This window comes from Helianthus annuus, chromosome 14 (genome assembly GCF_002127325.2).
Source record: "Helianthus annuus cultivar XRQ/B chromosome 14, HanXRQr2.0-SUNRISE, whole genome shotgun sequence".
In the NCBI taxonomy this organism is placed as follows: Eukaryota; Viridiplantae; Streptophyta; class Magnoliopsida; order Asterales; family Asteraceae; genus Helianthus; species Helianthus annuus.
The window spans coordinates 66179222-66251310 of record NC_035446.2 but is presented as its reverse complement, the minus strand read 5'-3'; positions in this window follow the sequence as shown (position 1 = coordinate 66251310).

The following is a 72089-nucleotide window of genomic DNA, read 5'->3' as shown; positions in this document are numbered from 1 at the left end:
CATGACTTAGGTTTAAGAAAATGTTTAATGAAAACTTGTCATGAATCCAGTTTAAGTTTTTGCTTTTATAATACATTTGAAAAGCGATAATAAGATAGATGATATGTAAAAGAGTAGTGTAAGGTTAAATGAATAACCAAGTAAAAATGAGTTTGTATAAAATAAGTTGTTTGTAAAACAATGTCTTGTGAAAAATATGTTATTTGTGTAAAAATGTGTAAATCCAAATTAAATGATTTAAATAACGCTACGACATGTAATATAGTACAAGCACTTATATATAGGAAGTACCAGCGGCGTATCCACCATGCTTGTATCACATTACACACGTCTCGTTACTTAAGTCACTTACCCAAACAAACCACCAATGTAAATTGCCCATGTCTAAACCAATTGTCAAATGTCATTGTGAAAACCATGTCAAAATGTCTATGTCAAATGTCAATCATGTAATGTGTAAACAAAATGTCATGTATGGCAAGTGAAATATGTATCCACTAAACCATGTGTAAAAATGCACAAAACAATGTATTGAAGTAAAACGTAGTTTAAATCAATGTTATGTTTTGTGGAAATGCATGCTATACTGAATACAAACATTTATGCGGTATTGTTAAAATACATACATTCAAGCCTTGTGACTGTGGTGATAAACCCCTAAACGAATTTAAAGGTCTATCTGTCTAAATGTTTAAATCGTATTCGGTCATTCCTTCCATCCAAACATACCCAGGATGTCAGGAACGGGAGTTGTCAATTCCTATGGTACCATTACCTACTAACGAGCGGCGTGATCAAAGTTAATGAATGTATATTGTCCCACTTAAACAAACAAAATGTCATACCCAAAATATAAACATGTGATGAAAAACAAATGTACTAAGTATGATGAACATACATAGCATAAAAAGGTAATGTAAAATAATGTACTAAGTATGCGCTAAATGAACATACGTAGCATAAAATGTCATGTAAAACGATGTACTAGGTATGCACACAATGGACATACATAGCAAAAACGTAATGAAATCATGTACTAATAGTGTACTAATGAACATATCAAGTATATGATATGAAAACATGGAAAGCATGAAAGTAACAAGTAGGCACATGTGTTTCACCCCAAAATTTTTGCAAAACAGTAAAAGAGGGGTACTATGTACTCACTTGAGGGTGCTTAGAAGTCTTGAACAACAACCAAGCAAAGCTAGAGGGATCACGGAATCAAACGGCACCCTATATAGATATCTACATAAATAACCGGACCTAAATCGGGGGATTGGATAGTATGAGGTTTCGTAAACCAAATGAGTATTGGAACTCATATGATATGGTTAATCAAAGCCCACATACTAAAATGAAACCTAACCTAAGTGCTTACGACCCATTACGACCCGTTTAGGTAGCTTACGCTACTTTAACGCGTCGTTCGCGTAAAATGCGTTCGGAACGCCTTACTAGTCCTATGACAAGTAATGTATGCCTTAACATGTCTAATATTATTGTCTAATCAGTTTAGATTTCAAAACTTAGGTTACATATGCTTAAAATGAATTTATGCGTAAAAAGGGCATTTTGGTAATTTTCCTAAGGCATAAGAATTACTTATCATACAACTACTTAAACGACGTGACCATAAGGTATAACCTTAAAAGGTTATTTTATATACAACTATGGTCACCTAAAGTGTTTGGTCGGATCCTAATGATCGACCAAATCGGTCGGGTTCGAAAGTATAAGCGATTGATTAGATCAGTTACCTTTACGACCCTAAACAAGCACAAATCGAAAAGCGACGAGCTAAACATGCTAGAACATGTTTAGTAAGGTTAGAAAATAGGTTTGGTAACAAAACAAACGGTTTTGATACCCTAGAGTAGTTTGGTTACAATATACTGCCACTTAGAAAGCTTTGAATCAAATTAAATGTGGGAAATTAATGAAGTTGGGTTGGGTATTTATAGATTTCCTTGAACCGTTAAGATCGTTCGTCGAAAAACGTGATTTAATCTCAACCGTACACATGTGCCCATGGTTTTGTAATACCATGGGCACCCCTAGAATGGCCCATAGTATTTTATAAACCATTAAATACCAGCCCATGGTATTTTAAAACCATGGTTCAAACCATCATATCTCAAAAATGGACCAGGTTCAATGTATCTGCCAGAAATTTCAAAAATGGTCCCTACACTTGTAAAACTTGATTTTTTTTGCACTTTTAAGCCCCGTTAACCCCATTTCAAGGCTCTAAAATAAAGTTAAAGTATGGGGAACTTAAAATACGCTCAAAAACATCTCGGATGTCGGTTTGTTTGGTCGTACGGTTGCGTTGTTTGGTTAATTACGACGGAAATCGTAATGAACGCAAAAACGATCCAAATTACGCGACGAATGGAATTTTATTATGCCAATCACTAAAATAAAATATTTTAATGATTACATAAATTTTTGGATGTCCGGATATATTCAGGATGAAAGATATGCGTGAAAATGCAAACTTATGCACTTTTGATGCTTTTAGTCTCTATTGATCAAATAAGTTTATTTTAGCATACCGAACCCCTCAAAGCCTATTTCTAAGCTATGTAAAGGATATTTAGGGTATGTTTAACTTATGATCAAGTTCCAGAATGTTTGTTACAGTACGAATCGACATTCTTTCGCAGTTTGTCGAATTTAGTCACTGTAAGCGAATAAACTTGATTTCGGCATACCAAACCTTCCAAAACTTATTTCTAAGTTATGTAAAGGTTATTTAAGGTATGTTAAGCCTATGTCACTATTCTGAAGTGTTTGTTGCATTAAACTGGATATATTTATGCATCAGTGCGCGTATAACCCTCCAGAAAGCGATCTAAAGCCCGAAATCGAACAAGAGTTGATATGTGCAAATGATACACATGTTTATACAAATCCCAAGTATGAAATACAATATTTCATTGGTTTGGTGTTTGTTTGATGGCTGAAGTGACACAGGTGTCACAACAAATTCACACGAAATAGTCTATTTCGCGCGAAATACTGCTGACGTCATCTTATCCGAAAACATTTTCAAGCGAAATGACCAATTTTACTAGTTTTAAATCGAATTTAGGTCCAATTCTTTCAAGGATTCATTAAAAACACTGTTTCGCTTATAATGAGTGAAATTCAAGTCATTTTGACCGTTAAATCTTGTTTAATTTTGAAAATAAGGTGTAGTGAAGAAATCAAGCTGAATTTGGAAAGAACTCTTCCTCCTGAGCTCTGATACTACTTCTAGGATCGTTTTGTGACATAAACGAGTCTATCAGAAGAGTTCTCGGTCTAATCAGAGGCGGAATTCATTGGTTAGACTTTGTAACAGCCTGATTCACTCTTAATTGTCTTGTTTTATTGATATAACACGTTTACAGATCAAACAACACGTCGGCAGCACTTCGGTACCAGAATCACGAACTTTACAAATGAATTCGCATGAGAGGTATTTATAGGAGTGTGGTTTCACACGGAATAGGCAATTGCCATTTCATGCGAAATGACTATTGTTCATTTCGTACAAAATAGCATCTTGCTATTTCGTGCGAAATCAACTTTCAACACACAATACCCATTTTCCTCGTACTACACGCCTTGATCTAACATCTCTATTACAGGACTCGATACAAGACGAAGTCGACAGACGTATGCACCAACATTTTCGGATTTTCTGACAATATTACACCCCTAAAATGCAAAACCATTTAAAGAAAATTTGATAACCGATACTGATAGCTTTGTCTCGCCATCCATTTTCTGCTTTTCATGCTCTGATTTGCAGGAAAAAAAATAACGTACCCCCATGATTTACAACACATTGATTTTTTACAGTTCGAAAACTGTTTTTCAATCTTGTGAAATTAATCATGTTTGTTCCGCCGTGAGGGTTTCGGCATATTCAATCAACATATTTTTGAATTTTGACAAATTTAAAAACAAACATATTTTTTATTTTTCAAATTTTTGACAAAATAAAAACATATTTTTGGGTTTTTCAATTTTTCAATTTTTAGGGTTTTTGAGATATTGTTTATTTATGTACAGTAAACAAGCTCCCTGTTCAACAGTAGTAGGAACCAGTAGCCTCCTTTTCTCCTCGTGCCAGGCTGCTCCGACACTCCTCTTGACATACAGTTTTCTTCGGAAGCACCTGCACATTCAAATTACTCAATTACTTGAACAATTTAGCCCAGGTCCGTTTGACCTTAGGCATTTCAACACAATATGGATCATTTAATTTCGGAAAATCTTTGTCATTCTGAACAAAGACTTTTTCAACTTTAACACCATCTTTTTCTTCATTTACCGAAGTCACTTGTTTCTTAACACTCCATGTTTGACCTTTTGGAGTACCTCTTTTGTAAAAATTTGAATCTTTTTGAACATTTTGATTCTGAACAACATTTGGTTTCCAAAACTCGTTTGGTTTTGTTGCATCGACAGTTGTTTTCCAACTTTGTGTTGTTTTAAATCTAGGTGTGTGAGAATTCGAGGTCTGTTTAGAATCGAACCTATTCGGGTTTGATTTCCAAGTTTGATTCGAAGCAAACTTGTTTGTTTCGTACCTCCAAGTTTGTTTGGAATCAAATCTTGTTGACCTTTGTTTCACATTCTCAGATTTCTGTTTTTGAACATTATCAGACTTCTTTTTCAACTCAACATCAACAGGTTTCAGATTTGGACACTTGCGTGCAAGATGTCCTGTTTGATCACATTTAAAACATGTTCTCTTGGACACATCTTTGACCTGTGGTTGTTGCTTTTTCTTTTGAGCGTGGAACTCTTCATTAGACTGACACCTAAATTGGAGTTCTTTCTCTTCTTCGGAACTTGTTCCGTGAACAAAATTCATTTTTTCCTGGTAATTTGGTATTTCATTTGTTTTCCAACTTTGTTTCTTCTTATAACCCAACCTAGCCTTCATGTTTTTCTTCTTAACACCAGGTGTGTTATGAAAAGTTTTGTGACACTTTCCAGTAAACTTTGGAATCTCAGACTTTTCAATCTCAACCATTTTGAACACTTTGTCAATCTTTTCTGAAATCACATTCTGAATCGGGAATACAATATCTAAGAATAATTTGTCCGATCCAATCATGGTATAAACCAATCCTTTTGAATCTTCATTCAAATTTTTCTCAGATTTTGAGTTTTTCAGATATTCTTCATGAAAACTACCTTCATTTCCATCCTGTGTTTCAGATTTAGCTGTATCAACCGACTCTTCTTTCAACACACTTTCAACGACCTTACCTACCACCTCTGAATCACTAGAATCATCAGATTTGGAATAGGTTACGTCAATGTTATCTAGCAATTGATCTACCATGTTGAAAGCTTTTTCAACCTTTTCATCGTCATAAAATGCAAACTCTTCCGGTGGAGGAACTTGATGAAACTCTGAGCCAATGCCCTTTTTGTTTTTCTCAGAATCATCATCACCCGGTTTTATGTTGAAAATTCTTTCAAGCACATATGACGACGCATGATAACTTTTTAACTTGTTGTTATCCTGTTCTAAATCAGCAATCTGACGCTTTATCTTAGCAACATCCTCAATGTAAGAGTTTACAACTTGTTGCTTTATTTCATACTGTCGCTTAAGCGTATCAGTTGTTTCAGAATAGTATTTCAACCTTGATTGAACAAGTTTCATTTAACTCTTCACATCTTCATATGACTTTTTAATAATGTGATAAGCCAATTTTATTGAATCATATTCTTTTTTCATTTCTTGACAAATATTTCCTTTTTGATTACATTCTTCTGTCTTTTTGAAAACATTTTCTTTCAAAATCTCATTTTCATTTTCTAATTTTTTACACTTTTCTGTAAGTTTTTCATCATTATCTTTTAAAAATATTTCATTTTCTAACATTTCTTTGTATTTATTTTTAAAAACTTCTTCGATTTTGGTGAATTCAAGATCTCTTCTTCTGAATTTTTCATCTTTTTCAGTACAAGCACTGTACAAGCACTGCATGTTTCCATGCATTTCTTGCATTGTTCAACAATTTTGATTAAAACTTCAAAATCAGATTTTACCTCAGTGATTGGCACCTCGGTGTTTGCTGTAGTTTCTGTCTGATCAGCAATTTTCTCCTGTTCTTCAACACCAACTTCATCACTAACTTCAACCTCAATCTCCAAAATCTCATCCTTCATTTCTCCTTCAATAACCTGCTGTTTTTCTGTAACAGCTTCTTTCACAACTTCTTCCTTCACCACAACTTTTTCAACTTTCTCTTCTTTTTCTTTCACTTCTTTAACTTTTACTTCCTCGGCGACCTTCTTCAAATTATCAACCAAATTTTCAATATTCTTCTTCATTCTTTCTTCATCCCTCTTCCTCAAACTTGATGTCATAACATCTCTTATGATTTTTTCCAGCCTTTTGACATATGTTTTATCTTTCTCAGCATTTGAATAGTATTCGCCAGGTCGAGGAATTACTAACAGAACATCATCATAAATTATGTCCTTCTTGGGAACAACAGGTTCACCATCTCTGTTGACATAGCACTCTCGCTTCTTGTCCCATCTTCTATAGCTGATAGCATCTTCATACTTTCTTGCATTTCATCAATTCTGTTTCCAGCAATGCTTCTTTCTCTGTATGTTTTCTCATTCAGAATCTCTTCTCTGGTTTTCTCTTTGATTTCAGCAACAAAAGCATAATATTTTCTTTTTGATGTTGTTCTGCCATGAGCTGTTTCAACACAATCTTCTTTTGGCAAAGTCTTACTCAGAATTTCTTCTTGACCTTTTTTCTTGATTTCAGCAGCCAATGCTGAATCAGGTGGAACGTATTTGTCCCAGCTGAAACCCTCTGCCACTTTTTCATCATCTTGGTTTACAAGATAAGCTTTCTTCTTGGGATTATTTTCAATCATTTTCGGCTCTTCTTTGCTATGGTGATAAATCGCTTTTCGGTAATAATCATCATTGAAAGGATGTTCATTTCCATCAGCTGCAGAATTATTGCATTCTCTTTTAAAATGACCTTTTTGCTTGCATATGAAACAGGTCACTTTGGATTTATCAAATCCAAGCTTAGTTGATGGACCACTGATTGATTGTTTCCCAGTAATCTCCATGTGTATCTGGGCTCTGCGGATGCAACTTGCCAGACACCAGCGAATGTCTATGAGTTCCATTTCTTCCGGATCAAATCTGGTCGTAGTCTTCTTTGGTCAATTCAGAATTACCAATTTTGCCAGCTACAAGACCTTCATATGATTCCAGAACATATGCAAGGAAGCTCATTTGCTGCTTGGCAGAGTTAATGCTCATAGCAGGAGAATTTTTCAATTTGAGAGCACTATTGCACAGAACTTCTTCTGATTCTTCATGATTTGCTTTTGAAGAAGATGAATGATATCCTGGATTGTAGCTTGATGAGCTTGTTTGTGGTTCTTTTGTTTTTTCAGTGCTAATCCTGTCTTTGGTGATTCACTGACTTTCACTTAAGGTGCGCTACCTTTGTAATAAAGACCCACATTTTGTTGATGTAAAGAACCACTCATCTTGCTTTGTTTCTGCAGTTCAAGATCATGACTTTCAATTTTTTCTGTCAATACATCAAGAGAAATTTTATCATATAACACATCATTTTTCAAAATGAACACAAACGTTTGCCACTGATCAGCTCGTGGTAACGCTTCTATGATTTTATTGATTATTTCTTCTCGAGTTTTAACAATTCCAAAACTATCAAGTTCAATTTTAAATGACCAAATCTCTCTATCATCTGTCTCACAGTCTCTCCTTTCAAACTATCAAACAAATCAAATTCCTTTTTTAATAACGCGATTTTGTTTTTCTTGATTTGTTTACCCCCTCAGCTTTAACTTGTAAAGCTTCCCAAACAGATTTTGATGACCCATCATGTTGTAATAAAGCAAACATGTCATTTCTAATTGATGATTGGATTAAAGCAATCATTCTCTGTTTAGCTGCGAATTCGGATTTGTCTTCTTTGGATAAGCTTTTGAGTGGGAGATCTTCTCCTTTATCATTGACCGGTCTACTATAACCAAATTCCAAATAGAACCAACTTTCATGAGCGTAAGCTTTTGCCCAGTTGATGAAACGTTCTTTCCACCAATTGTAGTCTTCAATACTTTCGAGCGTTGGTGGTTTTGAATATGTTCCGTAGAAGTTATCATGTTTAATGTTTTCATTGATCGCTTTTGTTATAGTTTTTGGCGTAACAATTGAAGTTTCAGAAGACTCGGATGTAAACGGCTTGTAAAACGTGTTGTAGAACTCTTCAGCCATGATACGAACTTCTCGAATATCAGCACCTTTTAATCACTTTCTCTCTCTAGATCTCTAGCTCTCTAAATCTCCAAATGAGAAAAAGTCCCTAACATAAGGCATAAGCCTCCTATTTATAGGCCAAGGCTTCTAATGAGATTTCTCATTAATTACAATATTTCCACCTTGCCTTTTCTCTACTAATTACAACATAAAGTTTGTTATTTTCAGTTTCTCGTTACGGCTCGGATTGACGAAGGCGATAGACATAAATGCACTAACAAATAGTTACCATCCCACTAACCACAGATTCATTATCCAAGATAATCAAACATAATCAGGAACTCAACATCAATGAAACATTCATTATATAATCATGAAGATTTAAACATGAAAAAGTACTTAAGTTTCATACAAACAAGATTACAACATAAAGATTATTCAAGAAACAAGTTTATAACTACTATTACATAAACCAAATTAAACATAAACTAACATCAGCTCAATAACTTGCAAAATGATCAGAATACATGTTCAAGAACAAGGAATTGAACCATAAACAAGCAAGGAATTGATAGGTTGGATCGGTTATGCTTCCATTCGGTCTTTAAGCTTCAAAGTGGTCTGTTCAGGACTGCTTCGGAACCCAGAAATCGCCTAGAAACATGGAGAAAAAGCCAACATTTTGATCAGTAGCGAATGCTGCTATTTATAGGCAATTTTTCAGTTTGGCATGGCCGTGCCATCGGGTCGCACGACCTTGCGGTCAGGCCTTGTCGGGTGACGTCATTTTTTGCGATCCCGGGTCAGTCAAGGGGACTAGTGGACAAGTTGCCTGAGTCATCAGATCGGCATGGTCATGCCGTTGGTCGCACGGTAGTGCGATGTCATCAGAATGTTGATCAGAAAGCTTGATTTGGCATTGGCACGGTCATGCGGCGGGTGGCACGGTCATGCGGCCCGGGAACAGATCGGAACTGGCTGTTGCACTGGTAGTGCTTCCGAGATCGAACGATCGGCACGGTAGTGCCAATGGATGGCACGGCCGTGCCACACCTGGCAGTCATCAGAATTTTGTTCTTTTTATCATAAATGCATCAGAATTTGTCCGTTTTCATCAGAATTTTCTTTTATTCTTTGTTTAAGACCTGAAAATATAAAAGTACCAGATTTAGTACCTAAACGTCGTGTTTTCGGTCAAAAACGCTTAAAACGGAAGTGTTTTGGGGTATAAAAACATGTATAATTTATCAATGACACACAAATAACATAACTGATTCCATATATATAAGAAAAAACTAATATGAAAACATATCTTGCAATAATACAAAACATTCTGGTACAACGCCCTAATCGCTAAATCGTCAGTTTCGCTAAAAATTAAACAATTTTAACTCGTCCGAAATTTAGCATTTCCGAGACTCCGGAATTATGACAAATAATAACAAACATATGAAAACAACATGAGGATAATAATGGGGTGTTCGAAACATAAGCTTTCGGCGATGCGTTGCAACCCCCACAACTTGACCGTTTTTGAACTGACAAACTAATAAATAATATTACCGACGCCAAAACAACTCAACGGAAGACATGGCGAACTATTTAAGCTTATTTCGCGACTCGGAATCACTTCATGCATTGCTTGACGGTGGAATAACAACTCGCGACAAAGCTTCGTCGGTACGACCCAAAAGTGTCGTAAGCTAGCCGACGACCAAACGGAAGACATCCAAAGTATCAAAATACAATTTCTACTAGTTTAGTTAAATAGTTATGGTCGATTAACAATCCGAATCCCTAATTACCCCTTAATGGTGTAATTAAACAACTAATCATCATACTTAACAAAATTACCAAAATATCTAAAGTTTTAACCATTTTTTATAAAAAAAATATATAACAACCACCGTCATCCTAGCCGGAATCTAGGTGGGTCCCACCCAACATATTCATGTTTGAAGATTTGGTGATGGCCTTTGATGTAGTTGTTATTGAAAGTTAAAGTATGTGCCATCCTTCCATCATATTACCTCATATCAAGTTCTTATCAAGTCCATCATTTTTCCAAGCAAAGAAAACCCCCTCCCAAACTACTAAACTTTCGGCAGTCATAACCCCCCCCCCATAAACCCACCTTCTAGTTCCATTAAACACCTTATTTTTCACTAAATCTAGCCATTACAAGATCATGTATACATTGGTTAAGCATAAGGAGCATATGAGGGAGTTCTTGGAGGTTTAATCTTCTCTTAATCTTCTTAATCACCTTGTGCAAAGTTGTAAGCTTCTTCTAATCATATTTAAGCTTCTTATCATGTATAGATTTAAGAAGTACAAGTTGATTATCTTGAAAATCAAGAAAAACATAATCAAAAACCCTAATCTCAAACTTAATAATCTTCCAATCATGATTATTTATGTGATTATTTGTGTAGATTAGTGTAGTTAGTTGATGTAATCTTGATGATTATGTTAGTTTTGTTAAGACTAGTGATTTAAAGTTTATATTTATGATGATCTTGTAATTAGCTTTATGTAGTACTTTAGATTAGTGTTAATCTAGCCATGATACACTTAAAAATGTGATTTAAACATATGTATGTTTAAATCACACGAGATCATCAACTTCAAAGGTTATGAGCATTTGTATGTAAACTTGATTATGTGATTTTTGAAAGGTTAAACCAAGAATAGACATGTGACAGGCTTTTAAAAGCACTAATGAACTTGATTTTTACATAAAGCTAGTTTATGGAGTTTTATTTTACAAAGTGTAGTATAAAAAGGTCTTGAGAATTTTTACAAAAATATGGGAATTTTTAAGAGTGAAAAACAAATACAATCAAGTTTATATAAAAGATGAACTTGAAAAATAGTTATTTTAAAGTCTTGGGAAATATGTATAAGTAATATGCTCATGAGAATTTGAAGGTTAAAGTATGTGATTTTTGCTTGTAAAATGATCTTTGGATAAACTTGATGAATTGATGATGATTTGGAAAATTGATTGATGATTTAAATGCATTTTGAAAAGGTGGGAAACGTCATAGTTTTGGGGAAAATATGGCGAAATTTTCTAAAATCATAATCATAATCATGATTAATTAGGGGTTAAAGTGTGATTAAAATGGTAATCACACTTAAGGATTTTAATCATGGTTAAACAAACTTTTTGGGAAAAGTTTAAGCATTAAACATTCAAATAAGTTTCTAAATTATTTATAATGGTTTTTATAAAGTAAAAATAAAAGTTATAACTGTATGTATCTTTTTAGGGAATATAAATTATGGATGTGTATGGTGTATTGTGTTTATATGTTTGTGTGTATGTATTTATGTGTCACAGTGTATACACCACTAAATATATATGTAATTATACAGATTGCCACTAAATTTATATGTACATATACAGATTGCTAAATTATATTTTGTGTTATGGGTTCGGAAGTGCATAGGCATGTACGTATAGGCATAATAGATATAGCCTTCTAAAAAAGTATTTCATGTATAAAAAAGTTGTACGGAAGATGGATTGGTAGGTATCTATAAGTATAATAGGTATAGCTTTGTAAAACAAAAGTATTTCATGTATAATAAAGTTGTACCGTAGATTGAAATTGATTGAAAAAACGATGTTGGACTTTAGAAAGATGAAATATAAAAATATTTCGTCAAAATTCTGTAGGAATTCGGTAGCCATTTCCTATGTATTTATTAGAAAAATTTTATTCTGTCGGAAATCTTCACAAGTTGTGACACATTTTCGACAATTTCATAGTATTTGTCATAAATATGTAGGAAACAACCCATATAGTAATTCTTATTTTATCAAACGCATGTACTTACCTATGTCTAGGGATGAGCATTTGGTACTTGGGACCGTACCACAAATTTTTTGTACTGATTTTTTTGGTACGGAATTGGTACCCACTTTTGGGGTTTTCAGTACCAGTACATTGGGTTCGGTATGCAGGTGTATACGTATATGCATGTGTGTGTATTTATATGTATATGTGTTCGTGTATGTTTATATATATATATATACACATATATATATATAGGGGATGGTTCAAATGAAAACCACTTTTATCGCAAAAACTAAAAAACTAACTAAAAAAAGCCTAAAAACACACACCAAAAAGAATTTTTTTTTTCAATTTTTTTATAAAAAATCGCAGGTTTTTTTATATAAAAAAAATTGAGTAAACTTCTGTTTTGCTCCCTGTGGTTTGGTCACTTTAACAGTTTTGCCCTAAACCTTTAAAAACGGACATTTTACTCCCTGATCTATGAAGCTTATCTCTATTTCACTCCCCGCCCCTAACGCCATCCAATTCAACTGTTAAATCATGGTCACATGCCCCTCACATGAGGGGCATTTTAGTCTTTCCTCACTCAAACTTTATTAAGTTTCACACTTTCTCACTGTTCCTCTCCATTCTCACTGTTCCTGTTATCATTATCATCACAAATTTCTAGAATAGAGATTATTAAATCATCCTTTATGACCCTACCTCGATTACGATCATCACCACCAACACTCTCCTTGATTTCCCTTTGACTTCTCATTTCTCTAGTATTCCTGGATCCCAACAATATCAGATCCAATATTTTTCTCCTAATAACATAAACAGGATTCACAGAAACAAGAAAATCTTTACAATACGTTTATAGAAACACCATTTGTGTACAACCTTTTCGTAGATATGTAAAAGATTCCAGGATGCTTTTGAATAAGCTCACGAAAATTAATCGGAATACCACAATGTTTCTTAAAATGCGCTAATCTTTCAATTTCAACCATCTTCTCAACTATTAAGCTTAAAAGCTCATGAAGAATCCCAATCGCTCGTTTTTCAAACCGGTCGATCCTGCCACGAGATGACAACCGACAACCACCCTGCAACAGCCCCACCCGACCACCATTACCACCTCCACCTAACCACCACCGTCTTGCACCACCCCACACACTCCGGTGGCCTCCCCAACTACTCAAAAATACTTTAAAAGCATATCTAAAACAAGATTTCAACGAACTCCACCGTCACCATCATGATCTGAAAGTCATCGGAGCTAGAGTTCTTGGCTCAAAAACCTAGGCGCCGTCACTGTCTGAACTTAGAATTAGGAGTTCGAAATTGGGGGATTTTGAAATTTGAGGGTTTTGATGATACAATTTGGGGGTGGTGATGGTGATGGCGGCAGATGTGATGGGTGGTGGTGGTCTGAGAAGGTAGAGAGAGGGAGATAAGTGTCTGAATGAATGGGGAAGAAGATGGAATGGGTTTTTAGGGTTTTAAATGTAATCCATTAATATGGGTTGGGAAAAGACACAATTGCCCATATCAGGTGTTTTGCACATGACAGGCTTAATGGTTAAAATGGATGACGTTTAGGGTGGGGAGTAAAATCATGAAGGGCTTCATAGATCAGGGAGTAAAATGTCCGTTTTTAAAGGTTTGGGGCAAAACCATTAAAGTGACCAAACCACAGGGAGCAAAACGGAAATTTACTCAAAAAAATTTTCAAAAAAAAAAAAAAAATTGTATTACACATGTGTAATACTACACAAGTGTATGTGTTCTACACATGTGTAGTATTACACATGTGCACTGCAATTAACTTTTTTTTTGAAAATTTTTTTTATATACTAAAAGTGACGAAAATTGGTATGCAAAAAAAAATGGTATGTTCTTTTGGCTTTTTTAGTTAGTTTTCGAGTTTTCGCGTTAACTAGTGGTTTTCATTTGAACCTTCCCCTATATATATATATATATATATATATATATATATATATATATATATATATATATAGGGTCAGGATTTAGAGAAAAACGCTCAAAAGTGTGAGAACGGAGAGAACGCTTATGGATCGTCAGATCAAAACAATCTATGGACTAGATGACGCGGTGGCATTTTCGTAAATAAATTCGCTTTTATTAATCTGGCGCGCTTCATTAAGGTTAAAAGGCTCTTTTGACTTAACATAAAACGCCAAACTCACGCTATTAAAACCCCGCCTCAACACACATAGCACACTTCATCATAATATAACGCCATAGATATAAAACGCCAAACTTTGTTTTTAACTGATAAAGCTGGACAAACAGTACTGAAACGACGGAACTTTATTACTAGCATTTACTGTAATAAAAATCGCGCCTAAAATACGCGCCAAAAACTTCTTATATAAACAAACTCTCAGAACTACTAAAATCCACCCCAAAACCACAAAAACTTATATTTTTCTCTATACCATTCATCTTATAAATGCCAAAAAACCCAAAATATCAAAGATTCAAATCCATGTTTCTTTGATATACACTATTTTCTAAATAAACTTTCGCTCTATGTAATGAGCAAGATCCTCAATATAAACGCCAAAACATACAAAAACCACAAAACTTCAAAAAAGCCATTTCATGGAGATTCTATTTTTGTTCTCTATAAAGTTTAGTTAAACAGGATGGATAACATTGTTACACATCTTTCTTGACTGAGGATTAACAATGTTATGCATTTCGTTTAGCAAAACATTATTGAGTTTAGCACGACCAAAATTAGAAGTTTATGGTAGTTTTATTTAGTGGCGTTATTGTTTTTGTTTTTTTTTGGTGTTTGATTTCCTTGCCTGATCTTATATTGTTTGTTATTTAACTTCGAATTAGCATGTTATGAACAAAGAGGTAGAAAAAGAAAAAGATGGAAAAAAAATGATTTAAAACGCCATACTGAGAAATGTCTGTGTTCTACAGGATTGAAATAAAAATAACGCCAAACTACTCTACACAGGCTCTCGAAGACCATCTGTATGTGTTCTATAAGAATGACAAATACGAAACGCCAAACTACTCTTCACTGGCTCTCAAAGACCTTGTCGATCTTCTTTTAATTACGGCCTGTTTGCATGTTGATGCGTAGTGTCTATAGGCTTTGCAGTTCTGACACTGTCTTTCTTTGGCCCTGGGTTTCGACTTTGATTTCTTTTTGTCGATTGCTATCTCCTATTTAGATTTCAGACGCTTCCGAGAACCAGAAACTTTGGATTTATAACCTACAGGGACTCTTATTGGATTCTTGTTGTTTTTATATTGACCGGTTATCTCGGCAAATCTATCCCTAGAACTAGCGGGAGGAGCAACAATCTGCATATCTTGAACCTTCTTCATATAAGATTGAACATGATCCTTATATAAGGATAGCTCCTCTTTATTACCAGATAAACGGTTCAAAGTGTACTCGGATGAATAAATAATATCTCGCATCATACTTTGCACATCAGGATCAAGCTCGGTCATATATTCATGACTAATTGAGAATTCAGGAGAGCAGTTTGGGTAGGCCTCTTTGCACCATCTATTCAGAATGTATTGTTTTGGAAATTCCCTAATGTCCATAATTCTCAAAACATAGAATATATGTCTATATAGCAAACCAAACTGTTCAAGACGCCTGCATGAGCAACTGCATGTGTAATCAGACTTACGAAACATTACCTGAAAAACGCCAAAAACTATATCTCTATAACGCCATGCATAGAATGTTTGTCTAAAAAAGTAAAAAAAAAATACATTGCATATGATAAAACGCCATTAACAGAAAACGCCATAAAAACCAAAACTCCATTATTTACCTCAAATAAGGATGTACAAGGCTGTTGGAAGTCTTTTACGTAATACTTAACAAACCCATCAGGCTGATCTTCGTAATGTTGATTTATGCAATCCGCAACTCCAATAAGCTCAGCTTGAACGTCGCAAAAATACTTTTTGTGTATATGTCAACAGCTTGCCCTTCCAACAATTTGTAACTACTTTTCAACTGGGGTCTTTTGTATCGAGATTCATGATCATTTTTACGATGTGTGTGATGCTGTAATTCTATTGCAGTCTCATAATGCGTCATGAACTCAACACGAGTAACTTTCGAGTTGCACACATGACCAAAAAATTGATTCTCACTCTCCGACATGGATGTCGTTCGCATAAGACCAGACATATGTGTGACAACTCGAACTTTAGAACCCGTCTTTGCAACGTATGTAACGTGTGTGACCTTAATTGACCTATTGAATGATATGACGTTACGATATGTGTTTATGTGGATTTACGGAAATGAATGATTACATGAATGTTATATGATTATGTGAGCATTATAAATTGAGTGATTATATGATTATGTATACGTTGTGTGCATTGTGTAAATATGTGTATGAATAAATAACTCGAACCGTACAACCCTCACACTAGTACAAGCCCTTTTGGGCCGTGACCCTTGTAGTCGGACTCTAGGGCGGCCCAAGTGAGGGTCCGACCTATCCACTTACACGTTTAACAAATGGGAATGCGATAACCCTTTGGCATTTTTACAAAAACATATACACACACAAAACCCTAGAGCCTCTTTCTCTATCGACGGCACTTGGTAACCCTCAAGGAACGAACAAGATCTTTTCCCTTGATTCATCGCGGTTAGTGCCAGACCTTATCTGATTTCTTGTGTTTCAAAACGGTTATTTAAAACCGTATGCTTGCATGTTTCTGCGATGATGATTATCATGAGTTTTGTCGGCCACCGATTATTATTATTATTCTTTTCCTTGTGGTCCAATAGCATCATCTAGCATATTCGTTTATATTTTAGTCACATGTGCCTTGTCAGTTTGTTTATATATATAGAATTGGTGAGTTTAGGTTGGTTGTATGGTTGTAAACCATTGGTTGAAGTTGTCGGCTAAAGCAAGGGGGGGTCCAATCATAAGTGGCGGCCATGTGATAAATTAGGTGACCAGTACATGTGCAAATTAATATAATAACACTTAACAATGTCGGCCATAATTGTTTTGCCTATAAAAATTTATGGTGGGTAACATGGGACTAGGAAGTGATGGCTAGCATCTAGAAGTGCAGGTAACTTATTTTGATTGGTAGACTTGGGCGGTCAAACATGGGTTGTTTGGACGGCCAAGTTAAGGCCATTGGCTAGGTAAATCGGTCACTGTGTGCTTTATGCTGCATGAAATTTATAATATGCTATGTATGTATATGGCGGCTTGACTTTTGTGGAAAACCCAATCAACCCATTGGTGGATTTTGGACGGCACCACATAAGCCAAGGGACCTAGGATATTGTGTTGTGTGTGTTACTTGCTACCCGAAAGATAACATATTGGTCGAACCATAATTGTTGACCGAAAGATAACATATTGGTCGAAACATAATTGTTGACCGAAGGATAACATGTTGACCGAACGATAGTATGTTGACCGAAAGATAATAGGTTGACCGAAAGATAGTGTGTTGACCGAAACCTGATTTGTGTGTCGAAAGATAACTGTGTCGAAACATAATTGTGATAACATGCTTTGACTGATTGAATATATGCTTGATTGAATTGGCATGCCATGCTTAGTGATGAACGTTAACATTGTCTTCGTGCAAAAATACGTGTTGTGCTGTTATGCAAACCGACTGCTATGTGAACAATTAATTGCATGCGTAACATTTCGAGCATGAACTGATTTGCTACATGCGTACACTATAGGACGTGATTAATTAACTGTGAGCACTTATTTAGCATACCGAGCAAACCAAGGTGAGTTCACACTCTTACCAAGGCATGGGGTTCCCGGGGTGTTGGGAATGGGATTGAAAGGTTGATTAGATACTCTATTGACACTATGACTAGACTACCACATCACTATCCTCGGTTGTGAAGGATACCTATAGCTACGAGTAGTCTAGTGGTTAGGAAAACGTGGAACACCACCACAGGAAAACGTGGAACACCACCACAGGAAAACGTGGAACACCACCACAGGAAAACGTGGAACACCACCACAGGAAAACGTGGAACACCACCACAGTAAAATATACAAACGGCCCAGTAGAGCCACCTATTACAAATGAACTTACTGTTACGCATTTCCTTTATGTGAACTCGCTCAACTAGTTTGTTGATCATTCTGTTACATGCCTTGCAGATCGCTAGGTACTTGGAGCTTGCACTGGAGAAGCGGGTCGTTGTGGACAAGGATCGTGGCTCTTCCGCTTTACTATTGTGATACTTAAAACTATTGATACTGGTTTATTTACTATGCTTCCGCAACACTTTTGAAACGATTTAATGTTTGAACACCTTTTGTATTGAATGGATGGTTTTCATTTACTTTATTTAATATTAAATGCATGTTCAATATGATTGGTGGCTTGATCCTGGTCAGTCACGCTCCCAAGCGGTGATACTCCGCAGGTGGATTTTGGGGGTGTGACAGATTGGTATCAGAGCCATTGGTTATAGAGAACTTGGTTTTAATAAGGGGAAAACGTTTTTATTAAAACCAGACTATAACCAGAACAGTGCTCTCAACGATCCACAACGACGCTTCGCTCCACGTGCAAGACTCAACTTCTTAGGTAATAAGGTTTATGTTTATTGCCTACATGCTAGAATTTGCTTAGAACTTTGCTCGTAGTATGCTTACATTACCTTGCTCACAACTTGTCATAGCATGAGAATACTTATGTGCTTACACTCTTCTGTCATCGCACTATTCGCGAACCTTTCTCACTTATGTTGCCTTTGATGTGAAGATCAATGGCCGCACGAATTACCATGACTCAAGCCCAGCTAGAGGCTCTCGTTGCTGCGGCAGTTGCAGCCGCCCAAGCAGGTAGTATACCCTGCAGTATAGACACTAGGATCTTTAGATCCTACATTAATTCTCGTACCTAACTTTGCCCTATTCGTACACAATAGGTCAACCCGCTCAGCAACAACCTGGGTGCACATTCAAGAATTTCATGGACTGTCGTCCTAGCTCGTTCAGCGGCACGGAGGGGGCAGTTGGACTCCTCCACTGGTTTGAAAAGCTCGAGTCGGTTTTTGAAATGTGTGAATGCCCTGAGGCTCGCAGGGTGAAGTTCGCCACTGGCACACTTGAAGGGATTGCGCTCACTTGGTGGAACGCACAAGTGCAGATCTTAGGGTTGGCAGCTGCTAACGCCACACCCTGGAATGAATTCAAAGAACTGATCAAGAGGGAATACTGCACTAGAGAAGACATTCACAAGTTGGAGGATGAGTTGTACAACTTGAAGATGGTGGGTTCAGAGATTGAAGCTTACACCAAGAGGTCGAACGAGTTGGCTGTGCTATGTCCCACCATGGTAGACCCACCATACAAGCGCATTGAGTTGTATCTCAAGGGGCTTGTACCAGAGATTCAGAGCCACGTTACCTCGGCTAACCTCAACAACATTCAGGAGATCCAGCGTCTCGCTCATCGCATCACCGATCAGGCAGTGGATCAGAACAAACTGCCAAAGCGTACCAGTGCTACTGCTACCGCTACTGCTTCTACTACACTTGCTACCCCCAGTGAAAGTAAAAGAAAATGGGAGGGGGATTCTAGCAAGGGGTCAGCTTCAGTGCAGGCGCAGTCTCAGCAGCAAAAGACGGACAGCTACCAGAGTCCAAGTCAGCACTCCTCTAGCAGCCATAAACAAGGAGGGTATCGAGGAAACCTTCCAAAGTGTAACACCTGCAACAAACATCACAGTGGCCAGTGTAATAAGGTTCGTTGTCAAAGATGCCTCAAGATGGGTCATGAGGCCAACGACTGTAGGAGTCCACGGCCTGCAAACCAGAACCAGCAACTCCCACCGCCAGCTCCACAGAACCAGCAGCAGCAACCACAGCGTGGAAACCGGGGATGTTTCCAGTGTGGGGCAGAAGGACACTACAAACGCGATTGTCCTCAGTTGAACCAGAATCAGAACCATAACAATAACCAGGGCAACGGGAACAACGACAACAACGGGGGAAACAACAATAACAATGGCAACGAGGCAAGAGGTCGAGTTTTCATGTTAGGAGGAGGAGACGCAATGAACGCTAATTGAACTTATGACTTCTTTTTGGGGTTTTTCATTATTATGTTTCCGCTATTCGAACAAAGTTTGGTTTGAACATCAAATGTTTTGGGTTTTATGAATTATTTCAACTACTATATTTTATGATTGATGTGATAAATGGTTTGATATTATTGAACACACCCGCCGTATTTATGGACATTACGAACAGAGTGTGCAAACCCTACCTAGACAAAATGTTCTTGACTCCATCAACGACATTCTGATCTACTCCAAGAGTCAGGAGGAGCACGAGCAGCATCTTCGTCTTATTTTGGAACTCCTTCGGAAGGAACAGTTGTACGCCAAGCTTTCTAAATGCGACTTCTGGCTTCGTGAAGTCCACTTCTTAGGCCACGTAGTGAACAAGGATGGGATACATGTCGATCCATCCAAGGTTGATTCGATCAGAAACTGGCCAGCACCACGTACACCGACAGAAATACGTCAATTCTTGGGTCTGGCAGGTTACTACAGACGGTTTATTAGAGACTTTTCAAAGATCACGCAACCACTTACGCTACTGACACAGAAGGGTGTTACCTATCGCTGGGGAGAGCCCCAGGAGACTGCTTTTCAGCACCTAAAGGATAGACTTTGCAGTGCACCTATCCTCTCATTGCCAGAGGGCACAGACGACTTCGTGGTTTATTGTGATGCATCCATTCGGGGACTGGGATGTGTGTTAATGCAGCGCGACAAGGTTATCGCTTACGCCTCTCGTCAACTCAAGGTTCACGAGCGCAACTACACGACGCACGATTTAGAGCTGGGAGCTGTTGTTTTCGCGCTTAAGATATGGCGACACTACCTGTACGGTACCAGGTGCACGATTTACACCGATCACAGGAGTCTCGAGCATATCCTTAAGCAGAAGGATTTGAATATGCGTCAACGACGATGGGTCGAGTTACTTAACGATTACGAATGCGCTATCAAGTATCATCCAGGCAAAGCCAATGTTGTGGCGGATGCCCTTAGTCGAAAGGACACTTTACCACGGCGCGTGCGAGCGCTACAGCTTACGATTCAGTTTAGCCTTCCTGCTCAGATACGAGCTGCTCAGACAGAAGCCCTGAAGCCCGAAAACGTCAAGGCTGAAGCCTTACGCGGCTCACGACAACAAATGGAACAAAAGGCGGACGGCGCCTACTATGTCACGGGCCGGATTTGGGTCCCTCTCTATGGCGGTTTACGCGAACTCGTAATGGACGAAGCACACAAGTCTCGCTACTCGATACATCCAGGGTCGGATAAAATGTACCACGACATCAGCACTACATATTGGTGGCCTAGTATGAAGGCCCACATTGCTACGTACGTTGGAAAATGCTTGACCTGTGCGAGAGTCAAGGTCGAATATCAGAAACCAGCTGGCCTACTTCAACAGCCTACGATACCACAGTGGAAATGGGAAGAAATTTCCATGGACTTTGTTACAGGCCTACCGAGATCTCAGCGTGGGAACGACACAATATGGGTGATCGTGGATCGACTCACCAAGTCTGCACACTTCCTGCCGATTAAGGAAACGGATAAGTTCTCCACTCTCGCAGACATCCACCTCAAGGAAGTTGTTTCAAGGCACGGGGTGCCCATCTCCATCATTTCGGATCGCGATGCACGATTCACATCGGAGTTATGGAAAGCGATGCACAAATCATTCGGCTCACAGTTAGACATGAGCACAGCTTATCACCCTCAGACGGATGGGCAGTCTGAGCGAACTATTCAAGACATGCTTCGAGCGTGTGTTATTGATTTCGGCAACGGCTGGGAAAAGCACCTCCCTTTAGTGGAGTTTTCGTACAATAACAGTTATCACACCAGCCTTCAAGCCGCTCCATTCGAGGCATTCTACGGACGTAAATGCCGGTCACCTCTCTGTTGGGCAGAGGTGGGGGATAGTCGAATTACGGGTCCAGAGATTGTAGTGGACGCTATAGAAAAGATTGCACAGATACGACAACGCATGACGGCAGCACGCGACCGTCAGAAAGCCTACGCGGGCAAGCGTAGCAAGCCTTGGAATTTCAGGTCGGGGACCGGGTTTTATTGAAAGTCTCACCCTGGAAGGGTGTGGTTCGATTTAGTAAACGAGGCAAACTCAATCCACGGTATATTGGACCATTTGAAATCACTGAAGGAATAGGCCCAGTAGCCTACAGACTGAACCTACCAACTGAACTCGGTGCAGTTCACTATGTATTTCACGTGTCGAATCTGAAGAAGTGTCTGTCAGATAAGACCCTCATAGTTCCTTTAAGGAACTGACTATCGACGAGCGGTTGCAGTTCGTCGAGGAACCAGTTGAAATCACGGACCGGGATGCTAAGGTCCTCAAACACGAGAGAATCCCTCTTGTTCGAGTTCGTTGGAACTCCCGACGTGGCCCAGAGTACACCTGGGAACGTGAAGACCAGATGACAGAAAAGTACCCTCAGTTATTCGAAAACCGTGCAACCACTACTGAGACTGAAGCTACTACTGCGGAATTTCGGGACGAAATTCCAAATCAACGGGGGGATGATGTGACACCCCAGGAAAACCAGTAAACGATACAGCTTACCTAGCTTCCTCAGTGAGTGCGTACCAAATTTCGGGACGAAATTTCCTTCAAGTTGGGGATAATGTGACAACTCGAACTTTAGAACCCGTCTTTGCAACGTATGTAACGTGTGTGACCTTAATTGACCTATTGAATGATATGACGTTACGATATGTGTTTATGTGGATTTACGGAAATGAATGATTACATGAATGTTATATGATTATGTGAGCATTATAAATTGAGTGATTATATGATTATGTATACGTTGTGTGCATTGTGTAAATATGTGTATGAATAAATAACTCGAACCGTACAACCCTCACACTAGTACAAGCCCTTTTGGGCCGTGACCCTTGTAGTCGGACTCTAGGGCGGCCCAAGTGAGGGTCCGACCTATCCACTTACACGTTTAACAAATGGGAATGCGATAACCCTTTGGCATTTTTACAAAAACATATACACACACAAAACCCTAGAGCCTCTTTCTCTATCGACGGCACTTGGTAACCCTCAAGGAACGAACAAGATCTTTTCCCTTGATTCATCGCGGTTAGTGCCAGACCTTATCTGATTTCTTGTGTTTCAAAACGGTTATTTAAAACCGTATGCTTGCATGTTTCTGCGATGATGATTATCATGAGTTTTGTCGGCCACCGATTATTATTATTATTCTTTTCCTTGTGGTCCAATAGCATCATCTAGCATATTCGTTTATATTTTAGTCACATGTGCCTTGTCAGTTTGTTTATATATATAGAATTGGTGAGTTTAGGTTGGTTGTATGGTTGTAAACCATTGGTTGAAGTTGTCGGCTAAAGCAAGGGGGGGTCCAATCATAAGTGGCGGCCATGTGATAAATTAGGTGACCAGTACATGTGCAAATTAATATAATAACACTTAACAATGTCAGCCATAATTGTTTTGCCTATAAAAATTTATGGTGGGTAACATGGGACTAGGAAGTGATGGCTAGCATCTAGAAGTGCAGGTAACTTATTTTGATTGGTAGACTTGGGCGGTCAAACATGGGTTGTTTGGACGGCCAAGTTAAGGCCATTGGCTAGGTAAATCGGTCACTGTGTGCTTTATGCTGCATGAAATTTATAATATGCTATGTATGTATATGGCGGCTTGACTTTTGTGGAAAACCCAATCAACCCATTGGTGGATTTTGGACGGCACCACATAAGCCAAGGGACCTAGGATATTGTGTTGTGTGTGTTACTTGCTACCCGAAAGATAACATATTGGTCGAACCATAATTGTTGACCGAAAGATAACATATTGGTCGAAACATAATTGTTGACCGAAGGATAACATGTTGACCGAACGATAGTATGTTGACCGAAAGATAATAGGTTGACCGAAAGATAGTGTGTTGACCGAAACCTGATTTGTGTGTCGAAAGATAACTGTGTCGAAACATAATTGTGATAACATGCTTTGACTGATTGAATATATGCTTGATTGAATTGGCATGCCATGCTTAGTGATGAACGTTAACATTGTCTTCGTGCAAAAATACGTGTTGTGCTGTTATGCAAACCGACTGCTATGTGAACAATTAATTGCATGCGTAACATTTCGAGCATGAACTGATTTGCTACATGCGTACACTATAGGACGTGATTAATTAACTGTGAGCACTTATTTAGCATACCGAGCAAACCAAGGTGAGTTCACACTCTTACCAAGGCATGGGGTTCCCGGGGTGTTGGGAATGGGATTGAAAGGTTGATTAGATACTCTATTGACACTATGACTAGACTACCACATCACTATCCTCGGTTGTGAAGGATACCTATAGCTACGAGTAGTCTAGTGGTTAGGAAAACGTGGAACACCACCACAGGAAAACGTGGAACACCACCACAGGAAAACGTGGAACACCACCACAGGAAAACGTGGAACACCACCACAGGAAAACGTGGAACACCACCACAGTAAAATATACAAACGGCCCAGTAGAGCCACCTATTACAAATGAACTTACTGTTACGCATTTCCTTTATGTGAACTCGCTCAACTAGTTTGATGATCATTCTGTTACATGCCTTGCAGATCGCTAGGTACTTGGAGCTTGCACTGGAGAAGCGGGTCGTTGTGGACAAGGATCGTGGCTCTTCCGCTTTACTATTGTGATACTTAAAACTATTGATACTGGTTTATTTACTATGCTTCCGCAACACTTTTGAAACGATTTAATGTTTGAACACCTTTTGTATTGAATGGATGGTTTTCATTTACTTTATTTAATATTAAATGCATGTTCAATATGATTGGTGGCTTGATCCTGGTCAGTCACGCTCCCAAGCGGTGATACTCCGCAGGTGGATTTTGGGGGTGTGACAATATGCTCCATTCTATAGTATGCAGGGATCCAAGATTCTGTGACAACTCGTACTTATGGCTCTAATTATCGGAAAAGGAGTACACATTTTAAAGTATATTATTATTGTTATTATTATTATTATTATTATTATTATTATTATTATAATTATTATTATTATTATTTATAGATAATAATAACCTTCGACGAGCGAAACATGTTGTTTAACTGTCACTTTTAGTTGAGTGGTATCGTTTTAACTTATATATATATATATATATATATATATATATATATATTTATAAGATGTATATATTTCAAAAATATATTTTAAACGCAATTTACATATATACATATATAATTACTCGATAATACTGTTTAGAATATAATCGTTTTTTTAGCAAGATTTATTACGACAAACAGGTCCGTATACGCGATGCAAGCCCAACCCACTTACCCAAACCCTAACCTTATAACCCCTCTTTGTCTTTTCCTTTCCCCTTTTACACAAACCCTAGCCTCCACCTAAAACACACATTCACGTTCAGATTTTAGAGAGATGAAGATGGAGAGAAGACCTTAGTGAGAGAAACAAACCGAGAGAGAGAGAGAGAGGGCTGCGAGAGACAGAGACGGCCAGCCATGGTGGCGCTCGACGGCGGCCATGGCGGCACGTGGATGATGGCAGTCGCACTTAGTGGCATTCAGCAGCGGAGAGAGAGAGTCGAGCAGGGCAGCGGATGGTGGATGGCAGTTGTGGTGGTATCGGGTTCATGGTTGTGGTGTGTGGTGAACCACCACTGATGGCGGTGGAGGTGTATTGGCGGAGGAAAAAGGGGCGGCGCAGCTAGGGTTCTGCCCGAACCCATGGCAGCTGACGAGTCGTGACAACTGCCACTTTTTGGTAACTTTCTTACACTGAAAGTACTCATTTTTAGCCACATTTTTATGCGTTATGAACATCCAAACTACATATTTCATGACATAAACTTAGAATACTCATGGAATACTGACTTAGGATGCATATGATCCATTTTTATTAAGTACATTTGAAACAGTTTAAACAATGCATCAAAACTACTAGAAAAGCACCTAGTAAACTAGTATTCTGACGAAAACGCAGGATCCGCAGAAACCATCTAACCGACATCTTTAGGACTCAAACGAAAGTCCAACATCTAATATACATTAAACCCTAATTAGGAATGCAAGGGTTTGGTTTAATACCTTCATGAAGTCCGATAACACTAAAAACTGTCCGAAAAGCACTAAAAGCGACAATTTCGACACTTTTCCGCAGAAATTCTGCAGAAATCAGCTTTTTAATATTTTTGCAACATGTAAAAATGTTGTTTAACATAGAATTCATATGAGGATACACAACTTAGCGTTCAAATAACGTCTAACGGAAACGATTCGAAACGAATATCCAAACAATATTGGATCTTTTTTTTAATGACCATCTAGTGTTAATTGGATTATTATGGTCTAGTAATGGCCACTTAACACATTTAAAACACTTAAACACTTAAGCATATGATGTTTCCTAACATTTCACCTAAGTAAACTAACACTTTTACACTAATAAAACAAGTTACAACATATGGGACCCACTTTTTTTTTACCTTGTCTCCACAAAGATCTTGGTTTTTACCTTTAGTTTGCAAGTTGTTTACCAAGTGGGACAAGTTGGTGAATATGGTGAAAGATTATAACACTTTGATTCACTAGTTTACTAGCACATTACTTCACTTTTTACACCATACATTTTCCACACAAAAGCTCTCAACATACATCACCATTTTAGCCAAGAACACCCCATAAACCCACTTCATTTCAAGCCTTTCCTTGATGAACAACATGGATTTCCATGAAACTTAGGAAGATATAAAGCAACCACAAGTTAAAGCAAGCATTTCCTTCCATTCAAGAGCTTTCAATCATCAAGATCATCCTTTTTATTTGTTTTTATCATCATCTAGATCATCCCTAGCCACAAGAGCTTGAAGTGAGCCTTCTAAATCCCTTATCATACTTATTTATGTATTTATTGTTTAGAGAACAAGTTATAACTAAAAAAAATCATACAAAATAAGATGAAAATACAAAGAAGCATAATAAAAATCATGATAATATAAGATTGTTTATGTTGTGATTTAAAGATTATTTCTTGCATATTCGATCTAGTATTGATGAATATCATATGAATAACTTGTTAGATGATGTTTAAAAACATGATCTAACAAGTGTACATGAAAGTGTTAAAAGGGTTTTGTTAAACATAATGTTTAATGGATGATCATAATATTTGATATTGTTAAAGTATATAACGTTTTTAACTAAAAATAATGTTTTTACAATATTTGTAAAAAGAAACATACAAGATGGGTTCTGTATAAAAGTTTGATAAAACTAGAAGTAAAGTATGATTTTTGAACTAGTAAACATATGTGAAGATCATACCAAAACCCTACATGATTATGGGTTTATCTTGTTAAGTTTATGTTATAAATCTCATGTGCTTTTGCTTAGAAACAAGATGAGTAAATTGTTGGTGATTTTGAAAAGAAAAAGATATGTTTTATTAAACATGGCAAGTTTATATTTCAAAGGAAATATGGCCATTTTTTCTTATAAATCATATGTTATAAAAACTATCATTTTTGGCAAAATCTTTACTGGAATAAAAGATTTGAAAGAATGGTTTCTATAAAAGGCAAAAACTAGATACAAATATATATTTTTGAGAAATATATATTTACTGATCTTAACAACTTATGTGCCATGTATTATTTGATTGTATTAGTTATATACATGAAAGTTAGGAACTTGAATACAATGATACAAATAAACACAATGTACATTTCGACTAAAGTCTTACAAGACTATCTGTAAATACGCCTTAAAAACAACTTACGGACATTCCGAGCGTTCGGACACAACTTATGGTCAAAACGGATGACGGGCGAATCTATGTACATATCGCCATTCCGAGGAGTTACTACGACGCTTAGGCGATCTTTCGACGCGAATACATACAACTCACCGACAACAATATCTGGATGTTTTGAAACTTATAAAAACTATTATGTATTCTTATTTAAAAAGCCTATATTTAGTAACTTTTATAAAAATGAAAGAATATATTTTAACATATGGGCCTATTTTATATAAATGGGCTTATTTTTAATACAAATGGGCTTATTTTACATATGGGCTTATTTTATACAAATGGGCTTATCATCCTAAATGGGCTTAACATAAATACATGGGCTAAGCCCAATATCGAAAACTCATGGGCTAAGCCCAATACCAAACATATGGGCCAAGGCCCAATAACATTAAGCCCAATACTATTTAGGCCCAATAATATTTAGGCCCAATAACATTTGGGCCCAATAACATAAATTCTTGGGCTAGGCCCAATAATATTAAGCCCAATAACATGAATACATGGGCTAAGACCAATGTCAAAACACATGGGCTAAGGCCCAATAACATAAAGACATGGGCTCAACCCAATGACATATAATTGATGAAAATACAATTATACAATTTATTCATACAAGACATGAAATCAAGAGGACAAGACCCGATGATACAACTCACAAGAAACAAGATTACATATATATATATATATATATATATATAACAGTCTAACAAATCATACATCTAATACACAGTTCAACGAAAAACAAGGACATACAAGTCTTACACACATTCAAGACACAAGACTTGTACTCAAGTCATTTATAAAGACCGAAGTGTCTAACAAATATAAGAACATTTGTAGGTCGCAACACTATTCAGGACGATCGCACGTGAGATCATAGTTACTTCTATTCACGGACGCGATTCTGTGAGTTCATGTCCCCTATTCATTTTAAATGCTTTACAACTTTACAACTATCGGGGAAAATACATGTTCAATTGTATGTTAAGTCATGGAATGAAACACCTTAGATCATGTGCGATTGGGGTCATACATCTAAGCACCATTAATCCAGTTTGGACCTAGGTACAGAGGGTTAGATCTAATGGGTTTTGGCAAGCTCCACTCTTGGTTGTGGACCCATACAGAAGAGTGCGTTTGTGTCCCAGTCGATAGTAGTCGACACAAAATCGTCTAGGTTTGGATTGCTTCCTAATTCGTCACACATATTAATGTCCTCGCGAAACATTAATGATCAACGATTTCATTGACGCTTTACATACTACATCATTACATACAGATACATCTTATACAACTCACATTTTATAGATACAGTTTATACAACTCACATTTTATGGATACAGTTTATACAACTCACATTTTACAGATACATCTCATATAACTAACTGCATGAACTCGCCAACTTTTGTTGATGTTTTCAAACTTAACATGTATTTCAGGAAATTAGTGGACCATGCGGACATTTCAGTCAAGGAAAACAAGTATCAAGACTCCATGCCACCATTTGAAGGGCTTGCCCGTTATATACCACCTCTTTGCGGTGATATAGTGGTCAAAGCCTTGACATTTTAAGACTTGCATTTGAATTATAAAACAATGACAACTTATTTTCATTGATGGTTTGTAACCAATACATTTAAATTATGTTGCGTTCTTTTGAAACAATTACGACAATGGCATTGGAGCTTGTTTTTATTCATTTAGGATGTTCACTTATATTATTATGCAATGAGAACCAATCAGATCACACCTCGCGCTTCCACTATGAGCGGGTGTGACAGATTGGTATCAGAGCATCGATTGTAGTGAACCAGGATTCTTTCTCGAGTCTAAGTCTACAATCACTAGGGACCTCTCACGAAAACCTCTTGTTCATGTTGAACAAATTATAAATAAAATTGGTTAGGTCAAAAGGTTTTCATTGCATACACATTTTTCAAGGTACACTACAACAAAAATTCATTTCACATATATCAAGAGAGGACATTTCCATAGGTGAAGTCTATGAGAAATAGACACATTACATTAACAGACTATGTGCCTACAACACATTACGTTATCAGTTTATGCATTATAAATAGTTTACAAGTTCAGCTTATACACGATAGAAATGATTATATATGCAAATCATTTATATATGTGCTGTACGAAACATCTTGACAAGAACGAAATGCCTTCGACTTCGAATTCCAATGTCATCCTTAACACACATAACATGGTCAAGACACGACATCTTTTACACAAGATATGATGCTCTATTTCAAAAATAACATATTTTATACTATACATCTTCCCATAGAATATCGACCTCACGTCTATTGCGGAGCTTATGGCGAACGTGGTTCCTAAGTGAGACCATAAAGCATTGACCCTGTGGAAGATGGTTGCTTTCCCGAAGATGCTGAGATGCCTTACTTCAGTAGTGAAGATGAGGTGGAGGTGGTAGCCTTGGACAACAACTCCATTAGTGGGACGAGGTCCCTATGACTCTTACAAATCGCGATTGACGACACACTTGTCCAGGCAAGGAAAATGAATTACTCATCTTAAAGGTGCCCCTCTAGTTGTTATCTTTACAAATTCTCTCTATTTTTATTTCATTTAATGTCGTGCCGTTCTACGAGTAATGACTGTCACACCCCGACCACGTAAAACAACAAAACGTGGCGGAAACCTCGGGGAGTGTTGTAACAGAATCATTGTTTCATAACACATGGAAAATTGAAATGTTGTTTTATTGATTAAAAGAGTTACAATTTCTTAACAAACAAAGAAGTAAAACAAAATTTAACTAGTCTTGCATCTTTTATTGTCACTAAGGCCTCGTCCAATCCCATGTGAGCATGCATCAATATCATCATCAAATATCATCAACTATTCTACCCGAAACACATGTGAAAATACATCAGCATAAAATGTCGGCGAGTACATAGGTTTTGTGAAAATAGGATTCATGACTTAGGTTTAAGAAAATGTTCAATGAAAACTTGTCATGAATCCAATTTAAGTGTTTGCTTTTATAAAATGTTTGAAAAGCGATAATAAGGTAGATGATATGTAAAAGAGTAATATAAGGTTAAATGAATAACCAAGTAAAAATGAGTTTGTATAAAATAAGTTATTTATAAAACAATGTCTTGTGGAAAATATGTTATATGCCTAAACTGAAATGATTTAAACAATGCTGCGATATGTAATATCATACAAACACTTATATATAGGAAGTACCAGCGGCGTATCCACCATGCTTGTATCATATTACACACGCCTCGTTACTTAAATCACTTTACTTAAACAAACCACCAATGTAAAATATCTACGTTTAAACCAATTGCCAAATGTATTGAATAATATGTCAAATGTTTATGTCAAAATGTAAATCATGTAATGTATAACCAATGTCAAAATTGTTTATGTGTCAAATGTAAATCATGTAATGTGTAAACAAAATGATATGTATGGCTAGCGAAATGCATCAACTAAACCATAGGTGAAAATGCACAAAACAAAGTATTGAAGTAAAACTTGGTTTAAATCAAAGTTATGTTTTGTGGAAATGCATGCTGTACTGATACAAACATCTATGCGGTGTTGTGAAAATGCATACATTCAAGCCTTGCGACTATGGCGATAAACCTCTAAACGAATTTAAAGGTCCATCTGTGTAAATGTATATCGAATTCGGTCATTCCTTCCATCCAAACATACCTAGGATGTCAGGAACGGGAGTTCTCAATTCCTATGGTACCACTACCTACTAACGAACGGCGTGATCAATGTTAACGAATGTATATTGTCCCATTTAAACAAACCAAATGTCATACCAAAATGCAAGCATGTGATGTGATGTAAATGTACTAAGTATGTAACAAATGAACATACATAGCTTGTGATGTAAAAAAAATGTACTAAGTATGATGAACATACATAGCATGTGATGTAAAACAAATGTACTAAGTATGAAGAACATACATAGCATGTAAAGGTAATGTAAAACAATGTACTAAGTATGCCCTAAACGAACATACGTAGCATAAAATGTCATGTAAAACGATGTTCTAAGTATGCACACAATGGACATACATAGCAAAAACATAATGAAATCATGTACTAATAATGTACTAATGAACATAGCAAGTATATGATGTGAAAACACGAAAAACATGAAAGTAACAAGTAGGCACATGTGTTTCACCCCAAAATGTTTGATAAACAGTAAAAGTGGGGACTATGTACTCACTTGTGGGTGCTTAGGAGTCTTGAAGAACAACCAAGCAAAGCTAGAGGGATCACGGAATCAAACGGCACCCTATATAGATAACTACATAAATAAACGGAACTATCGGAGGATCGGGTAGTATGAGGGTTCGTAAACCAAATAAGTATGGGAACTTATGTAATATGGTTTAACAAAGCCTACATACTAAAACGAAACCTATCCTATGTGCTTTTGACCCGTTACGACCCGTTTAGGTAGCTTATGCTACTTTAACGCGTCGTTCGCGTAAAGCGCATTTGGACCACTTAACTAGTCCGATGACAAATAAAATATGCCTTAACATGTCTAATATAGTTGCCTAATCAGTTTAGATGTCAAAATTTAGGTTACATATGCTTAAAATGAATTTATGCGTAAAAAGGGTATTTTGGTAATTTACCTAAGGCGTATAAACTACCTATCATACAACTACTTAAACGAAGTGACCATAAGGTATAACCTTGGAAGGTTATTCCCTATACAACTATGGTCACCTAAAATGTTTGGTCGGACCCTAATGATCGACCAAATGGGTCGGGTTCGAAAGTATAAGCGATTGATTAGATCGCTTACCTTTACGACCCTAAACAAGCACAAATCTAAAAGTGACGAGCTAAACATGCTAGAACATGTTTAGTTAAGTTAGAAAACAGGTTTGGTATCAAAACAAATGGTTTTGATACCCTAGAGTAGTTTGGTTACAAAATACGCGAGAAAACGCATTTTGTCCGAAACTACGACTCGTCACTGAGCCTAGTTAACGTGGTAATCAGTAGGTATAGTCACTAGGGACTATAACCATCATGATTACGCTCACGTTATGAAGTTCACCCGAACTTTGCATTGACCATTGACTGCTCAAACAAGAAAGTCAAACGCAGTTTGACTTTAACGTTAAAACGAAAGAAAAGCACTAAAGAATACTTACAGAAGGTCCCCGTAAGATTTGATCTGATTCTCTCTCAGGTAGGAAGCATATACTTCCACTTAGAGAGCTTGAATCAGATTCAAATGTGAGGAATGAATAAAAACATGGTGGGTATTTATAGTTTTTGCACAACCGTTAAGATCGTTCATCGTAAAACGAGCTTCGATCTCATCCGTACAAATGTGCCCATGGTTTTGTGAAACCATGGGAGCCCATAGTTTCATTAAAACCATGTGAAAATAAGGGGAACAGCTGTAACAAGCTGGAATTTAGGTTTTTCTTTTTGGGCCCTTCCTAAGATATGGCAGATTGTCAATTTTGGTCCCTGAATGTGCAAAACATGGTTTTTGATGCATTTTTGACACGTTTAAGCCCCGTTAATCCCATTTCAAGGCTGTAAAATGAAGTTAAAGTATAGGGAACATGAAACATGCTCAAAATATCTCGGATGTCGGTTCGTTTGGTCATACGGTTGCGTTGTTCGGTTAATTACGACGAAACACGAACGAATGCGAAAAACGATCCAAATTGTGCGACGAATGGAATTTTATCATGCCAATCACTAAAACAAAATATTCTTTGATGATTACATAAAGTTTTGGATGTCTTGACGCATTCAGAACGTAAGATATGCGCGAAAATGCAAACTTATGCACTTTTTGACGCTTTTAGTCCCTGAATGACCAAAAAGTTTATTTTATCACACCGAACCTTTCAAAGCCTGTTTCTAAGCTTGTAAAGGATATTTAGGGTATGTTTAACTTATGGTCATGTTCCGGAATGTTCGTTACAGTACAAATCGGCAAACTTTCGCAGTTTGTCGAAATTAGTCCCTGTAAGCGAATAAACTTGATTTCGCCACACCAAACCCTCCAAAACTTATTTCTAAGTTATGTAAAGGTTATTTAAGGTATGTTAAGCCTATGTCACTATTCCGGAGCGTTTGTTGCATTAAACTGGTTATATTTACGCATCAGTGCGCGTATAACCTTCCAGAAAGCGATTTAGAGCCCGAAATCGAACAAGAATTGATATGTGCAAATGATACACATATTTTTACAAATCCCAAGTATGAAATACAATATTTCATTGGTTTGGTATTTGTTTGATGGTTGAAGTGACACAGGTGTCACAATCTCCCCTACATCAGGAAATTTCGTCCTGAAATTTATTTAGAGGAAACTTGTGAGAGCTTGAAACATGGAGTTGAAAAGATCAAACAAACACTGGTTAGAGTCCTGAACTTCTAGTAGCTTTGAATAACATCATGCTTGTAATGTGAGAGGGGCACTTATATACAAGTACATACAATGTTATTGGTGCGTCCACCGTACCTCCATTACATTGTTCACATTTTGTTATTGTCGTCACTATCGGTTCTTACACATAATAATTTTTACTGGGTTTCTGTGCACTGAATTTCATAATTATGTACGCGTCCGTAATTACGGAATTCTATGCATAGTTTACACTGTGTATTTTATAATGTGTAGGGGAGGAAAAGAATGAACGAGCCTGTGATGATTGTGACTAGACCATACTGGGGTCCTTTTTAATTGAGTCAATAAATGATCTCTAGACCGCCAAGGAGTCTTTTCAGCTTATATCATCACATGTCATTCTTAACCAGATTCTGAATCAATCCTTTGACTAGACCACTCAAAGGGTCTCTTTTTGAATCATGGAATGGTACTATATAATCCAAGGGTCTTGACTATCACGTAGAAGCCCAATAAGGATTTAAGGTAGTACCTTTTTGAATATCCTACTTCGAATCACTCATATGAAGATATGAAAGGTTCTACGAGGATTTGGATCACGAATATCCAGAGTATACAAAAACACAAAATGCATAAACACATAATTATTTAACTTGATTTTAAATTTGTTATCATTTTGTTAATCTGTTCTGCTAACTGTGCACATGTATTTAAAGCACACCAGGTATCCAATCAGTGGATTTCATTTGGTACTTTAAACATTATCAAGAATCTAACTATGAAGATAGAAAGATTTAAGAAAATTCGATTTCGATTATAAGGAATCGAAATGTTCGAATTAGGGCATACGAGGAATCCAATGAAGGATTCTGATTTGAACGCTAATTATCCACAGGGATCTAATTGTAAGGATAAAAAGATCCCATATGGATTTTAAAAGTTGAAGATGTTTTGAAATCTTGCACTGGATGTGCTTAAGTTAAAACATGAAGTGAAAATGCTTATGAAATTGAGATGCTAGATATGCCAAGGCAACATATGAAGCGGAATTTGAAGGTTAAGTCAATGTATGAGAAAAATATTTTGAAAACTATGCATGGGGTTCTAAAATGTGTTCAATGTTTTTGGAAACCTTATATATAATAGTTTTGAAATCATAAAGTAGGTGTATTAGGTAGGTATATTTATAAAAATGTTTTAAAATCATGTGAGATGAATTTTTGAAATTATATATAAGGTTTTTGAAAACATGAATGATGCTTTTGAAATCATGCACTTGAATCATGTAAGTAATTATACTGTATTAATAACATTTTGAAATCATGAAGGTTGTTTTTAAAAATATAGACAATGTTTTTGAAATCATGCATTTGATATATTAAGTAAATACACTATATTAAAAATGTTTTCGACTATATAAAATGTTTTTAAAATCCTGGAGGTTGTTTTGAAAACTTATGTTATGCATGTTGAAAAATCAGAACGTAATGGGTATGAGATTTGAAAATACCCTTAGTTATCTAACCAAGGATTCAAAAGCACAGATGTGCAAAAAGCACGATTACTAATAATTTTGCTTTATTTCTTGTACTTCGCCTCCTAGAATGAAACGAGTACTTAAAATTTTCGAGGAAATCATGAGCTATCACTTGAAAGGGAGAATCACCAGAGTAGTTTGTAAAGAGCATAGTTCCTTGATGTAGGTATCATAGGGAAATGCCATACACACATGTAACTACATTTGTATATCAAAATTACGAACAACGACTTTGATTTATGAACAAAACAGATTGTTTCACAATACAAGAAAACAAAAGAAACAAAGGCATAAGACAGCAATATCTTTTGCTCGGCCAAATGCTCATCCAAGGGTTGGATTTGCATTGACAATCTTCGGGCATTTGTTCCTGAAATGGCTCGTCTTGACACAGTTGTAGCACGATCCACGTGGAAAACGAGCTTGGATAGGGTTAGCTTGTGGTTGACCTTGACCACCTTGGCTTGGGTTGATTCGACAAGTACTTGCCAGGTGACTAATTCACCCACATGATAGACACACACGACACTGCAAGTGAGCTTGGTGATGCCCGTTACATTTGTTGCATAACGGTGCCGTTCCCTTGTATCGCTTCTTAGCTGGTGGTGCTGCCACCTGGCTAGGTCCGGTCTGACTTGGTGCAATGACTGGAGAATTCTTTGAAGCTTTACGCTTCTTTGACCTTTTCAAAGGCTTGGCTTCTGCTTCCCTTGATGCTTCTTGAGTGGCTCTATTATTGAGACGAGACATGGCGATACCTAAATCCACAGACTTCAGGATTATTTCGCCTATTTGCTTGGCAAAATTGGCAGCTTGCTTAGACATTTGAGTGTTGCTGTGATGAAGAGACATTCTGGAGGAAGTGAAAGTCACAGGAGGAAACTAGTGAAATATTATCGGATAAACAAAACAGAATGGCAATGCATAAAAATTGCGATCATTTGTTTGTTACCTAAGGCAAACAAATGAGATGGTGACTAATCAAAGTAAACGGGTCATATTAATGTATCACTGAAGACATGCTCGCCTATAAGTGAACACTCACCCCAAGAGTTCCCAGGTAAGAGTGACTGGTCTGATACTGCGGATTTGTACGAACACTCTAGCCTTAGACAGAAAACTCAGAGTACAGGCATTCACCCTTACAGTTTGCACGTGTTCACATTATAAGACCCAAACTTGGACGAGATTTGAAAACTTAGAGGGTTCAAAACCTAGTAATCAATCATCCTAGAACAGATGATTAGTTTTCAAAGCGGTTTTGAAATTTATGTTCTTGTTGTGGTTGTCGCCTAAGGATAGGTGACGGTATTGTTTTATGATCTAAACACAAGGATCTTGTGTTAGGGTCCTAGGAAGGTTATAGACTAGGTCAAAGCATTACTAATAACCTAATTCCCTATAACCATGAGCTCTGATACCAACTTTTTTGTCACACCCCGACCACGTAAAACAACAAAACGTGGCGGAAATGTCGGGGAGTGTTGTAACAGAATCATTGTTTCATAACACATGGAAAATTGAAATGTTGTTTTATTGATTAAAAGAGTTACAATGTCTTAACAAACAAAGAAGTAAAACAAAATTTAACTAGTCTTGCATCTTTTATTGTCACTAATGCCTCGTCTAATCCTATGTGAACATGCATCAATATCATCATCAAATATCATCAACTATTGTACCTGAAACACATGTGAAAATACATCAGCATAAAATGCCGGCGAGTACATAGGTTTTGTGAAAATAGGATTCATGACTTAGGTTTAAGAAAATGTTCAATGAAAACTTGTCATGAATCCAGTTTAAGTGTTTGCTTTTATAAAATGTTTGAAAAGCGATAATAAGGTAGATGATATGTAAAAGAGTAATGTAAGGTTAAATGAATAACCAAGTAAAAATGAGTTTGTATAAAATAAGTTGTTTATAAAACAATGTCTTGTGAAAAATATGTTATAAGTCTAAACTGAAATGATTTAAACAACGCTGCGATATGTAATATCGTACAAATACTTATATATAGGAAGTACCAGCGGCGTATCCACCATGCTTGTATCATATTACACACGCCTCGTTACTTAAATCACTTTACCCAAACAAACCACCAATGTAAAATGTCTATGTTTAAACCAATTGCCAAAAGTATTGAATAATATGTCAAATGTTTATGTCAAAATGTAAATCATGTAATGTATAACCAATGTCAAAAATGTTTATGTGTCAAATGTAAATCATGTAATGTGTAACCAAAATGATATGTATGGCTAGCGAAATGCATCAACTAAACCATAGGTGAAAATGCACAAAACAAAGTATTGAAGTAAAACTTGAATTAAATCAAAGTTATGTTTTGTGGAAATGCATGCTGTACTGATACAAACATCTATGCGGTGTTGTGAAAATGCATACATTCAAGCCTTGCGACTGTGGCGATAAACCCCTAAACGAATTTAAAGGTCTATCTGTGTAAATGTATATCGAATTCGGACATTCCTTCCATCCAAACATATCTACGATGTCAGGAACGGGAGTTGTCAATTCCTATGGTACCACTACCTACTAATGAACGGCGTGATCAATGTTAATGAATGTATATTCTCCCATTTAAACAAACCAAATGTCATACCAAAATGTAAGCATGTGATGTGATGTAAATGTACTAAGTATGTAACAAATGAACATACATAGCTTGTGATGTAAAACAAATGTACTAAGTATGATGAACATACATAGCATGTGATGTAAAACAAATGTACTAAGTATGATGAACATACATAGCATGTAAAGGTAATGTAAAACAATGTACTAAGTATGCGCTAAAGGAACATACGTAGCATAAAATGTCATGTAAAACGATGTACTAAGTATGCACACAATGGACATACATAGCAAAAACATAATGAAATCATGTACTAATAATGTACTAATGAACATAGCAAGTATATGATGTGACAACAATAAAAGAGGAGTCTATGTACTCACTTGAGGGTGCTTAGAAGTCTTGAACAACAACCAAGCAAAGCTAGAGGGATCACGGAATCAAACGGCACCCTATATAGATAACTACATAAATAAACGGACCTATCGGAGGATCGGGTAGTACGAGGGTTCGTAAACCAAATAAGTATGGGAACTTATGTAATATGGTTTATCAAAGCCTACATACTAAAACGAAACCTATCCTATGTGCTTGTGACCCGTTACGACCCGTTTAGGTAGCTTATGCTACTTTATCGCGTCGTTCGTGTAAAGCGCATTCGGACCGCTTAACTAGTCCTATGACAAGTAAAATATGCCTTAACATGTCTAATATAGTTGCCTAATCAGTTTAGATGTCAAAATTTAGGTTACATATGCTTAAAATGAATTTATGCGTAAAAGGGTATTTTGGTAATTTACTTAAGGCATATAAACTACCTATCATACAACTACTTAAACGAAGTGACCATAAGGTATAACCTCGGAAGGTTATTCTCTATACAACTATGGTCACCTAAAATGTTTGGTCGGACCCTAATGATCGACCAAATGGGTCGGGTTCGAAAGTATAAGCGATTGATTAGATTGCTTACCTTTACGACCCTAAACAAGCACAAATCTAAAAGTGACGAGCTAAACATGCTAGAACATGTTTAGTTAAGTTAGAAAGCATGTTTGGTATCAAAACAAACGGCTTTGATACCCTAGAGTAGTTTGGTTACAAAATACGCGAGAAAACACATTTTGGCCGAAACTACGACTCGTCACTGAGCCTAGTTAACGTGGTAATCAGTAGGTATAGTCACTATGGACTATAACCATCATGACTATGCTCACGTATGAAGTTCAACCGAACTTCGCGTTGACCATTGACTGGTCAAAGCAGAAAGTCAAACACAGTTTGACTTTAACGTTAAAACGAAAGAAAATCACAAAAGAATACTTACAGAATGTCCCCGTAAGATTTGATCCGATTCTCTCTCAGGTAGGAATCATATACTTCCACTTAGAGAGCTTGAATCAGATTCAAATGTGAGGAATGAATGAAAACATGGTGGGTATTTATAGTTTTTGCACAACCGTTAAGATCGTTCATCGTAAAACGAGCTTCGATCTCATCCGTACAAATGTGCCCATGGTTTTGTGAAACCATGGGAGCCCATAGTTTCATTAAAACCATGTGCAAATGAGGGGAATAGCTGTAACAAGCTGGAATTTAGATTTTTCATTTTGGTCCCTTCCTAAGATAACTATGGCAGATTGTCAATTTTGGTCCCTGAATGTGCAAAACATGGTTTTTGATGCATTTTTGACACGTTTAAGCCCCGTTAATCCCATTTCAAGGATCTAAAATGAAGTTAAAGTATAGGGAACATGAAACATGCTCAAAAATATCTCGGATGTCGGTTCGTTTGGTCGTACGGTTGCGTTGTTCGGTTAATTACGACGAAACACGAACGAATGCGAAAAACTATCTAAATTATGCGACGAATGGTATTTTATCATGCAAATGACTAAAACAAAATATTTTAACGATTACATAAAGTTTTGGATGTCCGGATGTATTCAGAACGTAAGATATGCGCGAAAATGCGAACTTATGCACTTTTTGACACTTTTAGTCCCTGAATGACCAAAAAGTTTATTTTAGCACACCGAACCCCTCAAAGCCTATTTCTAAGCTATGTAAAGGATATTTAGGGTATGTTTAACTTATGGTCATGTTCTGGAATGTTCGTTACAGTACAAATCAGCATACTTTCGCAGTTTGTCGAAATTAGTCCCTGTAAGCGAATAAACTTGATTTCGCCACACCAAACCCTCCAAAACTTATTTCTAAGTTATGTAAAGGTTATTGAAGGTATGTTAAGCCTATGTCAATATTCCGGAGCGTTTGTTGCATTAAACTGGTTATATTTACGCATCAGTGCGCGTATAACCTTCCAGAAAACGATTTAGAGCCCGAAATGGAACAAGAATTGATATGTGCAAATGATACACATATTTTTACAAATCCCAAGTATGAAACACAATATTTCATTGGTTTGGTATTTGTTTGATGGTTGAAGTGACACAGGTGTCACAATGACAATGGACATTGACACATGAACTGTCACGAAGTTTACTTCTATGTTGAAGGTATATAGACAATAGTGTCCACTCTCTGACTGATCGCCTGTCTGAACGAGAGAATGCTAGGGTGACCATGCAAGACAATTTATTATTACGGGGGGCCACGTAATAACAACTTGTAGTGCATGGAAATTCTGGTGGACTCTGCGGGTCAAGCTAATGATCACTATCCATTCAAAATTCTTAAGTGTTCAAGTTTCTATCCAGTAGAACACTAACCGAGATGATTACTATAACACCCTACGATACAATACAGGAAGACGATACGTATTGTTCGCACCTAACATTCGATCTACAACACGAGTTGTTCGAGACTAGTCATCTAAAGAAACAAAACTTGTTAACCACTCATGGAGGATCTTTCCTCAACATTCTAGAATTCTTGTACATGAGTTGGTTCTTTGGTGTCTATGACACCTTATCTTATTTATTGGAAATGAATACAATAAATTCCGTCATTTTGACATTTGTCTTATCTCAAGGGATAGTATGGCATGAGCCATGCTACAACTCCCTCATTGCATTCTATTCAACATCTATGAACATCTTAATGATCTTGTTGGAGCTCGTGAAGCTCAAGCACTATTATCATATTCATCACATGGACAAGTACGACAAAGGAAATTCTCTACTTCGGATGATCAAAGCCTATGTAGTATGGAATGCATGCTATAGGGACGGAGGCCACTGGTTGGTTTCCCCTCCCCAACAAATTATTTCGTTTTCCACTTAGACATATGACAAGTACACGCAAGAGGCGCTATGCATTTTGGTTGCGGTTATCCACATTATCATTTATTCAAGCATGTATGAACAATACGATCTTGAGGATTTTATTACCAATTTCCTTCTTCATTCTTGGGCACATGATAGACTATATTTATCCAAAATATATGTCTATATTCTTTTAATGTTGTATATTAAAAAGATCATGGCGCCAGGAGGATGGTCTATACCCAAAAAGGGGTTAACTAATCAACATCTCACAGTCAAACTAAAGTTCTTATGGAACAACACGAGGGTGCAGAAATTGCACAACATGAGGTTAATCGGGACAACACTAGTGACGGTACTGGCGATACTGGTAGTTCAAGTGGTTCAAATCCCGATGGATCGGGAATGAGTAGCAATGCCACACCAGAAGATGCGACCATACAAGGCCTTAATTTTAAGACTTTTCCGGGCTGTAAGCCGCAAGACCTCGTTAATATGAGGGGTGCGGTAGGTTCTGTCCGCCAAATAAAGACAATGAAGTCGGTTAGTCATGCTAGGAAACGTATTCCTAAGTAGACAATTAGATACACAGAGAGTCTCCTGTTGAACGCCGCCTTAACTTGGAATCTCCAAGTACAAACACTAGGAAGTGATACTATGAAGAGGTTTTCGGGGGAAGAACTCAAGGATCTCATGCGAGAAGAGTATTGCTCGCTGATTTAAATTCAAAGGTTGGAAACAACTAGAACTCGATCATGACTAGAGCCAATGTTGTTGGTTACACTCGAGGCTTTCACAATCTCTCAAGGGTTGTTCCATACTGCATAACACTCGAATTCAAATGCATTGAGTGCTACATTTAGGATTTAGTCTCTGAGATCCGAGGCATGACCGCATCATCCCACCCTACCTCGATCACTCAAACAGTAGTTACCTGACACGCTTCTTACCAATCAAACTCATGCATGTGAAATGAGTGTCATGGCTAGTGACGGGATTGCCTAGCTACAATTAGGGACTGGATTATCCTACATCTAAAACATAGGGATTGGGCTATCCTACATCTAAACATAGGGATTGGGCTATCCTACATCTAAAACATAGGGATTGGGCTATCCAACATCTAAACATATGGATTAGGTTATCCTACATTTAAACATAGGGTTCCTAAAACTATACAGTGAAGTTCTCGCCATAAAGAATTCAAAATGTACTTGGCCTAGAGCCAAGTAAACTAGACATCCCCTCATTCTATAGAATCGGCATACGGTAAACTAGTAGAGTCAGGGAAAGTTGCTAGAGAATGTTCCGAGGAACTTGGCGAGCGGAAATTCAATACCGATCTCTTACCCATTCAGTCGGTTAGTTTTGACATAGTGGTTGGGGTGGATTGGCTATTCGATAACCGAGCCGAAGTTGTCTGTCATGAGAAGACCATTCGCCTACCCTAGCGAGCGAAGAGACACATGTTATTCAAAGAGAGAAGCATGACACATCATTGCGGATCATCAATTGCATGAAGGCACAAAAGTGCTTACGGAAAGCTTGCACAACTTTTTCTAGCACATATTGTCGACAAGAAGGCCGTTGGGCCGAAGCTGACAGATATTCCATTGGTAAAAGACTTTCCTGAAGTTTTTCTTGAAGACTTGTCGGGACTATAACCATATCGATAAGTCGAGCTTCATATCAACTTGGTACCGGGAACCACACCCATAGCCAAATCCATATTGATTAGCACCTTCTGAAATGCAAAATTCATCCACACAACTTCGAGAGTTATTGGATAAAGTATTCACTAGGCCAAGCTTCTCACCTTGGGGAACTCTAGTCCTATTTATGAATAAGAAGGACGAAACGTTCAGAATGTGCATAGAGTACATAGATTTGAATAAACTCACCATCAAGGATCGGTATCCACTACCAAGGATTGGTGATTTATTCGATCAATTGCAAAGTTCAAGCTTCTACTCCAAGATAGACTTACGATCGGGGTATCACCAGCTACGGATACAAGAAGATACCATACCGAAGACGACCTTTCAAACTCGTTATGGTCATTACGAGTTTCTTGTTATGCCTTTTGGTCTAACAACGCACCAGCGGTCTTCATGGATTTAATGAATCGCGTGTGCAAGCCCTTTCTCGACAAATTCGTCATAGTATTCATTGACGACATCTTGATATACTCACGATCAACAGACGAGCATGAACAACATTTGAGAACCATTTTAGAACTACTCAAGAAGGAGACACGCTACTCAAAATTTTCCAAAAACGAGTTTTGGATTCGTGAAGTACAATTTCTCGGCATATAGTGAACAAGAAAGGCATTCAAGTAGACACCTCGAAGATAGAAGCAATTAAGAACTGGGAAGCACCCAAGACTCCAATTGAAGTCCGACAATTCTTGGGATTAGCGGGGTACTATCGGAGATTTATAGAGAATTTTTCTAAAATTTCTTAACCGCTAACCTCCCTCACCCAATCGGGAAACAAGAAGAATCATTTCAACTTCTCAAGGATAACTTGTGCGATGCACCAATCTTATCACTACCCGATGGTACCGATGACTTCGTAGTTTACTGTGATGCTTCGCATCAAGGATTGGGTTGCATACTTATGCAATGGGAGAAAGTTATCGTGTACGCATCACGTCAACTGAAAGTTCATGAAAAGAACTATACCACTCTCGACCTCGAGTTAGGTACGGTGGTATTCGCTTTGAAAATATGGCGACATTACTTATATGGTACTGAGTGTACGATTTTCACGGAGCATAAAAGTCTTCAGCACATATTCAATAAAAAAATAACTAAATATGCGTCAGCGACGTTGGATTTAATTGCTGAACGACTATGATTGTGAAATAAAGTACCATCCGGGGAAGGCGAACATTGTAGCAGACGCCTGGAGCCACAAGGAACGAGTTAGAACTTTGAGAGTTCGAGCATTAGAGACGATGATTCACACGGATCTTACCACACGAATTCATGATGCACAACAAGAAGCGCTCAAGGAAGAACATATCCGAGCAGAAACACTTTGAGTCACATAAAAATAATTAGTGCCAAAAGAAGATGGAACTTTACAATTTATGGGTAGGATTTGGGTTCCACTCTTTGGCGGCTTTTGAGATGCTTGACTTGCGCGAAGGGCAAGGCCGAATATCAGAAACCCTCGGGCTTGCTACAACAACCCGAAATTTCCGTTTGGAAATGGGAACGAATATCGATGGACTTCATTACGAAATTACCCAGGACCTCAAGAGGCCACGACATGATATGGGTAATCATCGATAGATTGACAAAATCCGCACACTTCTTGCCGATTCGGGAGAATGATAGCATAGAGAAACTAGCAGAACTCTATCTCATAGAAATAATGGCTCGTCACGGAGTGCCTATTTCAATCATCTCAGACCGAAACGGTCGTTTTATTTCAAGAATTTGGAATTCATTCCTACAGGCCTTTGGATCTCATTTAAATCTAGGCACGACCTTTCATCCACAAACTGACGGCCAGAGCGAACGGACAATCCCCTTGAAGATATGCTTCGTACGTGTGTTATGGATTTAGGCGGTAACTGGGATACTCACTTACCATTGGTTGAGTTTTCTTACAACAACAGCTACCATACAATCATACAAGCTGCATCGTTCGAAGCACTTTACGGTCGAAAGTGTCGCTCTCCGCTATGTTGGGCGGAAGCAGGCGATAAAGAACTAATTGGTCCGGAGTTAGTCCAAGAGACTACGGATAAAATCTTTCAGATCAGAGACCGTATCAAGGCGACTCACGATCAACAAAAGAGCTACGCTGACAAGAGACGGAAGCCATTATCTTTTGAGGTCGGAGACAAAGTCTTATTGAAAGTCTCGACTTGGAAGGGCGTAGCAAGGTTCGGTAAGCATGGAAAGCTTAACCCACGATATGTAGGACCATTTGAAATCTTAGAGAAGATTGGTACCTTTTCCTACAAACTGAAGTTACTAGAAGAACTAAGTAGTGTACACGACACATTTCATGTGTCGAATCTTAAGAAGAGTCCAACACAGGAAACAGTTATCATCCCGGCAGATGAAGTTCACATTGACGACAAACTCCAATACACTGAAGAACCTGTTGAGGTCACGGATTGGAAGATCCGAAAAACACGGAGAAGTCGTATCAAGTTAGTAAAAGTACGTTGGAACTCTCGACACGGACCCGAGTATACTTGGGAACGTGAAGATCAAATCAAAGCCAAATATCCTTACCTGTTCGAGAATACTCCTGCAAAGGATGACTCAGCTTGAATTTCGGGACGAAATTCTCAATAACAGGGGGAGAATGTGACAACTGCCACTTTTTGGTAACTTTCTTACACTGAAAGTACTCATTTTTAGCCACATTTTTATGCGTTATGAACATCCAAACTACATATTCATTACATACACTTAGAACACTCATGGAATACTGACTTAGGATGCATATGATCCATTTTTATTAAGTACATTTGAAACAGTTTAAACAATGCATCAAAACTACTAGAAAAGCACCTAGTAAACTAGTATTCTGACGAAAACGCAGGATCTGCAGAAACCATCTAAACGACATTTTTAGGACTCAAACGAAAGTCCAACATCTAATATACATTAAACCCTAACTAGGAATGCAAGGGTTTGGTTTAATACCTTCCTGAAGTCCGATAACACTAAAAACTGCCCGAAAAGCACTAAAAGCGACAATTTCGACACTTTTCCGGAGAAATTCTGCAGAGATCAGCTTTTTAATATTTTTGCAACATGTAAAAATGCTGTTTAACATAGAATTCATATGAGGATACCTTCGGATATCATCCGAGCCAATAAATACATCAATTCACACAAGTTACACAACTTAGCGTTCAAATAACATCTAACGGAAACAATTCGAAACGAATATCCAAACAATATCGGATCTTTTTTTAATGACCATCTAGTGTTAATTGGATTATTATGGTCTAGTAATGGCCACTTAACACATTTAAAACACTTAAACACTTAAGCATATGAAGTTTCCTAACATTTCACCTAAGTAAACTAACACTTTTACACTAATAAAACAAGTTACAACATATGGGACCCACTTTTTTTTTACCTTGTCTCCACAAAGACCTTGGTTTTTACCTTTAGTTTGCAAGCTGTTTACCAAGTGGGACAAGTTGGTGAATATGGTGAAAGATTATAACACTTTGATTCACTAGTTTACTAGCACATTACTTCACTTTTTACACCATACATTTTCCACACAAAAGCTCTCAACATTCATCACCATTTTAGCCAAGAACACCCCATAAACCCACTTCATTTCAAGCCTTTTCCTTGATGAACAAGATGGATTTCTATGAAACTTAGGAAGATCTAAAGCAACCACAAGTTAAAGCAAGCGTTTCCTTCCATTCAAGAGCTTTCAATCATCAAGATCATCCTTTTTATTTGCTTTTATCATCCTCTAGATCATCCCTAGCCACAAGAGCTAGAAGTGAGCCTTCATAAATCCCTTTTCATACTTATTTATGTATTTATTGTTTAAAGAACAAGTTATAACTAAAACAATCATACAAAATAAGATGTTAGGATCTGAGTTTGGTTTTGATTGTGTTTTACGTTTGAATTAAGATGAAGATGAATGAGTTGTGCAGCGGAATAATTTGGAAGCAAACTTTTCACAATCAAACAGGAGAATTGCTTTTAACATACAAGTTTAACATTGAACCGAATGATTGAATTTAATTTCAACAACGATTACAATTTGCAAGTATGCAACAAACTCCCCCTTAGCCTGAGCTCACAGTATTTGTTCGTGCAGGAAGAATATGGTGAAAGAGCTAATAGAACAGTACAGAGCACTGTTATATTTATAGGCACGAGCAAACCACTGAAGCATCTAAGCTGACGTCACCATGAAAGTGACATCTAACCTCCTAACAAACTCTAACCTCTGATCTATATAACCTCTGCTATGCTAACTACTGTTATTACATTTCATTACATAAAGACATCTAAACTACTGCTGCATCCTTCCACTGATGTGAACCCAGCAGTACTTGTCATGATCAACAGAGCTTGACTCGAGGCAGTAGATTGAACAGCAGAGCTTTAGTCTTCCACCAGTCTTTTACTTGATCAGTAGTTTGTAAGTCAGCAGTTTGTACGATCAGTAGATAGGAGGTCAGCAGATGTTGAAACCACTTTCAAGGGGAGAGACTTGTATACATAACATCTGCTTATTCTTGATTCACTGACCTGATCCAGTTTTGGCTTTGATTATCTGTTCCTCTAATAGGGTTCAATCCCAACAATCTCCCCCTGGAACAGATAATGCCAAAACTCTGCATTATTGGAAGATCTTTATTGCCTCATCAGCAGTTCCCTTATTTGCCCTTTGAATTGAAGTTCAAAGGCTATGGCATCTGTGTCATCATCATCCCTGCTAAGTGGAAGATCAAGGAGATCCTGCAAATCTTCAAGTCTAAGGCCAAGAGCTTGTTCCCTTGATATTTTCTTCACTTCTCCACTAGACTTGATCAATGTCAGTACGTGGGTCTATTTGTCAGTTTTCCACTTTAGTACCTTTGAGTCTGGTGGGTTTCTTGGGAGATTTTTATTGGATGAGGTGTTTGGTGATGCAGGCCTATTCATAACTGTCTGAGCAGTGTTTGCAGGTTGATTCAGCTCAAGAGTTTCTTCAATCATTCTTTTTATACCCTCTTTTACTAGGTCATCTCCAGCAATTAACTCTTGAATTGATTCAGCATCCAATTGTTTTTGATTCCTTCTTTTGTAGAGGGCAGCATCAGCTGGAGCAGTGGCTCTTTTGACTTGCAGCTTTGGTGGTCTTGATGAGACCTCTGCTTTAGAATAGTCAGGTTTTTGTGGAACTTTTGGATCTTTATTTCTTAGTTCCTCCAGGCGTTTTATAGTTGGCCCTGACCCTATCTTCTCCCCACTTTGACACAGAATTCTTTGACCCATAATCAGCTGCTATCAGCTCCTCTTTCATTCTCTTCAACTCTAAAGCCTTGTCGGATACAAACTTTTTGAATTTTTTAGGAGGAGTATGTTTGACCTTATTTTTGATCATTTCTTGAATCCTGGCTGCTTCACTTTCAAGCTCATGAATGGTCCAGTCCTTATACATGTACTTCTCTCCTTTGTATTTTTTGTAAGTCATGATGTTATCGATGTAGTCTTTCTCAAGGTCTATCTGCCCTTTCTGAGATTTGTTGACATACATTTTTAGCAAATCGCTCCAAAGCACTGACTTGTGTAAGTAGAAACTGATAGTTCTGCTGAATTTCTCTATCAGATTTCCCTTGTGTATTTCTTTTTGAGATATCCTATGCTTGCTTAGCCTTTACTTTCAAATATTCTTCAATATTATTAGGCCTGGGATATCCTTCAACTGATGGCAAACTCCTTTTGGCAGGGTCATCCTCATAATAGAAAGATTTGATTTCTTCTGTAACTGCTATGAGTTCCAGAGGAAATTGAACACCTGCAGGAGGTAATGGCTTTTGAATTTGAGCTGAAGAGAGAGGAATGGGATTTGGAATTGTGACAAGTGATAGAGGTTTTGAAGATGTTAGTGGTGGTGAAATGTCATCATCTTTTAAAATTAGCCTTCTCATTTTTGGTTGAGGAGAGACTGATGATGTTTTGAGTGGAGCAGTGGTAGTGATTTTGATGGCAGTGGTTTGTGATTGACTAACAGTTGTTGAAACAACTGGTGTTTCAACCACTGTTGTCATTACAGCAGACGTTGTAACATCTGATGTCTTCTGTTCTTTGGTAGGAGGTGATGATGGGGTGACTGTTTTTGGCTGTGAAGTGATTTTTGGTGGTGATGGAGGTAAGGCAGTGGTAGTTGTGTGTGTTGAAGTGGTGTGTGTTGAAGTGATGGCAGGTGTTTGGCTAACAGTTGTTAAAACAACTGTTTGGATGGAGGTTTGATGTTGGGGGCTTTTGGATGGTGGTTTTTGAGTATGCTTTGTAAGTCTGGATGGTATGGACTTGGGTTCCCTTACTTTTCTATTGGGATTTCTTTTTAACACAGGATTTTGAACATCCTCTGATTCAGAACAACCCTGTGGATTCAGCTCCATGTAAGCTCTTTTCTCCTCATTCCACCTTGACAAATCCTTTGCCGCTCTATCCCTTTTTACGCTTGCTATAGCTTTATCAAGTGCATTTTGGGTAACATCAACCTTTTTGCTACCATCTGGCAAGGGAATGCTTCTGGTCATAACATCCTTTTCAGGTTCAACATACAAACCATCATCTATACCCTTCTTTTTTCCACTCCTGAATTTTCTCCCCCTTTTTGGCATTATCTAGGGGCAGTTGATCGATGAAGAGAACTGTGGGAGGAGCAGTGCCAGTGGTTACCAATATGTGGGCCTTGATAGCCTTGATATCAGCTTGAGTGTTTCTAAACCTAGACTCCAGCATGTTTCTCAGCTCTTGTACATGTATGGCATGTTGCTGATCAGCCATTTGTTGTTGCTGGAGGAAAGGTTGAAAGAAGTTCCATATCTCATTTGCAGCAAGTGTTTGTGGTGGAACAGGTGCTTGAGGTGGAACAGTAGGGGATTGCAGCTTTGGTACTTTCAACAACTGATGCAGCATTTCTTTGATTTCTGCAACAGAAGTATCTAGTTTTTTAACTCTGGCCGTCAATTCCTGGTACTTTAAACCATCACCCAACTGAATGGGATCATCTGATTTCCCACTAACAGTGGTTGTATCAGTGGCTGATACAGGGAGTGTACTCCAAGCATTAACCATTGATGCCCCTTTTTCTTGGTACTGGGGACTTCTTCCTTCAGCACTTGATAACCTTTTGATAGTACCAGTGGTTAAAACAAACTCACCAGTGGTTAGCAGAGGTGCTATAGATGGAATTTCCTCCAAGGAAGTCTTATTGATGTAACCACTGTCCAAGTGTAAACCAGTGGGTTTTACACTTGTAGTGGCTGCTTCACTTGGATTACCACTAAGAGTTACTTGTAACTCAAGGGGTGTAACCTCCTCAGGTTGTGTTGGTGGGTTAGCAAGGCTTGATACATCAGGCCCAGTCATTTGTTGAAGCATATTCTCATGGACAGGTGATTGCGAAGGACTGGTTTGTGCCTGGTTCAAATCAATTGCATCCAACAGAATCTTTGTAGTTGATGGGATTGTGGATGTGAGGGTAGGTGTAGAAAGAGAATTTGCCCCGGGCATTGGGCTGTGGATGATGGAAACAAGTGATTCCAGAGCATCATATTGTGGTGTCCCTATTTGTACAACCTGTTCTCTTTGAGAAGAAGCAGGAGGAGTTTCAGCCATGGGTTGAGATATTTCTACCAACTTCTGTGAGGAAGTAGCAGCAGTGGGTTCTAATGACTTTTGTGCTGTCACTGGCAGTTGCTCTGGTATCTCATCCTCCCGAGTTGCCTTTTTGGTAGGTTTGGGGGGTTTTTGAATTTTCTTTTGTTTTGGCTTTTTGGGAATTGTAGGTGTGGGTTTCAAAACAGTTGTTCTGTTGCTTTGATCACCTTGAGCAGTGAGCTCAGCAGCAGATACCTGAGGAGCAGTGTTTGCTGCTAAATTCTGCTCAGGCACCTCTACTTGTGTTTTGCAAGGTGTTGACATTCTTGTAAAAGTTTCAGCAGTTAAGTTGTGCATTTGAAAAGATTCACCTTGGTTTATTTCAGAAATATCATCCTTACTAAATTTCTTTTCAAAATAATAACTTAGAAATCTTGGAAACAATAAGAATGACTTATTTTCAACATTTTTAACTAAATCATTAAAAATTTCCTGAGAGTAATTGAAATCTTCATCTTGAAGAGTAGCATATCCCATATTTTGAATTTTTAACGGTATTTCATTAAAAGAAGTTGTTTTATTTGAAACGCACATTAGCAGGGAATGGAATAAAAATCTTGTTGCAGGAGGGAAGTAACCCTTTTGTAAGGTATCCCTCTTCATCATTGTATCTGCATACCCTCTTTCAATGAAGTCAATTTTTAACTCATTTTTGGGAAAAGAATTTTTACCTTCCTGATCATTGAGTTTAAAGACTTCCGAGATGGATTGTGGTGTGATTTTGACAGCTTTACCCATTAGAGAAGAGTTAATGGAAGTGACAGTCTCACCTTGTTTTTCAAGGGTTGTATTTTTCCAAAACTCTCTTTGGGTCATCAGATAAATTGGTGAATCTGCTGTTAACAAAGTTTTGTACTTTGAAGCAGTGATAATATCAAGGATGGAATCGAAAGCATCTGTGGTGCCGGGTTTTGTGAGAAGACCAAGAAGATTGTGAGAAGGTTTGTGTGGAATTTCTGTGGGTTTAGCCTTTTGAGAGGCTTCTTTTGAAGATGATTTTGTGGTGGTTTTTGCGGAAGACTTCGATTTGGTCATTTTTGAAGAAGACGATCGAAGAAATTTTGCGAAAGAATTTGATGAAATGTGATAAAAACTGCTTTGAGAAGAGAATTTTTAAGAATTCAATTCGACAGTAAAACCCTGTTTGGGGTTTTGAAAGGGGGTTTTATGGAGAAAAAGTGAATGCTGACGTGGCATCGGTTACAAAAGGTCTGACCACTATGTACCGTCCATGTGTCATCCCCTGATGAAGCGAAGGACAGTACTTTTATGAAAACTACTGATGAAGGCAGTGGTTGCAATGGTAATGAGGACAGTGGATGATTTTTACTATCAGTGGATAGCACATCAGTGGATACAACACTGATTTTGAACAACAGTGCTTATCAAAGGAATAGGGGAACAGGGGATGACTTTCAGCAGTGGACAGACTTTTGAAGTAGAACAGACTATTGAACTCATCAGTGGTTATGGCAGACTTTTAAGGACTTGATGAAAAAAATTCATTTTTAGCTATTTTTAAGGATGGATTTTTGATTTTCTGAAAACATTTTAATGCTTTTATTCATAGAAAAACGGGATTTTGCTTGTTATTCCATGTTTAGCATGCCAATCCTAGAGATCAAGCTTGCAAAGGTGGATGTGTCTAATGCTTTGGTCAACACATATGCTAGCTGATCCTTAGTTGGAATATGATGCAAAGAAATCAAACCTTTTTCATAGCTATCCCTCACAAAGTCATGTCTGATGTCAATGTGTTTGGTGGTTGAATGAGAAACTGGATTTTTGATGATATTTTCTGCTGCCTGTCTGTCCAACATGAGTGGTGTCTTCAAGTCAGTGATACCAAACTCCAGCAACTGATTTTGAAGCCAGAGCAGTTGGGCTGTACAGCTTGCAGCAGCTATATATTCTGCCTCAGCAGTGGATGTGGAAATAGCTGCTTGCTTTTTGCTTTGCCAAGACACTAAGCAATTGCCTAGGAATTGGCACCCTCCTGAAGTGGACTTCCTTGTTTTGTCACATCCAGCAAAGTCACTATCTGAGAATCCTGAAAGCTCAATTTTACTATCAACTGGATACCAGATAGCAATTGTAGGAGCACCTTTGAGGTATCTGAATATCCTTTTTATAGCAATAAGGTTTGACTTTCTAGGGGCTGATTGGGATCTTGCACAGACACATGTTGCAAACATAATGTCTGGTCTAGATGCAGTTAGGTACAATAAGGACCCAATCATGCTTCTATATAAAGTCTGGTCAACCAAATCATCCTTCTCATCAGACATGACTAATTTATTGGTTGCAATGGGTGTACTGCATGGCTTACAATCATCCATATCAAATTTCTTTAAAAGTTCTTTGGCATATTTGCCTTGATGGATAAAAGTGCCATTTTGCAATTGTTTTACTTGGAGACCAAGAAAACACTGGAGTTCACCCATTGCACTCATTTCAAACTCAGCTGTCATGAGTTGCCTAAACTCCTCACACATTTTGTTACATGTGCTTCCAAAGATGATGTCATCCACATAAATTTGGACAATCACCAAATCCTTCCCTCTCCATTTTAAAAACAGTGTTTTATCAATTCTCCCTCTAGTGAAACCAATGGAGAGTAGAAAGTTGGAAAGAATTTCATACCAGGCTCTTGGTGCTTATTTCAAGCCATACAAAGCTTTATTTAGCTTGTAGACATGATCTGGATTAAATGGATCCTCAAAGCCTGGAGGTTGACAAACATAAACCTCTTCTTGAATTTTACCATAGAGGAATGCACATTTACTGTCCATTTGATACACCTTGATGTTGTAGTTGACAGCAAAGGCCAGAAATAGTCTGATAGCTTCAAGTCTTGCTACAGGGGCAAATGTTTCATCATAGTCAATGCCCTCTTCTTGTCTGTAACCTTGAACCACAAGCCTGGCCTTATTCTTGACAACAATGCCCCTTTCATCAGTTTTGTTTTTGAAGACCCACTTTGTGCCAATAGGACTTACATTCTCTGGCAGTGGTACAAGCTCCCATACTTGTTGTCTTTTAAACTGTTGGAGCTCCTCTTGCATGGCTTCTACCCAGCTATTGTCTTTCAGTGCCTCTTGGCACTTGACTGGCTGATGGAGAGATAGAAAACCAGCAAAAAGACAAATATTTTGGGATTGACTTCTTGTGAGCACTCCTTCATTGATGTTGCCAATAATTTGATCTGGTGGATGAGATTTCAAGAAGATTAACCTTCCTTGGTATGGAACAATGGCATTAAGTGATGAAGGCTGCAGATGTGAATCATCTGAGCTAGCCACTACTGGTGACTTTGATGATCCAGCAGTGGCTTCTAAAGGTGGTGGAATAGGAGGTAAAGGTGTGGACACGTGTTGACTTTGATCCACTGTTTGAGAACTTTTATCAACAGTGTTTGATGATGTGGAAGCAGGGGTTAAGGGGCTACTTTGGTCAACAAAAAATGTTGAGGTAGCAGTGGTTGAGCTTTGACAACCGTTTTGAACACCTGCTGCTCTTCCCATTGTGGCAGACTTTTGTTAAGGAATGATGATCTCATAACCATAGACTGGTGATGAATTCTCAGATGGACCTGCACTGTTAGTCTTGACAGAAATGTTTTCAAAAGTGAATTTATCAAGATCAAAAAAATCTGCAGGATTTGCTGGAATTTTCAGTGATGAAAGTTCATTGAACTTTACATTCAAATTCTCTTCCACTGTTTTGGTCCTTGTGTTAAACACTTTGTAAGCCTTAGTAGTGGATGAGTATCCCAGGTGATACCCACAATTAATTTTGGCTGCAAACTTTGAGATAGAATCTTTTAAGTTTAAAATGAAGCATGGGCAACCAAAAACTTTGAAATATGAGATTAATGGCTTTATTTTATATAGCAGTTCATAAGCAGTCTTTTGATGCCTGGGGTTGATTAAAACTCTGTTTTGAACATAGCAAGCAATGTTTACTACCTCTGCCCAAAAAGTTAATGGCAAACCTGAATCTGCAAGCATGGTTCTGGCAGCCTCAATCAAAGTTCTGTTCTTTCTTTCAACAACCCCATTTTGTTCTGGTGTCCTTGGAATGCTGTATTGCCTCACAATTTCTTTTGACATACAGAAATCATCCAACTCCTTGTTCCTGAACTCTGTGCCATTGTCACTTCTGAAGATTTTTACTAGAAGGTCAAACTGCTTTTCAACCTGTTTCACAAAGTCTTGCAAAATGCCTGCAGTCTCATCTTTTGAGTGTAAAAAGTAAGTCCATGTAAACCTAGAAAAGTCATCAACAATAACCAAACAATATCTCTTTTTCATAAGACTCGTGACTTTAACTGGGCCAAACAAATCCATATGAAGCATTTACAAGCATTTGGTTGTTTTGGACTCATCAATGGGTTTGTAGGAGCTTTTATGTTGTTTTCCTTTTAGACAGGAAACACAATGCTCAGGACAGGTGAACAGTTTTTGAGGTAAACCCCTTACCAGCCCCTGTTTTGAAATGGCAGTGATTGTCTTAAGATTTGTGTACCCCAATCTTCTGTGCCATAGTTCTGCCTCTTTGTTTGATGCAGTTGAGAACAGGCAGGCATCAGTTCTGGGACACTCTTTTGACATATCAACAACATAAACATTGCCACTTCTTTGAGCAACAAGTTTAGTTTTACCATTTTTGATTATTGCTTCAATCTTTTCAACCATTTTTGGTCCAACAATCCTACAACACTCCTTTGTGAAATATGATCCATACCCTTTATCACTCATTTGGGAAACACTCAGGAGGTTGAATTTTAGATTGTCTATAAGATTGACATTTTTAAATTTTACATTACCAGATTTCACTGTACCAGACCCCAGAACTTTCCCTTTACTATTATTACCAAAGGATATATCACCCCCTCCATGAGTTTTGAAATCTTGAAGAAGGGCTTTACATCTTGTCATGTTCCTGGAGCCTCCACTATCTACATATCAAAGACTATCTAAGCATGCAGAAGCTCCCTGCACATGAAGTAAAAGGATTAGTTCATTAAGGTCTCCAAAGCTAATAAGGCTTTGGATGGGCTCTCAACGGTGTCTGGGATGGTGGCAGATGCATGGACAGTGGTTAGCTCAGGGGTTTGAACATTTTTGGAAATGTTTTTCTCTAACCACTGTTGGGGGTCTTGGCCAATCACTTGTTGATAACCAAAAGGATGCCTGTTCACTCTTAGATTAGAGGGCTTTTTGTAAGCCTCATAAACATGTGGGATCCTTTGGTATGATGGTTGTCCTTTGCCTCTCCTGGATTGATTGGCAGAAGGTGCATCAGTCACTTGAACATCTCTGTGAACAGATGTTTAATTCAGCTGTTTTGTAACAGCTGTTTGGACAGGGACAAACAGTGGTTGTTTCTTGGTGAATTTCACAGATGATGCTGATGAACTTAAGGATTTTTTGCAGTGTATTCATTCTTTTTCTCGTCATTGTTTTTGAGATACACACATTCCTTAGTTTTGTGGTTATTCTTACCACAGATGGTGCAGCTTTCAGCAGTTACAATGTCACATGTTTTGTTTAGATCATATGCTTTTAGATGAAAACAATCTTTTGTTAGATGATTTCTCTTTTCACAAAAATCACAAAACAGGTTTTTAATCTTTTCTCTTTTCTTCCTTTTCTCAGATTCCTTAGCAACAGAGTTTTGAACCACTGTTGGGATATCTTTGATAGGAATGACCTTTGCTTTTGGAGCATTTACACCATCAGTGGTTGTGACACTCTAGGTTTTCCCGAGCCAATATCGTGTAATGGCATTGTGTGTATATATTATTAAATGAAAATTTTCGTTCTATCTTGATGTGTTATGTGTTGATAACGTGTATGTAATATATATGTATGTGTATAAAATACTTGTGAACCGAAACCACGACTCGAGACCACCCGGTCTCGAGTGAACAGCAAACAGTTGGGCCGGATTGGGCCATGCCGCTCGGAAACCCACTAGGGTGCACCAACTCGGTCCGGGTATAAAACCCATAAGAGTGGCTAACCTTGCCACTTTTCAACATTTGCAACATTTCCACACACACTCTCTTACACACTATTTCCATCACTAAAACCCTAGAGCACCAATACAAAAACCATCTTCTCCCTCTCTCGGATCCAACCGGCAACACTAGAACTCTCGGTTCAAGTTTGGAATCATCATTCGGAAGCCGTTCATCGATCCTCCATACCCTCACACCTCGGAACACAACCGGTTAGTGTCTTAATGTGTGTTAAGAGTTATGCGTGCTTATTGAATGAAAAACATGACTAGTTTAGAGGTCTTTTGCATGATTTTTGTATGATTAGTGAGTCAGTAATGGTTAAATGATGAATAATGTGTGTGAACTATTGTATGATAATGTTTTGCTAAGATGTTTGAACGGTAAATGATCAATAGCTTAGGATGATTTATGTTATCCGATTCATGTTAGATATTCTAGGAAAAATGTGTGTTTGATGAGATAATGCAAGATTTACTTGATCCTTGGTCACAGCATTTCATGCTTGAATGATCTCATGAAGAACACTATGAATATGTGTTAAGTATGATATGAACATATGATGAACAAATGTTGAATATGATGAACAATGTTGAAAACATTTGAATATGTGAGGTTTGATCTGATTTAATTACAATTTAGACAAGAAAACATGTTTATGAAATCCTATTGGTTAGTACACAATTTCATGAAATCACAATTCTATTGGATAGTACGAGTTGGACAGGTTCTAGAAGAACTTCAGGTGCACGTATCCGTGGTTGCGAGTCGAGACACCCGGTTGCGACTCGAGACCAACACGTGACAACTCGAGACAGACTTCAAGGACTCGAGACTGGCAATGTCTCGACTTGAGACTTCATGATCTCGACTCGAGACTGGACTCGAGACTCCCAAGGTTGCGACTTATGCCGGCATTACTCGAGATCGCATGGTTGCGACTCGAGACCGCACGTTCTCGAGTCGAGACCACCTGGTCTCGACTGGGCCGTTTGACTCAGTTATTGGGCCATAATGTATGCTGGCATGTTTGGACTATGTGTTTAACTAGACTATGTGTTAACTGTTGCTGTTTAACCATGTAACTATTAGAGCAGGCCCAATAACTCAATAGATAACTACCTGCATTCTATGTGTTAGATACATGTAGGATATACGTGATTTCTTGTACCCCAAACCTGACCTATACTGGTAACCATGTTAGGACGTGGTGAGCAGCAAGCTTGACCAAGTAAGCTAATCTGTCGAGCAACCCAAGGTGAGTTCACACCTTAAAGCATGCATTCCCGGTGGATTGGGAAACGGAACTAAAAACAACGCTATCCCCTTGTGAGGGATACAAACTTGCTTTTCTTCCCTTGTTACTGGGAACAAACTTACTTTTCTCCTCTTGTGTGGGACTCTTAGTTAATTACTGTTTATACGGAATGCAATGGGCAACACTAAACAAAACTCTATCACTCAAGTCCCTACTACTTAATACCGATTAGTCGCCGGGGCCAGGCGAACGGGTTATTAGTTGATAGCGCTATTTAGGTCTTACCAGCCTCACACCATGCCCGTGTATGGGATCGGGAGTGAACTAATAGACTCTGGCAAATCCGTCAATGATGATAGAACATTGACAAACGGGGCACTTTACGGAAACGTACGGTCACATGAAGTCTTCGGTATTGGAAAAACAGTTTAGTCGCTTACTTATGGGGTAGCTCCCCATGGCATGTATAAACGGATAAATTAACTAGTGAAACAAGTTTTTGGAATTAAAAACTGGACAAACACGTGAACTCGCCAACATTTTGTTGATACCCTACTGCATGCTTTGCAGGTACCCAGTGACACAGGAGCTTGCTACTTGGGGATGTGTAGTGGTCGTCTAACCCACGTGTTGGGTTCTAAATAAACTTGGACTATGAACATTGTTTTAAACTATTTTGTCTTTGCTTCCGCTACTTATGTTACTATTTGAACTTAAAACTCTTGAACTTGATTATGATATTTGCTAACCCTGTGGTTGGTGAATACTACTTTTTCTATTAATTAAATTGCCCAGTATAATTGGTGGCTGGATCCTGGTCAGTCACGCCCTCAAGCGGATGGTACTCCGCATGTGGATTTTGGGGGTGTGACAGATTGGTATCAGAGCAATTGGTTATAGTGAACTTGGTTTAAAAAAGGGGAAATCTTTTTGAGAAAAACCAGACTATAACCCGTGACTCGTGACGACACTACACTCCAAGTGCAAGACTTAACCCATTAGACCTCATAGCTCGGACCAGTGTTTACTTGCTTGCTTGCTTTATGCCTTCTGTTCTACTATACGTACTAGTTTGCCTAGTTAGATAGATACACCTCCCTCTTCTATCTCATTCTTGCTATATTACGACATCACACTCATATTATGTTTTCTGGTTATGAAGACAATGAGTGGACGCGGAAGAGGAAACGTTAACATGACTCAGGCTCAGTTCAATAACCTGATCAACACAGTGGCTGCAGCTTTCGCAGCTCACCCTGGAGGTAAACTCGTTATCTTAGGATGGTTAGATCCTACCGCCGCATCGTCTTTTCACCCCTAAACCTATTTTGCTTCACTCCTCGCAACAGGTCAGCATGCGCCTGTGCAACCATGTGTGTGTACTTTCAAGACCTTCATGGATTGCAAGCCTCTCCCTTTCAATGGCACTGAGGGTGCTATAGGTCTTCTGCACTGGATCGAGAAGGTCGAAGCTGTCTTTGCTGTCTACGAGTGTCACCCTGCTAATTGGGTGAAGTTTGCTACTGGTACGCTTGAAGGAAACACGCTTTCCTGGTGGAAGGCGCAAATTCAGATGCTTGGTTTGGAAACTGCTAATGCTACTGCATGGGAAGATTTCAAGGATATGATCAAAGAAGAGTACTGTCACAGGGATGACATCCACAAACTCGAAAACGAGTACTTTGAGCTTAAGATGGTTGGGTCAGAGATTGAGACCTACACCAAACTGTCCAACGACTATGCTGCTCTTTGCCCAAACATGTCTCGACCTATGTACCGAAGGATCGAATTGTACATCAAGGGTTTAGCCCCAGAAATTCGAAGCCATGTGACCTCAGCCAACCTCAATACCATTCAGCCCGTCGTCCGTCTTGCACACAAACTCACTGATCAGGCTATGGAACAGGGCAAGTTGCCCAAAAGGATCAGTGCTACTGATGGAACTTCTTGTGATAACAAGCGTAAGTGGGAAGGAAACCAAAGCAAGGATGCTAACCCCACTCAGGCCCTAACTCAGCAAAGGAAAACTGAAAACAACAAAGGCCCTCAGCAACAGGGTGGCTATCGAGGGAACCACCCTAAGTGTAACAAGTGTAACCGACACCACAGCGGGCCGTGTGGCAAAAGTCAGTGTCAGCAATGCAACAAGATGGGGCATGAAGCTAAAGACTGTAGGAGTCAGTTTCCAGCTAGGCAGAATCAGCAACAACCACAACAACAACAGCAGCAAGGGAACAACCGTGGATGCTACAAATGTGGAGCAACGGGGCACATGCAAAGGGATTGCCCTAAACTGAACAAGAACCGCAACAACAACAACCAGGGAGCTGGAAACAACGATCAAAACCACAACAACGCTGGGAATGGTGCAAGAGGAAGAGCTTTAGTGATTGGAGCTGGAGAAGCAAGGAATGACCCCAACGTTGTGGCGGGTAAGTTCCTACTCGATGATCGCTATGTATCTGTATTATTTGATTCCGGAGCCGATGCTAGTTATGTATCCCTACGTATTAGTAAGAAGCTTAAGCACCCGCCTACATTATTAAGTTCTAAGCATATCGTCGAGTTAGCTAATGGTAGAAACATCGAGGCCTCACATGTGATCAACGACTGCAAGCTAGTATTGTCTGGTCAGACGTCGTTTAGTATCGATCTTTTCCCTATCAATCTCGGAAGCTTCGACGTCGTCATTGGTATGGATTGGTTATCCAAATATCGGGCTGAAATCCTCTGCCAAGAGAAAATGGTTCGTATTACCCGCCGTTCTGGCAAACACCTCATCATTCAAGGTGACAAAGGCAGAGAAGTCACAAGCATCATCTCGTTCTTAAAGGCCCAGAAGTGTTTACGAAAGGGGCACACCGCTATCTTAGCACTCGTCACCGACACACAGGAAAAGGAAAAGAGGATTGAAGATTTTCCAGTGGTACGCGACTACCCCGAGGTATTCCCGGAAGAACTACCTGGACTCCCTCCCCATCGTCAGGTCGAGTTCCAAATCGAGCTAACTCCCGGAGCAGCACCACTAGCTCGAGCGCCTTATCGACTAGCCCCCGCAGAACTAAAGGAAGTTTCTATGCAACTACAAGAACTATTGGATAAAGGATTTATCCGTCCTAGTTCGTCACCCTGGGGAGCACCAGTGCTCTTTGTTAAGAAGAAGGATGGCACATTCCGAATGTGCATAGACTATCGTGAGCTAAACAAGGTTACCATCAAGAATTGCTACCCTCTCCCACGTATCGACGATCTATTCGATCAGTTGCAAGGATCGAGCTACTACTCTAAGATTGACATGCGATCAGGTTATCATCAGCTCAGAGTCCGTGATGAAGACGTCTCCAAAACTGCCTTCAGGACTCGTTATGGTTATTATGAATTCCTCGTCATGCCCTTTGGAATGACTAACGCGCCTGCAGTATTCATGGATCCCATGAACCGCGTGTGCAAACCTTACGTCGACAAGTTCGTAATTGTGTTTATCGACGACATCTTGATCTACTCGAAAAGTCAAGAGGAGCATGAGCAACACCTGTGTCTTATTCTTGAACTCCTTCACAATGAGCAACTGTACGCAAATTTCTCGAAATGCGACTTCTGGCTTCGAGAAGTCCATTTTCTTGGACACGTGGTCAATAAGGACGGAATTCACGTTGACCCAGCTAAGATCGACTCTATAAAGAATTGGCCTACACCTAAGACTCCGACCGAAGTTCGTCAATTCTTGGGATTGGCAGGATATTATCGCAGATTCATCAAGGGATTCTCGAAGATTGCTCAACCTCTCACGACACTCAACCAGAAGGGTATTGCTTACAAATGGGGTGAAGCTCAGGAATCGGCTTTTCAGAAGCTGAAGGATAACCTCTGTAGTGCTCCTATTCTCTCGTTACCTGAAGGTACCGACGACTTTGTAGTTTACTGCGATGTGTCTATTCATGGGTTCGGTTGCGTGTTGATGCAACGCGAGAAGGTTATTGCCTACGCTTCTCGACAACTTAAGACTCACGAAAGGAACTACACTACGCACGACTTGGAACTGGGAGCAGTGGTTTTTGCTCTTAAGATATGGAGACATTACTTTTACGGTACCAAGTGCACTATTTACACCGATCACAGGAGTCTCGAGCATATCTTCAAGCAAAAGGAATTAAACATGCGACAACGTCGATGGGTCGAACTCTTGAATGACTACGAGTGCCCAATCAAGTACCATCCGGGCAAAGCCAATGTCGTGGCAGACGCCCTCAGTCGAAAGGACACTACGCCCAAGCGCGTGCGAGCGTTACAGCTTACCATCCAGTCTAACCTCCCTACTCAGATTCGAAATGCTCAGGTTGAAGCATTGAAACCGGGGAACATCAGGGCTGAGTCCCTGCGAGGATCGAGGCAGCGGCTAGAACAAAAAGAAGACGGCGCTTACTATGTAACAGGGCGCATTTGGGTTCCACTCTATGGAGATCTACGTGAACTTGTGATGGACGAAGCCCATAAGTCCCGTTACTCAGTACATCCTGGTTCGGATAAGATGTACCACGACTTAAGGACTACGTATTGGTGGCCTGGCATGAAAGCCCACATAGCAACATATGTCAGCAAATGTTTGACTTGCGCAAGAGTCAAGACAGAGTATCAGAAACCAGCAGGCCTACTCCAACAACCAGAAATCCCGAAATGGAAATGGGAGCAAATTTCCATGGATTTTGTCACTGGCCTACCTAGGTCCCAACGCGGGAATGACACTATTTGGGTGATAGTAGACCGATTGACCAAGTCTGCACACTTTTTGGCTATTAAGGAAACAGATAAGTTTTCTACCTTGGCAGACGTGTACTTAAAGGAAGTGGTTTCGAGGCACGGGGTGCCAACCTCCATTATTTCCGACCGAGACGCTCGTTTTACTTCGGAGTTGTGGCAAGCTATGCACAAATCCTTTGGCTCACGTTTGGACATGAGCACCGCTTATCACCCACAAACGGATGGGCAGTCTGAACGCACCATCCAAACCCTAGAAGACATGCTTAGGGCATATGTGATCGATTTTGGCAAGAATTGGGAGAAGCACCTACCACTGGTAGAATTCTCGTATAATAACAGCTACCACACCAGCATTCAGGCAGCACCCTTCGAAGCATTGTACGGTCGTAAATGTCGATCACCCCTTTGCTGGGCGGAAGTTGGTGACAGCCAGGTCACAAGCCCAGAACTGGTGGTAGACACAATGGAGAAGATTGCCCAGATCAGACAACGCATGGCGGCAGCTCGTGACCGTCAGAAAAGTTACGCAGATAAGCGTAGGAAACCACTAGAATTCCAGGTCGGTGACCGGGTTCTACTTAAAGTCTCACCCTGGAAGGGTGTGGTTCGCTTTGGTAAACGGGGCAAGCTTAATCCGCGATATCTCGGACCATTCGAAATTACCAAGAAAATCGTTAAAGTCGCTTATAGATTGAGTCTGCCTGAAGAGCTGAGCGCGGTGCACAACGTCTTCCACGTGTCTAATCTGAAGAAGTGTCTGTCAGATGAAACGCTCATAATTCCTTTCAAGGAACTCACTATTGACGAACAGCTACACTTTACTGAGGAACCGATTGAGATCACGGATCGAGAGATCAAAACCCTCAAACGTAGCCAGATACCTCTCGTGCGAGTCCGCTGGAACTCACGACGTGGCCTAGAGTTTACCTGGGAGCGGGAAGACTAGATGAAGCACAGGTATCCCCAGTTGTTCCCAAATGAAACCCCCAGCACTGAAGCTACGACCGAATTTCAGGACGAAATTCCAAACTAACGGGGGGATGATGTGACACCCCATTGAAACACTCTCAGTCATACTAGCTTGTCAGAGGCTGCCTTAACTTTCGGGATGAAAGTTCTTAAAACTTGGGGATAATGTGACACTCTAGGTTTTCCCGAGCCAATATCGTGTAATGGCATTGTGTGTATATATTATTAAATGAAAAATTTCGTTCTATCTTGATGTGCTATGTGTTGATAACGTGTATGTAATATATATGTATGTGTATAAAATACTTGTGAACCGAAACCACGACTCGAGACCACCCGGTCTCGAGTGAACAGCAAACAGTTGGGCCAGATTGGGCCATGCCGCTCGGAAACCCACTAGGGTGCACCAACTCGGTCCGGGTATAAAACCCATAAGAGTGGCCAACCTTGCCACTTTTCACCATTTGCAACATTTCCACACACACTCTCTTACACACTCTTTCCATCACTAAAACCCTAGAGCACCAACACAAAAACCATCTTCTCCCTCTCTCGGATCCAACCGGCAACACTAGAACTCTCGGTTCAAGTTTGGAATCATCATTTGGAAGCCGTTCATCGATCCTCCATACCCTCACACCTCGAAACACAACCGATTAGTGTCCTCATGTGTGTTAAGAGTTATGTGTGCTTATTGAATAAAAAACATGACTAGTTTAGAGGTCTTTTGCATGATTTTTGTATGATTAGTGAGTCGGTAATGGTTAAACGATGAATAATGTGTGTGAACTATTGTATGATAATGTTTTGCTAAGATGTTTGAACGGTAAATGATCTATAGCTTAGGTTGATTTTTGCTATCCGATTCATGTTAGATATTCTAGGACAAATGTGTGTTTGATGAGATAATGCAAGATTTACTTGATCCTTGGTCACAACATTTCATGCTTGAATGATCTCATGAAAAACACTATGAATATGTGTTAAGTATGATATGAACATATGATGAACAAATGTTGAATATGATGAACAATGTTGAAAACATTTGAATATGTGAGGTTTGATCTGATTTAATTAGAATTTAGACAAGAAAACAAGTTTATGAAATCCTATTGGTTAGTACACAATTTCATGAAATCACAATTCTATTGGATAGTACGAGTTGGACAGGTTCTAGAAGAACTTCAGGTGCACGTATTCGTGGTTGCGAGTCGAGACACCCGGTTGCGACTCGAGACCAACACGTGACAACTCGAGACATACTTCAAGGACTCGAGACCGGCAATGTCTCGACTTGAGACTTCATGATCTCGACTCGAGACTGGACTCGAGACTCCCAAGGTTGCGACTTATGCCGGCATTACTTGAGATCGCATGGTTGCGACTCGAGACCGCACGTTCTCGAGTCGAGACCACCTGGTCTCGACTGGGCCGTTTGACTCAGTTATTGGGCCATAATGTATGCTGGCATGTTTGGACTATGTGTTTAACTGACTATGTGTTAACTGTTGCTGTTTAACCGTGTAACTATTAGAGTAGGCCCAATAACTCAATAGATAACTGCCTGCATTCTATGTGTTAGATACATGTAGGATATATCTGCCACTTTTCAACATTTGCAACATTTCCACACACACTCTCTTACACACTATTTCCATCACTAAAACCCTAGAGCACCAATACAAAAACCATCTTCTCCCTCTCTCGGATCCAACCGGCAACACTAGAACTCTCGGTTCAAGTTTGGAATCATCATTCGGAAGCCGTTCATCGATCCTCCATACCCTCACACCTCGGAACACAACCGGTTAGTGTCTTAATGTGTGTTAAGAGTTATGCGTGCTTATTGAATGAAAAACATGACTAGTTTAGAGGTCTTTTGCATGATTTTTGTATGATTAGTGAGTCAGTAATGGTTAAATGATGAATAATGTGTGTGAACTATTGTATGATAATGTTTTGCTAAGATGTTTGAACGGTAAATGATCAATAGCTTAGGATGATTTATGTTATCCGATTCATGTTAGATATTCTAGGAAAAATGTGTGTTTGATGAGATAATGCAAGATTTACTTGATCCTTGGTCACAGCATTTCATGCTTGAATGATCTCATGAAGAACACTATGAATATGTGTTAAGTATGATATGAACATATGATGAACAAATGTTGAATATGATGAACAATGTTGAAAACATTTGAATATGTGAGGTTTGATCTGATTTAATTACAATTTAGACAAGAAAACATGTTTATGAAATCCTATTGGTTAGTACACAATTTCATGAAATCACAATTCTATTGGATAGTACGAGTTGGACAGGTTCTAGAAGAACTTCAGGTGCACGTATCCGTGGTTGCGAGTCGAGACACCCGGTTGCGACTCGAGACCAACACGTGACAACTCGAGACAGACTTCAAGGACTCGAGACTGGCAATGTCTCGACTTGAGACTTCATGATCTCGACTCGAGACTGGACTCGAGACTCCCAAGGTTGCGACTTATGCCGGCATTACTCGAGATCGCATGGTTGCGACTCGAGACCGCACGTTCTCGAGTCGAGACCACCTGGTCTCGACTGGGCCGTTTGACTCAGTTATTGGGCCATAATGTATGCTGGCATGTTTGGACTATGTGTTTAACTAGACTATGTGTTAACTGTTGCTGTTTAACCATGTAACTATTAGAGCAGGCCCAATAACTCAATAGATAACTACCTGCATTCTATGTGTTAGATACATGTAGGATATACGTGATTTCTTGTACCCCAAACCTGACCTATACTGGTAACCATGTTAGGACGTGGTGACCAGCAAGCTTGACCAAGTAAGCTAATCTGCCGAGCAACCCAAGGTGAGTTCACAACTTAAAGCATGCATTCCCGGTGGATTGGGAAACGGAACTAAAAACAACATTATCCCCTTGTGAGGGATACAAACTTGCTTTTCTTCCCATGTTACTGGGAACAAACTTACTTTTCTCCCCTTGTGTGGGACTCTTATTTAATTACTGTTTATACGGAATGCAACGGGCAACACTAAACGAAACTCTATCACTCAAGTCCCTACTACTTAATACCGATTAGTCGTCGGGGCCAGGCGAACGGGTTATTAGTTGATAGCGCTATTTAGGTCTTACCAGCCTCACACTGTGCCCGTGTATGGGATCGGGAGTGAACTAATAGACTCTGGCAAATCCGTCAATAATGATAGAACATTGACAAACGGGGCACTTTACGGAAACGTACGGTCACATGAAGTATTCGGTATTGGAAAAACAGTTTAGTCGCTTACTTATGGGGTAGCTCCCCAGGGCATGTATAAACGGATAAATTAACTAGTGAAACAAGTTTTTGGAATTAAAAACTGGACAAACACGTGAACTCGCCAACATTTTGTTGATACCCTACTGCATGCTTTGCAGGTACCCAGTGACACAAGAGCTTGCTACTTGGGGATGTGTAGTGGTCATCTAACCCACGTGTTGGGTTCTAAATAAACTTGGACTATGAACTTTGTTTTAAACTATTTTGTCTATGCTTCCGCTACTTATGTTACTATTTGAACTTAAAACTTTTGAACTTGATTATGATATTTGCTAACCCTGTGGTTGGTGAACACTACCTTTGTTATTAATTAAATTGCCCAGTATAATTGGTGGCTAGATCCTGGTCAGTCACGCCCTCAAGCGGATGGTACTCCGCATGTGGATTTTGGGGGTGTGACAGTGGTTGTGAAATCCATTGGTTTGAAGTTTTCCAGGATGTCACACTCATCAGACCATGTGGGTTTAAATTGATATTTCTCAATCTCCTCAAAATATGAAGATCCCACAGATCTTTCCAGAGTAATTTTGTTACCAAGTTTGTCAGTTATTTTAACCTCTTGGCCATCCTTGTTTGTGGGAATAACTTCAACAGTGGTTTGAGCAGATTCTTTGGAAGCATGGTTTTCAATTTCATCATGTTTTCTAATACCAACACCAAATTTTACATTGCTCTTAATCTGTTTTTCAAGCATGACCTCATAACCTTTGCAAGATTCCACCCATTTTTCACAAGTAATTTGGGTGGATTCCAACTCCTTTTTGCAAACATGGTATTTTTCTACCATAGTTTGGAGTTGAGTCTTGGTTTTGCTTTGGTCTTCTTTGAGACTGATGATTTCCTTGTCCTTTTCAGCCAATTTGTTTTTAAGTTCTTTTAATGACTTTTCAAATTTGACTTCATTAGATAAGACCTTATCCCTAAGGTTTTCATTTACCTCTTTAATGTTAGCAAATGCAATTATGCATTTATCTGAACACAGCTTTTCAAGAACTTGAGGTGTTACCTTAGCAGCAGCCATCATGGCACAATCACATTGATGATCACCTTCTTCATTAGCTCTAATTTCTTTGTAACCTGCTTTCTTCTCTTCCTCTTTTTCTTTGTTTTCTTTGGACCAAGGGTCTGACAGTGGTTCAATCAGGGTTTCTGAATTTTCTCCCAGCAGTAATTCACCAGCAACTGCAGTAACCACTGCTTCAGCAACTTCATCCACTATTTCAGCACTTAGCTGTTCACCTTCAGTTTCTACCCCTTCTGGTATTGTCTCTAAAGCCATCAAACAAAATTCATCATCAAAAGTATTATTAGAAGCATAGAGAGCAAAATTTTCATCACCAAGTTCATCAGGCATGCTGCTACAATCATCAAAGCCTTGAGTGAAAAAGCTTTGCTGATCTGGTTGTACCACTGTTGGAGCAGCTTGTTGAGGTGCAACAGGTTGCACTTGTGCCTGAGGAACAGGGGCTTGAACATACTGAATTTATGGAACAATGGTTTGAACATAATGCACAGGCACAGGGGTTGCAGCATAGTGAGCAGTGTTAACATGTGCTGCAGGGGTATATTGGGTATAGTGCACAGTGCTTTGTTGTTGTGGTCTAGGGTTTGAGCGGGGATGAGTAATTATTGGACCAGTGGTTTGACTCCTGCATTCCCTAGCAAAATGACCTAGCCTATTGCATTTGTAGCACTTAATTTTTGACTTATCCAACCCTACCTTTAAATTCCCATGAAGCCCTGGGAATTTTCTCCCTGTTCTTTTGTAGAATTTGCTTGTTCTAACACTAAGCAAAGCCAATTGATGCAAAATGTCCATCTCTTCTAAGTCAGTGGGATCAAAATATTGCAAATCATTGAGTTCAAAGCACAAGTTATCTGACATCTGGTTTTCACAGTTTGCAGTGAAAGCATAATTTGCAGAGTGAGAATCAGAGTTGTTAAAATTTCCACCAGCAGTTATGTCAATAAAATGATCATAACTCTGATCCTTACTACTGCTACCAGATTCTTCTTGACCAAAAAGAGCTGTGCTGCCAAATGAATAATCATCAGCAACTTTACTAGACTCTTGCAACTTCCTTTTCTGGTTTAACTCCCTTTCATAGGTCAGGAGTCTACCATGGAGTTGGGTCAGGGTCAGATCTTTGAACTCAGCTGAATTTCTAGTGACAAAATCAATTGTGTCCCATTTTTCAGGTAGTGATCTAAGAAACCTGCTATTTTGAGTTGCATTTGGAAATGTAACTTTAACAAGCCTTAGTTCACTAATGAGACAGCTAAAACGTTCAAACTGTTGGGTTAATGATTCACCCTTTATGTGACAAAATGTTTCATACTGCTGATTCAGAATTTCCCTGTTGTTTTCAATAACCTCTTCCGTTCCCTTAAATTGTTCCTTCAATGCATCCCATAATTCTTTGGCACTGTTACAATGTAACAGCCAAACATAGATTTCATTGGGTAATGCAGATGCTATGATGCTAAATGCTTTGGCATCGAGTTTGAACTTTTGAAAGTCAGTTTCAGTATAGTTTTCGGTTGGTTTAGGTACGAACTTCTTTGCATCCTCAGCACTTGGCACCATAGGAACATGAGGACCAAAAACAACAGACCTCCAACATCCAGTATTCTGTTGAGCAAGGATGTGACCTATCCTTCCCTCCCAGATGTTGTATTCATTATGTTTAAGCATGGGGGGTTTGAAAAGAGAGCCAATGTTATTTTTATCATCTTGTGATTGTAAAGTCATCCTGGTTGTTTTACAGGCACTGATTAATCAACTTTAATGGTGATTAAACCTTGCTCTGTTTTTCAACAAAACGAACAAACTATTAGTATCAACGATTGCGAGCTGAACTATTTATGTCAAAATGATTGTTAAATCAAATTTGACTGTCCAAGCTCTGATACCAATTGTTAGGATCTGAGTTTGGTTTTGATTATGTTTTATGCTTGAATTAAGATGAAGATGAATGAGTTGTGCAGCGGAATAATATGCAAGCAAACTTTTCACAATCAAACAAGAGAATTGCTTTTAACATACAAGTTTAATATTGAACCAAATGATTGAATTTAATTTCAACAACGATTACAATTTGCAAGTATGCAACAAACTCCCCCTTAGCCTGAGCTCACAGTATTTGTTCTTGCAGGAAGAAGATGGTGAAAGAGCTAATAGAACAGTACAGAGCACTGTTCTATTTATAGGCACGAGCAAACCATTGAAGCATCTAAGCTGACGTCACCATGAAAGTGACATCTAACCTCCTAACAAACTCTAACCTCTGATCTATATAACCTCTGCTATGCTAACTACTGTTATTACATTTCATTACATAAAGACATCTAAACTACTGCTGCATCCTTCCACTGATGTGAACCCAGCAGTACTTGTCATGATCAGCAGAGCTTTACTCAAGGCAGTAGATTGAACAGTAGAGCTTTAATCTTCCATCAGTCTTTTACTTGATCAGTAGTTTGTAAGTCAGCAGTTTGTACGATGAGTAGATAGGAGGCCAGCAGATGTTGAAATCACTTTCAAGGGGAGAGACTTGTATACATAACATCTGCTTATTCTAGATCCACTGACCTTGTGACAACTCGAATTTCCAAGATTTCGATTTCGCATTTATTGCACGTTCATTGTTTGTGTAGTTAATTATTTGCACAATTAGTTGCTATAGAATTGTATACGTTTTGATACAATGAAGTGTATCGTGTGTTTGTGCATGGTTATGTGTTAATTGTGATAAACTTGTCAAATATATAAACTTGGTGGTGAAACTGTGAAACTGTTTGAGATGGTGTACTATTGTAAAATATAATAATTAAGGGTGTGTAGAGTTATTAGTGAAACATAAATAATACTTAACCCTAATCCTTCACTAAACCTCACACAAGAAACAAAACACGTACTTCACATTCTCTGGCAATCATCATCACCATCATCATTGGCACAAAGCTATTCATCACTTTCGATTCCGCATTTTTCTCTAGAATCAACACAAGGTAAATGATTATTGATTATTTGATTGCATCAATTCTTGATTCTTGTAATATGTGTAAACCCTAGTTTTCGTATGATAATTCTGTGGTTATTGATCGAGTTCTATGATTGAAAAATGATTTAGTTTAGTGTGTAATCAACTGCTTGATATTAAGATACAAGTTACGATACGTGACTAATTTGGTAATTGGATTGATGCTAGTCAGATGCAATGCAATATAAGAAATTAGGGTTTTAGAACGATGAATGTAACTGATGAACGAAAGAAAGCGTAACTGTTACAATCGTACTTGAATGATTCGCATGTTTTGATGATTGGCCAACCTTTGAATGATGCTTAAGTTCGAACTTTTAATATGTGATGATGTCCGAGTTTTATAACAAGGATAACTGGTCCGAGCTTTTTAATAAACACTTATGGTCCGACCTTTAAACATGAAGTGTGTCCGAGCTTTGTGAAGGGTTAAAGGGAGTCCGAGTTCTGCCTTGAACCCTAGTCCGACTTTTAGGAAGGGAAACCCCCCCCCCCCATCTTGTCCGAAGTTTATGAAGGGCC